This window comes from Pinus tabuliformis, chromosome 3_2 (genome assembly GCF_031772625.1).
Source record: "Pinus tabuliformis cultivar Carrire ecotype Pingquan chromosome 3_2, CPIR1, whole genome shotgun sequence".
Taxonomy (NCBI): domain Eukaryota; kingdom Viridiplantae; phylum Streptophyta; class Pinopsida; order Pinales; family Pinaceae; genus Pinus; species Pinus tabuliformis.
This window is the reverse complement of record NC_142302.1, coordinates 964,154,339-964,226,427: the sequence shown is the minus strand read 5'-3', so window position 1 is coordinate 964,226,427 and position 72,089 is coordinate 964,154,339. Positions and strand designations below refer to the sequence as shown.

The following is a 72,089-nucleotide window of genomic DNA, read 5'->3' as shown; positions in this document are numbered from 1 at the left end:
TCGTATTACTCATTCTGATCAGATCTACAAAATGAATCTACCGGACAACAAAAAACGATACCTGTCAGATCGATCTGTCACCTCTGCCACCGATCTATAGTGTCTAGCAATCCCGCTTCGATGAGAAAATTCGGCGTTTTCAATATAGCCGAAGAATTGATCTGATCATAATTGATCTGATCTGCTTCTCCCGGATAGATATGCAACTTCGCCGTTCTGCACCCCTCGCAAATCGCCAAACGAAGATGAGGCTTCCCGCAGATCCCCTGGAAGGTGAGTTGGCGCTCTCCCGAGCGAAAATCCTGCGCCAAGATAAAATCGATGCGAGTTAAAATGTCTGGCGCGATTTCCCCCTTAAATTCCGCGCCAATCCAGTATTCTGGCGCGGTGGCGCGCTTAATAACCGAACAGACGCGCCAATCTAGAATTATGGCGCGCTCCCAAGCCAGAAACCCATGCCAACCCCCTTCTACTCAGGAAAAAAAATTTCCGAGTCCGAGCCAGGTGTTCTGTAGTCCACTTGTTCAATTGAGCACAGAGCTCTTGTGTACACGCGGCCACAAAGGCACTTCAAGCCACACAGGCAATTCTACCACACAGGGAAGCTAACTACAAAGTCACTTCAGCCACAAAGGTGATAAAAGATCAGGCTCACCTAATCTGAGCTCTGATACCAAGATAAAATGTGAACAGAATTGAAAAGAATGAGATGTAGCTCACAGATGTGGCCTGCACCTAGAGACTACACTCACAAAACAGAGAGATCACTCTCGTACACTCTATTACCATCAATGAAAAGATTACATCATTAAATAAAACTCTAGAAATCAGGAAGTTGCAACCACACTCCTAAACTCTAGGAACAAATCCTAAACTAAGGAGATACATTACAACTATGTAACCATTTCTCCATTAATACAAAATAATATTAATTATTTTCAACTTGTAAATATTTATAATTGTTTTTGCCGAGAAATTATACTTATGATATCTCTTTTAATGGCAATATGTTGTGTTTTGCTCGAGAGGTTAAACCCAATTTTTTTTTTTAAGTTATTAACAATGCAAGAGATGATCATTTCGTTGTCATTACTATTCATAGGTTCCATTAATATTAATTATTCATTACTCTTCATAGATTCCATTAATATTAATTATTTTTCATGAGTTCTGAGCATAGTTCATGTATATTTATGGTTACACTACTATAATTTTAGCGTATTCATTTCCTTGTTACATTTCATAATTCTACCATTCTGGAACCGCCTCTTGGTAACTTGAGAGGTAAATCCGAAGGTGCTTGTTTTCTCCATCTCCCCTCACAGCCTCCTCGAACTTCGTTACCACTGTTTGAATTTAAAATACTGAACATGTTTACTTTCAACTTGTTGAATAATTAATATAACGGTTTCTATTTGTCCATTTATTTGTCCATCTGTGAATATCACGGCCTATTCAATAAAAAAATACATTAGATCATAAGGTTTTCGTAGTTCGATCCACTTTTTCTTCCTATACAGAGAAACAATTTCTTTTATACATTGCACATTTAATTTTAGGAAAGGAACTAATCCAATAATTATTCTTAGTTTCTTGTCTTTGTCAGGATACCATTTTCAGTTAGTCACAGAGAATACACCTTCCCTCACAGTGTTTCTTTTTTTGGCAAGAATAAGAACTATGATACTATCTTTAACCTCTTTTTTTTGCAAGAATAGGAACTATGATACTATCTTTAACCTCTGTCTTGTAAATCTTTTTTTCTACGGAAAACAAGCAAATGTTCATTTTTCTTTAAATTATAATCACAAAACAATATTGGTTTTTCCATGTTCTTTTCACTAGAACCTATTTTTTTATTCTTATACCAGAATCTATTGGATCACACAAAATAACAAAGTACTAAGATTTTATTATTTTGCATACTACTAAATAGTTTTATAAGCACATATCTGTCATTAGAGGCTCCAAAATTTACATGTAATATCTTCCTCCCTACCAATGTGGATTAGGCTATTACGTCTTGATCCTCCCCTCTTCTTTTTCTCCCAGAACAATTTTCTTGTCCTGTACCACTTGATTCACTCACATCAAGACCTTCCTCAGTCAAACCTACAATATTTTCAATCACAGACCAAGTCTGGATCTGGATTGTTTTCCACTTGCTTTCCTCCAAGCATCATCCTATTTTTTTCCTCTCTTTCTCTTCTCTCTTCCCTTTTATTCTCTTCTTCTCCTCTCTTCCTACTGAGTTCCTCAACTCTCTGGAATAAAAGGAAGATAACTGCTCTTAATTTCTAGTAAAAAATAATTACTCAAGTCTCTTCCCATAAATTCCAAAACTCAACACATGTAAAATAAAATACAATTCGAGTTCAATATTATTTCTCATAATAATTATGAAGTTCCCTAGTAACCACAATAATTATAGTTAACTTATTTACAAATACTTAGGGGTATCACAATACCATAGGGAAAAATTATATTTTAATAATTGAATTTAATTATGAGTATATACCAACATAGATCTAATATTATTTCTCATAATAATTATGAAGTTCCCTAGTAACCACAATAATTATAGTTAACTTATTTACAAATACTTAGGGGTATCACAATACCATAGGGGAAAAATTATATTTTAATAATTGAATTTAATTATGAGTATATACCAACATAGATCCATTTTAACTCTTGATCTACCAAGAATGATAGGGATCAAATCTCTCAATATGCAAACCTATTTTTGAATGCAAAACCTAAGGAAAGGTTAGTCTCTAGATTGATTTGATTCCTCTTAATTGTTGATAGATGTAAGGTTAATATGGATCCCACTTAATAACATTTTTTAACTATAATATAATTTTAATTTTCAATTGTTTTGTATAATATATAAAATTATTTGTGTTATCAATATTTGTTTAAACATTACATCTCTCTAGGGAGGTTGAATTATTTTTGTTACTAATATATTATAAAATGTCAGATATCAATTTCATATTAAACATTGAACGAATTACAAATCTTCATGATATCTTGAGTTATAAAGAACTTATTAATGGAATAATTAGTTGTTTATATTTTTTTTTACTTAGTGAATTTAATTAAAAAGACAAAAATGCATAATTAGATTGTAATAAATCATAGTATTTGATTTGTGTATATTACTAACAATATTCTTGAATATTCTATGGAGGTTAAACACCAACTATTCATGAAATAATTATTGATATTTAAATTTAAATTCTTGAATCCCTTTTCCAACCTAGACATGCCTATCCACATAATTATATTATTTTTCTCTAGCTAAAGTTGGTATAAAATTATGTTATTTATTATACTTTATAAATATAACAAAAAATTGGTGCAACAAAAAAATTGTTGCAGCAAGGAAAATCCCTTACCAATGCTCACATTTACCTCATTAACCATGTATAAAAAGGTTATGGGTCAAATTTAACTTGAAAGAAAAAAAGAATTACTCATCTTATTGTAAAATGGGTGATTTTTCTAAATAAAATTTTCTTATATATTAATTTACCCCCCCATCTAAACTATGAACTCATTACAATTGGAATAATCTCAAGTCCCTAGGAAATTGGTGGGATGAGAGACACCTGGTATGAATCTAATTTAACTTGAGAAAAAAAAGGAATTACACGTCTTATTTTAAAGTGGACCATTTTGCTAAATTAATTTTTCTGATATAATAATTTCCCCATCTAATTAAAATATGAATTTATTAGAATTGGAATAATCTCAAATTCCTAGGAAATTGGTGGGTAGGGAGCCACTTGCCACAAATCTATTTTATTTATTTATTTATTAAAAGTAAATGTAGTACTAAAATTCAAATAAAATGGTTTTTTGTTATTATTATATTTTTGTTTTTAAAGAATATTGCGGATAAGTCACATATGAATTTTTTTAGGGTCAACATTTTGAACCTATTGATGAGGTTCATGAACTTGAAATGTTGAACCGTAAACAATTCTTATGTAATTTATCGCAAGCTTCTTCATAAATTATTATAGATCACAAAAGTCTTAGATCAAATAATTATATTTTTGTTTTAAATGTTACAACATAGTTTGGTATCAAGCGAATTATTTTAAATTCAATGTGTCAGCTTCATATTAAGTAGTGACGGAATTACATATCTCCCTCATACTAAAAGATAAAAATTGAAGTGTTTTATTTATTTAAGACATTCATTTTTTTTGTTATTAATATTTTTTTTAATTTGTTAATGTAAGTATTATTTTATTATTTTTAAATGTAATGTTATGTGACAACATCTCCCTCATATTGGGTTGTAAAACACACAATTAAATATTATAATTGGAAATTTTGAATACAAAGAATTAATATTTTTATATTTTATTATGTATTTTTATTTTATAATAGATTTAAATTTATGTGTTTATGAAATCTGAATACATGATTATTAGGTCTATTTTTAAGATACTCCTTAATTTTAGAGCCATTGGTTAAAAAAAAATGTATAACTATTCATTTAACCAAAAAAATTTATTATATTTATTTTTTATTTTAAATTTCTTAGAATAAAATGAATTCATTATAGTTAGTTACATAGATGTGTGTCTATCATAAAATTTTAATATGATTATGAGTGTTACTTGGATGGTTGGGATTTAACCTCGATGAATAATTGTCTGTTTATGTCATTTTTTTGTTTGTTTATTTAAATTGTTTGATTTTAAAAAATGTCATATGAACAAGTGTTGTTTGACATGAGTTCTGGTTCATTGGGCGTGTAGTATTGATAAATGATGGTATCAGCCCATGGTATTGTAACAAAGCCTATTTACTTATTAAAATTATTATGATAAAAATGAGGGTAAATATCCATATTTAATATCTTGTTTCATATTTTTTTTAAGTGTATGTATGTTTAACTTATATATTAGTGCAGCCACATTTAAAATTTTTGTTTCATATTTCTTAAAATGTATATATGTTTAATTATATATTAGTGTATCCATAATATAAAAATGCTTGGTAAGCAAAGATATGCATCAATTCATCTTAATAATCAAGAGGCTAACCTCATGTTAAAAAATTCATAAAAATGAACTAAATTATAAATTTATTTTAAACTATTATTATTATTTTAATTATAAAAAGAATTAAAATATATGTTAAAGGCATGCATTCGAAAAAAGAAAAGGAAAATAAATCATCATAATATGCTTTAATTTAAGTTAATCATATATACATTTAAAACAAAAAGAAACAATATTTTTAACCATGGAGATTTATCTCGACTTTATCATATGTGTAAATAGGATTTGTTAGAATACCATGAGCCAATATCATGGCTTATCAATACCACATACACAGAAAAGCCAAAACTCATTTCATATGACACTTCTTCATATGTTATTTTCTTTAATTAATCAATTTAATTAAAAGGGAAAAAATGAGATAACTATTTTGGACATAAATCTCAACCTTTGATTTGTGCATATTACTAAAAATATTATAAAATATTCTATGGAGGTTAATTCCCTACCATCGATTGCCCACGGGGCTTTGGATTGACGGTGAATGGGTGCGTTGTTAAGGCACTCCTTGCGATAGGTCACCGGTTCAAATCCCCCGTGGGTACGTAGGTTAGTCTTAACAAGCAAAAAAAAAAAATTCCCTACCATCGATTTAATATTTATCGACAATTAGATTAAAATTTTAGAAACTGTATTCCGAAATAAACACATGATAACAAGAATAGTTGTAATTTAAAATAAAATAAAATTATAATTTAGTTAGTTTTTATGTTTTTTAAATTTAACAACATCAAATGCTATTACGTCTTTTGATGCTTGTAATGGATTGATGCCTATTGACATTTACTAGCAAGTTAAATTATATGGTTCCACTAATTATATAAAATTCAAGATCTATAAACAAATTATATAAAATTTTCATTATTATGTTTATAGTTGTCTCTATTTGGAATAAGGCTTGCAAAATTTTAATTGAAGTATCAATAATTATTGTAGTCTTTAAGTGCGACTTTTTCTAGTTTTTGACATTTTTGGCCGAAATGCCGCGTAAAGTTTGTGGCCAAATCTGGATTTGTGTTGTCTAAAGTGCTTTTTAACTCATATATGGATAATTCAGCACCCTCAAAAACACATGGGGCACTTCGATTGCGAAGAGTTCACCTATCAAAATTGTGATTTCAATGAATCCTTGTGAGATTCTTGACAAATTAGATGGGAAAATAAATTAGAAAACTTTCCAAAAAATTGATATTTATATGAAAAGTAGTTATGTCATGTCCACCCCTTTAATTAAATTAGTAGTAATCACAAATACAAAATTGATAGTTATATGAAAAGTAATTATGTCATGTCCACCCCTTTAATTAAATTGTTTAATTAAAAAAAAATATCAGATAAACATGTGTCATGTGAATATGCTTTATGGTTTTATGGGTATGTGGTGGTAGTTAACAATGGTATTAACACTTGGTACTGAAAGAAAGACTATTTACACGTTAAGGATATCCATGGTAAAGTGGGGGTGAATCTCCATCGTTAACTTGTGTGTATTTTTTTTTTAATTATATATGTCTAATATTTTTATAACCAACATAGATCCATCTTAAGTATGGATCGAACATGAGCCCAGAGATCAAATTTCTTCAAGTGCAAATTTCTTTGGTGTTCAAAATAAAATGTGCCATGAGTTTATATATAGGATCAAATAAACGTTTTAACCATAAAAAGTTATTTTTTTCATGATGTATACATATTGTCTTTTAAATGATATATAATATATACATATTTGATATTAAAATATTTTACATAACATTTACATTGGGACATTTTATACCACAAATAAAAAAAATAAATATTATTAATAAATTTTTAAGTATATGTTATTCGAACATTTTATTGGTAACCCACATTGAATTTTACATACATATATATATATATATATATATATGAAACATTAAAATATTTTATTTTAACAAATTATTTTCTATATATATATATATATGAAGTTGATATTCACATAAATTAGTTACCATAGATCTTCAAATAGTTTATTTAAATCTCCTGTTCAAAATATTTTTGAAAAGTATAAGGTATAGAGATATTACTCACATTTTTTTTAAGCTTCTAATTACATTTCAACATTTTTTTTTTTTTTTATTATTATTATAGATGAGCCCATCGACTCAATTAATAGTAATCATAATAATTCCAAAGAAGTTATAATTTATTTAATGTGTATTATATTTTTTATCTAGGCAATGTGATACGTATCATGAGGTAAGTGTTTCGATGCATATCAACATTTTAATATATTTCTAGGTAATATAATAAAAATCTTTTAAAACACATACCTTAAATTTTTTTATTTCTTTTTTTTTACTTTATATATATAAATGTATCGAGAGGATCTACAATTTAGTATGCAGGAAATTTTGTAGTGGTTGTAAATGAGTGGAAACATTTAAATCCTTGTTCAGTGTGGGATCTCTATAATAAATACAATGACACATTAAATTAAAAACAAAAAATTTAAAAGTAAAAGAAAATAAAATAAATTGATTCAGTTTGATATGTTATATTGAAAATTTCTTATTATTATACTTTTGGTTGTTATGGCATTATGCATTCATTATTTCTTAAACCAAGTATTATTTTGTTTTTGACCAAAAAGAAATTGCATCCTTTACATGGTTTAACATTATGGATTGAGATTTATTATTTTTTATTCATATTTAAATATTTCATTATTTTTTATTAATATTTAAATTTATTTATCTACAATATGACTAGTACAGGTCTTATTCTATAACGATTATGTTGGAAATAATATTGAGAGGGGGGGTGAATTAGTATTATCAAGTCAATTATTTTTCATTTCCTAATTAGATTTGCATACGCTACTTCAGTTAGTGAAAAATGCGTATATACGCAACTACAGATAAGGAAACTCGCGTATAACTTACATACTTATAATTTAATTTATGCTTCAGATGTTGATCATTAATCTGTGTGTCAGAACCATATAACCAGTAACCAGGAACAGTAAAACAGAACAGACAGTTACACACAGGAACACAAGATATAAGGTGGAAACCCAATGTGGGTGAAAACCACCTGCTACAATTCGTCTTTATCTTCTTTCAATTAGAAACTTCTTTTTACAATGGATTTGTACTGGTGCAGTCTTATACCAGTACGCAGGCTTCTACTTATAGAAGGCTACAACCTTCTCTCGTTTTCTAGCTTCTCCTGGAAGGGAGCTACAACCCCCTTAGCTCTTGTACTAGCAGAAGGCTACAACCTTCTCTTTTCTTCCAGGGCAAATGTTTCATAAATTTTTAGACTGGATCCATGAAAAACAAACATCTAGTATATCTGCATCAACCAATCTCCTTTATACAAACCAATACTGAATCAACCAATCACTTTCAGAAAGCTGTAACTAGAGTACAGTAACAGTGACCAGAACCAATCCTAAACCCAGAACACTGCAACAATAAACAGAAGTAGCTAAAACATATTTCATGAGACATACGCTACTTCAATATGTAGAACCTGCATGCGTACGCTACTGTATTAAGGCCAACCTGTGTATATGATGTTTTGAATTAATGAACCAGCGTGTATACGTGCGTCTGCTATGCAGAACCTGCGTACAGATCTATAAAAGATAATTTACCTTTTTCACTTATTCAAACATCAGTTATACCCAAATTATCAGATTTATAGATCAAGTCATGCGCCAAGAATAACATATCAAAATCACACAAAGATACTACTATTCAAGCCTTAAGATCTTGATCCATCAATAGTACTTATCCTTCTTCTTACGCTCAGGTTCCTCCTTGATTCAGATCTAGCGATGCACCATAACCCAATGACCAGTATTCCAGATCTAGCTCTTCATAAGATATTCAATGCTTGAGTGAATGCATTTGCCTAATGATCTCCTTCCCCTCTTATAGTCTTAGCCTTACTCAATACCATGGTCCAAAACCATAAAGAATCAATACCTTGGACCAAATACCTGGGTTCAACACTTCAAACGAGATACCATGGTCCAAAACCATAGGTCCAAATACCAAGGAATAAATAGCATGGACCAAAAATAAGTTTTCCCACACGTACATGCTTTTCTTTGCATGAAAGTGCGTGCATACGTATATACGCCTTGGTTAAGAGGAACCTGTGTATATCTCTTTTTCCTTCATTTTGAGAGCCTGAATTGTGATCTGTCATTTGAGTGAGTTGCCATTAAGGACAACACTTGTGTCATAGCGCCAAACCTGTGTCATAATGCCAACAATCTCGCCCTTTGGACTTGATGGCAACCCCAAGTCACTCAAAGTCATTCTCCCCCTTTGTCATCAAGGGCAAGGGTTATGCTCTCCCTGAGTACATGCTGAAATCTCTGCTCTGTTGTGTTGTCCATGCTCCCCCTGACTGTAGGCAAGGTCTACAAAAAGATGTTCTACAAGAAGAAACATGACTTTATACATCATAAATGACCTTCCTATCACCAAAGACTCTATACATACATCCATTTCCCAACCAAGTGGAGAACCAAGTGGGGATACACCAAAAGTTTACACATGATAAAACAAGAATATTACATCATCCATCCCAGGCATAGTGGGGAAACCAACATAGGCCATTACATGACCTTGATAATAAAAGAAATACATGACATAGAGAGTAAATATCTAAGACAAGATGATGCTAGTCATCAGCAACTAGCAGCATTTGTCAATCATCATTCAGACCGGCAACCATGATCTCCTTCTACACCTGTTCCACCTAAAACAAAAACAACAGTGAAATTGAACCAAGATCTTCTAAGAGAATGCCAACAATGCATTATCAGAAGTATATGCTCCCCCTGAACCTGTGCCAGATGGTCTCTATCAGACCCATATCAAACTCTTTTCATCCTGAGTCTAGCCCACTGATTTCCTTCAAACCAACATATACACGATTGTATCCACTGAAATCAGTGTATGTATGTGGATGCTCCTCATGAAACTCGCGTACAACCACTTTTCTCTGAAACAGATAAGTTTCAACAGCAAGATGATGCATCGACTATTCCCAGCTTCTATTTGAGGTATTCAGATGTCTCCCTGGGCAATGGTTTGGTGAGTATATTAGCAACCTGTTCCTTGGAGGGAACATACTCCAATTTGACCTTTTGTTCAAGCACTTGTTCCCGGAGAAAATGATATTTGATAGGTATGTGATTGGTCTTTGAATGCATGACTGGATTCTTTGAAATACTGATTGCACTTGTATTATCACATAAAATGGAGATAGGTGGAGTAAAAGTGATTTGAAAGTCTTGCAGAGTTTGCATCATCCAAAGGAGTTGTGTGCAGCAAGATGCAGCAGCCACATATTCCGCTTCAGCTGTAGATAAAGCAATAGAACTTTTTTTCTTGCTGAACCAAGATACTAATCTGGAAACCATAAAGAATGCACCACCACTAGTGCTTTTTCTGTCATCCATGCTTCCTGCCCAATCTACATCTGTATATGCATGAAGTGTGAGATATGTATCTCTAGGATACCATAAGCCATAGTTTTTTGTTCCTTGAAGATATTTGAAAATCATTTTAACCGCTTGAAGGTGTACTTCTTTTGGATTTTCCTGGAATCTTCCAACTATTCCCACTGCATGCATGATGTCTGGCCAAGTACCTATCAGATAGAGCAGACTACCAATCATGGATCTATAGGTTGGTTGATGTACTGCTGCTGATTCATCATTTGCGCTGAGGATGCATCCTGTTACCATAGGGGTACATATTGGTTTTGAATCTTCCATGCCATATTTCTTCAAGATCTGCTTGAGGTACTTGGTTTGTGATAGAAAGATACCGTCTTTATTTTGTTGGACTTGTAAACCAAGAAAATATGTCATCTCACCAAGCAGGGACATTTCAAATTCTTTCTGCATCACCAAAGCAAAGTTTTGACTCATGGCTTCTTCAATGCTATCAAAGATGATATCATCAACATACACAACAAGTATTATCACATTATCAATTCATATCTATATATATATATATATATATATATATATATATATATATATATATATATATTGCTATCTGTTGATCCTTTTGAAAAACCTTGTTGATGGAGGTATTTATCTAGACGATAATACCAAGCCCTTGGAGCCTATTTAAGACCATAGAGTGCCTTCTTAAGTCTGCATACAAGTTTTGGATCGTTTCCAAGGATGAATCCATTTGGTTGCTCAATATACACTTCTTCTTATAAGTCTCCTTTTAAAAAGGCATATTTCACATCCATTTGAAATACTTTGAACTTCTGAAAGCTAGAAAGAGCAAGGAACATTCTTATGGCTTCAAGCCTGGCAACCGGTGCAAAAGTTTCTTCAAAGTCAATACCTTGTTGTTGAACATACCCTTTACAGAAAAGTATGGCCTTGTTTCTAATAACATCTCCATTTTCATTTAGCGTGTTTTTGAATATCCATTTTTTTCCTATGACATTCTTATAATTTGGTCTAGGAACCAACTCCGAAGTGTTATTCTTTTCAATCTGCTCAAGTTTTTCATTCATGGCCTTGACCGAGCATTCATCTTTGCATGCTTCACTTACATTTCGTGGTTCAGTGGAGGAAAGCAATGCTAGATAGCTTGAAGCTTCTGAGATAGTTCTTCTTGTTTGTAGACCTGCCTCTTTCTTCACCAAAATTTGAGTTTCTGGATGATTCTTCTAAACGCACCTTGATCGAGTCTTTTCTTCTATCCTTATCTATTCTTTTGGTTCCTCATGGGTTTCCTCTTCATCATAAGTCTGATTTGATGTTGAAGGATAGTCCTCATCATCTTCGAAATCTATGGATTTTACCTGCCTAGGAATGTTTCCTTCTTCATCAACCACTACATCAATACTTTCAACAATTTTTCTAAGTATTTTATTGTAACACTTATATCCTTTGTTGTGGGGAGTGTAACCAAGGAGAATTTCTTCATCTGCTCTAGGTTCAAACTTGCCAAGGTTTTCATCAGTCCTTTTGATGTAACATTTGCTTCCAAAGAATTTGAAGTATTTTACCATGGGAGTCTTACCATACCAAAGTTCATGAGGAGTTTGAGTGTTGTTCAACTGGACGTTTGTCTGGTTGAGAATAGTAACTGCAGCAAATGCAGCTTCACCCCAGAAGGTTGCGGGAGTTCCAAACTCACCAAGCATAGCACGAGCCATTTGTTGAACCGTTCTGTTCATCCTTTCCACTACTCCATTTTGCTGAGGAGTCCTTGCAGTAGAGAATTCCCTTCCTATTCCATGTTCTTCACAAAAATCGAAAAAATCATCTGAGGTAAATTCCCCTCCTCGATCAGACCTGAGGCATTTGATTCTGTGATCTGATTCATTTTCAAGCAAGGCTTTGAATGCTTTGAAATTTTCAAAAGCTTCCTCTTTATGCTTCAAAAATCCTATCCAACACATCCTGGAAAATTCGTCAATGAAAAATATGAAGTATTCTTCTCCTCGAGGTGATCTTTTCCTAGATAGAGCACATACATCAGTATGGAGAAGTTCAAGTGGCCTACTAGCCGATCCTTCCTTCTCAGAGAAATTAGTTCTGGTTTGCTTACCAAACTGACATGATTTGCATATTGTATTGTCTGGAATTCTGATGTCAGGGACATCACGAACCGCCTGATATTTGCATGCTTTCCTTATCTAAGAGAAGCTTAGATGCCCCAATCTTCTGTGCCATAGCCATTGTTCATCATTCTTTCTTAGATAGCATTGTTGTTGTCCTCCCTTGAGCATGTATAAATTACTTGGAGTTCTTAAATGCCTTTGATCACTGTTTCTCTTATATCAAGCTCACGAACAATACATCCATTTGATCGAAATATTACCTCATTTCCTTGATCACACATTTGACTGACACTCAATAGATTATGCTTTAAGCCATCAACATACATAACATTTCTAGATTTGACCTTTTCTTTCAAAAGAACAGAACCTTTACCTTCTATGAGTGCAGGGGTGTCATTTCCAAATGAGACCTTTCTTTCCTTTTCTAAGGCACTATATGACTGAAGTTTTTCTTTATCACCTGTCATATGTTTCGAGCATCCAATGTTGATGTACCACTGATTTTCCTGCCCTTCCGCATCTAAGGCTATACCACATCTTTTTGGTTGCGGTTCTTTCTTTCTCCATGTTTTGAGACTCAATGAAGGTTGCTCCTTTTGAGTTGTTTGTCGAAACCTACTCCTACATTTAGAATCTTCATGACCGAAGTTGTTACAAATAGAACATTCTATTTCATTTTTAAGAGCAGAAAAGTTATTGTACGTCCTTTTCATGATCCCAGTCATACTCCTTTGTTTTTGAGCTTCTCTAGTCATGATGGTCTTGTAGGCAACACATTGAGCAACTTTGTGTCCAAATTTATGACAAGAGACACATTGGCCATTGAATAAATTCTTGCGATTATCAAACTTATCGACCAAATGATTGTAGTTTCCATTGACATCCATTCTTAAGGCAAATTGAGAATGATTTACCTGTGGTTGGTTGTAGCTTCTTTTCATCCTTGAAGTAGATTGCCCCCGATTTACTTGGTGATCTCTCTTCATTCTTGAAGTAAATTGTCCCTGATTTACTTGGTGATCTACATTATGCCTTTGCTGTCGATTGTCAACCTGTTCACTTCTCCTTGCTACATCAAGATAACTTTTGGAAGTGGATGGCTTCTGTGCTTGAGATGCTTCTTCAGTATATCCAAGACCTGTCTTGATTAGAGGAGAACGCTGCACTTTGATAATCTCATCTAAAGTTTCCGATCCTTTAGCAAATCTAAGATTAAGAGCTTTTGTTTTCTCAATATCTTTTTTAAGTCCCACAATTTCACATTCTAACTTTTCATTGTGTTTTTCCCTTTCAGCAAGTTGGAATGTGAGAGTATCTATAATCATATTCTTTTCTTCTAAACAAATTTTAAGTTTAGAAATTTCTTCATAAAGCCCTTCTTCATCTATAGCATCCAAGAAATCATCATCTTCAAAAGCCATCAAAAGTCTATAATTGTTACATTGTTCATCTTCATCACTATTTGAAAATCCATCACTCTCTTCATGTGTATAATAGCTCTTCTTACTTACATTCTATTTTCTGTTCCATCCAACTGGTTCCTTACCTTTGTCAAGCTTATCTTTATGAGGACACTTGGCTTCATAGGAAGGCTTCAAGCCTTGGTATTTTAGTCATTTTGTTGGTCTATTTTCGCACATTAGTGCAGCTCTGTATCAGGACATTTTTGAGCTTCCTCTTGTAGACAGTTTGTGGGATGTAACTATTATTTTTTGATCAATGAAGATGAATCTTGCTTTGCACCAGCTCTGATCTTTCTTAGGAGGCTGTAGCTCTTGGGGTTGGGCCCAACCTAAGTGCCAGTACCTCCTTTGTGAACTTTTATGTGTTTTTCTTGCATTCCTAGAATAATTTCTGTTATTTAGGGTAGAATCTTGTTTCATTACTTAAGTTGTTTTTGATGATTTAGGTAGCTGTTCATGCTTCAGGTTGATCTGACAGTTTGGTAATAGAAAACATCCACAAAAAGGACACAAAGTAGTCCTTGATCTCATTTCTCCCTCCTTGGGATCATGAAGTGAGACCAAGATACACTTGTTGCCACAAAAATACTGTTTTTGCCTTCTAATGCAATTGCTAGTGTTAGATTTTGAATTGGAAAAATTGATATCAGTTGTGTCTTCATGTTTAGATCTGTTCTTGCTTAGTTTCCATAGCTCTCCTACATGATTTTCTGTTTACAAATTGTTGTTCATCATATTTTTGGTTTCTAAGAGTAGATTAGGTCAAAGTAGATACATCTCTATTTTTTTGTCTTTGTTCGGATTAGTTTTTGGAAAGTAATGTGTAGAACACCTGTAATGAATTCCTACCTACCCTTCTTCCATCATACAACCTGCTCCAATCCCTCACTTTCCCAACTAGCCCTAATTTCTACATTTTTGTGCAACATTACTTTCTCCATCCTTGAAAAAATCCAACCATCTTCATCACTCCTTAGCTTCATTTACCAGGTCCTGCACCTCTTAACATCCTTATCCATCCTTAATTTCCACTTCCCCACCGTTTTCCCACCGTTTTCCCACCATCAATCCTTTAAAAACCACTTTCGGCATGTTCGTGTAGAATTTCCTATAGATCCCCTGCAGCCTCTTATAGAAGACAATGCGAGCGATTTTTCAAGATCTGAGCATGGTGGAAATCTCCAGAAGGGTGTTAGGGACCCCTTAGGTCCTCTCCACACCTTCCTAATCCCCTGCAAACACCCACTCCATTTCCTTTCGCCAATAAACCTCTGCACAGTCAAAAATAGTCAAAACACATGCATAATAATTCTGTATAAAATTGTTCAAGAATACAAAAAGATGATTTTTCCATATTTTCCTTCAAAAGTAGCTTAAACACATGTATTTTACCTCTACAATAGTCCATGGCATCCATTTCAGTAGTTGTACATCTCTTTTCTTGCACAAGTAGGGTTAGTCAGTAAAACTAGGGTTTGTTAGGGTTTTCATTTCCTTTTAGCTTTCATCATTCATTCTGCAAGTAGACTAGCCTCTTTTGAGTTAGCTTCCATCCATCACAACTAAAAGCTTCTTCTAAGAACTCATAGAAGTTGGCTTAAGCTCCTAGCAAACTTGTGCCAGTTGATCAAGTGACAATCTGCAGTAAGAGCTAGTACTTGTGCATATAGCATCGTCGCTTCCAAGTTTGTTACGAACTACCGTGTTGATAAAAGTAAAGTAGGGAGTCCCAGGAGTTGCAGCATCGTTGTTGCAATACTGGAGCTCACCAGTTACCCACAGCCAAGGGTACATTCATGTCAATTTAGCTGAAAATTATCGACCCTCTGCCATCATAGCTGAGAGAAAGAAGTAGAAAAAAAAACAACGTTGAGGAAAATAACTCTTGGATCCATCTCTTTTCCCATTGGAACACACTTACCTATTGAAGAATTCGAAAGGAAATGACTAAAGCAGAAGACCCCTAATATGGTTCTAGCAAAGAAGACTATGAAAACCAATACCAAATAATGGCTATGGGTAGTATATATATTGAAGAAACTACCAATCCATCAAGTGGCTAACAATCGACCAGACAGTATGTATGCGTAACCTCTGTGTCCAGTATCATTACAAGCAAGGAGAATATGAAGCTAAAAACATTTTGTTAGTTTGACTTGTCCATGTGCAAATAAGGATAAACATTATCCAAACTGAATGCTTTTATGGGCGTGATAGAAGGGAGAACCATTATCCAAACTGAATGCTTTTATGGGCGTAGAATATTCCGCAGAAATTTTGTTGTTTCTCAAATGGGTATGCTCGTTGTTTGATACATGCGCGCAACTCGTTAAGCCATCGCACATGAAACACCTCCAGATCGATCAATAAGGCATGCAAAAAGAGCGACATCGTGGATCGAAAAGGAAAAAAATAATCCTTAATGGGATTTTCTCCGTCAATCCAATTAGGAAGGTGTTTTGTGCTTTAAATATACCAAAAAAATAAATGATTTCTAAAGATTCCATAATGGAGTGTGCAACATAGCTCAATGGCGCGGGGTTTTGTAAAACTCCAGAAGAAGTAACTCATTTCGAGCAGAAGGCAGAAATATCTATGAAATATAACAATGGTTGGTAATACTAGTGCCTTAGATGTATCTCTGGAGTGTCACGACCTCCCACTATTTGAGCTGGTGCTGATTGACACTGCTCCAAGTCAATTTAGCATTGAGAGAGTAACAAGGGCCGCAGAGGGAAATGACTTTTAAGTTGACTTTCATCAATTCATTGTTAGATTTCCAAACATATTGCATGGAGCCATAAAATTTTCGCACTCCGAATAGAAAAATATAATTTAAGCGTCAACAACTTGGAATAATTTCCACAAATCACGTCATATACACAGCCAAGAAAACAACAATGGTTTCTTTTTTTTAACTAAACATATATTTAACCACCAAATATTTGGTTGGAGTCTCCACAGATAAATTACTTCACTTTTCCTATATATATTATCAGTATAATATATATTGCAAACATCATATTTCAAGATTGTCAAATCTCGGATCACCTAGACATTATTTCCATTAATATAAGGTAGACATACACGAAATGATATCAGCAATGCTTTATACACGACACTTATCTGCTTGCATATATCGTAATTCAATAGTTCTTGTAAATATGATTTTCATATCCATTCATAATAAAATCACTTGCAACAATTTCGGTATCTGAATGCTTCATTTACCAACATATAAATTTGACTTTTTAAAAAGAATTGATAGAGAATCTTCGATTCTATCATTGTTCTAAATAAGTAGATATGATTCAATAGAATCCAATGACAAATTTATTCATATCTCATAATAGACATTGCATATACATTTTCCTTACGCATACACAGTCAAAACAAGAGTAATGAAAAATAACAAGATATTGATTCCCAAAGTATTCTACAGTCAACCGACCTTGTGACAATCATGTGCTTTGATTTCATAGATTTTAATTTGGTTCTTTTATGTTGACGAGATAATATTTCCCTATCTCCAAGTGTGACGGGAATTGATTTTGAATACGTGAATTTCACTGTGTTTTCAAATGTGTATAATCAACCTATCAAGAGAAGTGGTAGGTTTTTTTTTTAACAATCGAGGATGATTGGTGTATGTCCAGGAGTGACGTGGATGTTGACAAATTTGGCATGCGTTGATGGCCTATTCCTTGGATTTCAAAAAAAAATAGATTCATCTGCATTCTAATGTACTAGAGATTCGTTGACCTACAACCAAGAATTCCTTAGTAATTATGAAGCACAGTTTATAAACCATTCCATATGTATTATAAAATTTTCTTGCCACAAGATTAATAACATAATGGAAAATCAATATTCTTATAATGCATGGTTTTTGTTTCTCCATTCGTTGTTGAAAATGAAAAAAATCCTTATAATTAATATCTTAAGCAATTCTACATTTGGTCCAACCGTGTCGTCTACTCACTTCCACTATTGTGTTTACATGAGACATGTTAGAATTCATCCATGAGTAAAACAACCTGAACTCAAAATTAACTTCAGCTTCAAAGTCATCGTCCAATACATCATTTTAAGATTTAGTTTCAACCTTTATGGATTCTAATGGCTTATGGCACAATTCTAGAACTTATTGGAATATTTTTTTTATAGCAAATTTATGACCGAACCCTTTAGTGGAACTTCTTATTTTTTTAGGATCCAGTTAGGACCTACAACTCATTCATATCTTACAAATGTGGTTTGGCCCATAGGCCTCAATATTTGAACTTGTGCTCCGATACCATTTGTCACATACCTCCTTAACATAATACAACAACCACCTATTATGCTCCAATCACTAAATTTAACTCTGATTAAATTTATATTCAGTAGTTGTCAGATGCATAATTATTCAATTGTTTTTTAAACAAGGATATCACATGGAATTATACTCATATGCTTAAGTATTCGACAACATAAAGAGTAAAGAGCCAACATACATAACATCCTATGTAATTGAATCAAACCACATTAGCTAAAAGAATGTGACTTCGAAAATTGAGCACCATCACCCAACCTAAAACTTTCTTCCTCCAGTTCACCCCCGAGCTGAGAGTTCTTCCCCATTGATCAAGTTCCTCTTGTTGATCTCTTCAATGCATATTTAACCCCTCTTTCATGATATGGTTTCCTTTAGCGGCATCCGACTTTTGTGGATCTTTTTATCCACTTTTCTAGGCTTTTTCCCATAAAAGCTCACCTTTCTCTCCCGCGAGGCTTTTATGTTTGTCCTAAACAAAATATTTCTCCAGTTAAGAAACTTAATGGATATTTATCTCCTATTACACTAAGATTATCTGAAATTTGTTATAGAAGTCTTATCATGAAAGAATTATCCATTCCCATTCACCAATGGGATTTAATTTTGCAAGAATCTCATCTCTTGGTGTCTCGTTTTCTAAGCGTTTAAATTATCTTTATGTATTTGATAATAAAATATTTACTTCCATTTTTACCCCTAAGCCTTAGCTTTTTTGTTACAATTGAGTCTAGTTTTGGTCTGACATGATATTGATGGGGTGTTACATATAATGGAGGGGTGTTACAAACATTCTCTCAAATTTTCCTTCTTTAGTGTTGGAGACATTAACTTTGTTCTTGTTTGGGTCTAACTATTTATTTGTGCATTGAATTTCATAATCACCATATATTTATAGTAGTAACATTGGATTTTAGATTGGTCTATCCATTTTTCACCTCTGCCCCTTTAATTTTAATATTTTTTAGACTTATTTTGTTGTCATGAAAATTCATGGGGTTATTCTTTTTTCTTTTGATGATTATCTTAGTCTTTAATCTCTCTCTATTTGCTTTATAAATTAATCCTAAGTCTTCAAGGCATGTTCAAAGGACTATTTTTCCATATTAATCATTTATATGAGATCTAAAAAAATCCACAAATTTTTCTATTGTTATTTTAGATACATATTTGTACATACATATTTGAACACTTGTATGGCATTGAAAACCATTTCAAATTTTTTACACATGTTTCTAAAACATTTCCAACAATTTAGTAATCTTTAGTCTTCTCTTCATGAATCCTAAACAACTCCCGTTACTCTAGTAATGGAGTAATCAATGTTCTTTACCTACGTATTTAAGGTTTCAAAGTATGATTAGATTTTGAAGGTTCAGTATGTTCACTTCATCATTATCTTGATATACTAACTACATTCTAGGCTTTCTTTGTGCTACATGTTAAATTTATATTGGAAAAAATTGAATCATTTCCTTTAAATCCAAGGCTTCCATTCCATTCCATTTGAATCATATATAAAAGTTTAAGTTTAGAAAATATTTAAGCTAATAAATATCCCATTATTGAAAGTGGAAAGATTAATCATTTTCTTAATTACATATTCCAATTATATGATTAAGAATAAAAATTGCTAACATATTCTCCTCATCTCCTATAAATCAATAAATCGAATTTCAAATAATAACTTCCTCACTCTTCCAATTAACCACGTATAAGGATTAATAACAACGGTATTCAACCATAGTGAAATGTATCTTACATCAATAATAACTGGATTTGGGTGTATTGAATTATGTAAAGTCTTTGTTCTTTGTCATTCACATTTCTCTGTACGACTACATGTGGTTAAAGGAACTTTTTACTTCACCATTGACAAGTGGGCTTTTTTACTTCACCATTGGCGAGTGGATCATAACTGGATTTGTAAAGTCTTTGTGCTTTGTCATTCACATTTCTCTGTATGACTACATGTGGTTAAAGGAACCTTTAACTTCACCATTGACAAGTGGGATTTTTTACTTCACCATTGGCGAGTGGATCATTGCATTTAGTTTCATTGTGTTTAATGGATCATCTTCACCCAAGTGTGATCATAGACGTAGATTTTAACAATACTGTATATCACTTAATAATATTAGGTTTTACCAATAGCAATTAAAAATATTACATTTTATTAATTTACGTTTATATAAATATTAGGTTTTATTACTTATTATATGATGCAAGAATGACCCATGATACCCACAGTATGCACAATATGCAGTAAAATGCATAATCTCGTCTATCCCATGAATTTGAATGACCTGTTTGGTCAAACCTTCATAAAGTAAGGTTAAGGCTCTTTAAGTAAACCCTCATGTGGAACAAGTTAATAAATAACTCCAGTCTGGCCCTTAGTTAATCCTTTATTGCAATTGCAGAGTTGTGCCTTCAAAACTCTCGTCTTGCGATATGCGATTACCCTTTCCACCATTGATTTTGCCCACCAGATCAATGGCTGTCACAATATCGCATCACACCATCATGTGCCTTCATTGCCTCTCGCATGGGACATGTAACAACGCAATCAGAATTCAAATAAATTAAAACTGCTCCTATAACCTCCTCGGGTCCACCTTTTCCAATTTCTTTATCGCAATATTTATCCACCGTTGATCTTATCCTTGATCCGATGGCTGCAATTTTTCCCGATCAACAAACTAATTTGATGCTTTATAACCATTGATCAAGATCTGCTTGATCTGACGATCCATAACAATATTGGGTGGATCACTTAAACGACATTTAATACCTTTATGGAGGCGATGAGAATTATAAACCCTTGATGTATAGAAGTTCGGGTCCTCCTTTGCAGTTAAAGCTCGATCTCTTTATGACCCGATATCCATTGGATGATGAGGCCTTTAAATCCTACGATCTGCGACCCTTCAACTAGCATGCGGGTTATCAACCAACTTAACCCCACAGTTGACTATGACGTGAGCATTGTCTTTTGCGATCGATGGCTAATATTTACTACGGGACTTCAACTACAATCAAAGGAATTTGTTCTCTCCTACCTCCAGAATTCTTTACTTTGGTTTCGACTTCCTTCATGGTTCTGGTCCTTCACTATTTTGCCACAACTCTCCCCTTAACTTAACTCCACTGACGCCTTTATGTTCCTCCACCTCCACTGTAACACTAAAGGCTTCCTCCAATGTACACAAAGTCATAACACAAGATCTATGGTCCTCTCCTCGATCCTCTTACTAACTATAAATTCTACACAACATTTCTTTTGCTAGAATTGTTATCTCTAAGACAACTCTACCCACAATCACAACTAAGGAGTTGCCTCAACAACTTTTACCCAACCGTAGTTGGAAGCTGTTCTCTAACTCATCTCTGTATTTCGCCTCCCTTCTGCCCGAACTCCACCTGCATATATATATGATACAGAATCTCTAATTCACACACAGATTACAATTAACTTACTCCATACACACACATAACTCGGAATTGATTTGTTTGTATTAATAAACATGTATTTACACAGGAACTCTTTCATTGGCCTGATTTTCTGTATCAATGGGCTTTGTTCCTATCTTGCCCATAGGCTTACAGTCTGACTAACTAACTACTCTCTAACTCATTCTCTAACTACTGACTCTTTATCCCTTTTAGGCTTACATTTATACAAAAGGTTCTGTTGAACTAATTCTTGTTCAGATCCGTAATCCGTTGAACTAAATCCTAAATATCCTCAAATCCACTTTTGACTCCTATTTATCCCTAAGAATCCTCTAGCTCCTCGAATCATGAAACCACTTTCTAGTCCAAGACTTACAATTGATTTCTAACTCTCTCATCATCATTAATCACCCATGTTCTCCTATATTCGAGAGCATTTACAAATACCCTCACAATATCTAATTAATTCCTACTTTAACCACTCAAAACATTAATAATTACATACATAGGAATCCAACTTCCTTGAAAACACAAAACCCCCTAAGTCAACTAAAACATAATGAAATTGCTGAGTTGTATGCTCCTGCATCATTATATGATCATACTATAATATTAAATCTAAATATTAATCAACACTTCTATAATAGAGTAATGTATACTTTTATAATATAATAATTTTACGCTGGTTTTATAATTATATTAAGTTTTATTATTTTAGGTTATTAATTTTTAATTTTAAGTTTTATTATGTGAGTGGGTTTATAATAATATTATGTTTTTTTACTTATGTTTGCCGAAAAATTGATTTTATAATAATTTTAGTTTTATAGTAGTTCTATTTTTATTATTGAAATACTATTTCATGATATTTTTATTTATATTATTAATAATCTAATCATATTTAACAGTAAATGTTTTTAATATAACTAATTTACAATAAAAGAAAACTTGTTAAAAAACAAACTTCTAAATGGATTATAAGTTTGTTTTATTGTAAGTTTTATAATAACTTTAGTGTTTATATTAAAGTAATGGTTAAAACATTATTATTAATAATATTTTAATATTAAATTACAGATATTAATATTAACGCTTATATAATATTAGTAACAAGTATATAACACTAATACTAATTATTAATAACTTTTTTCTTAAAAAAAATTCATAAAAATTATATTAATAACATTAATAATATTAATTTGGCCAGGCTATAGCAAACTTGCAATAGATACCTGTGGAATGGGAATCAGGAAAAGCGCATATTCGCTTGGGTTGGATGGAAGAAGATCGCCACTCCAAAGAAATGGGGTGGATGGGGGCTTAAAGATCTCCCTACTTTTGCTCAAGCCCTTGTGGCTAAAATGGGGTGGACCTTACTCACTTGAAACAACCTCTAGACATATATTTCATATTACAAATATATCTCGCCCCTCAATATCTTGGATTGGATTCGCCTCCCTACCTGGCCAAAATCTAGTATATCACCAGTTTGGAAAGCGCTTCTTAACTCTATGACTCTTATCAGGGATAATCTGGTATGGAAAATCAATGATGGAACACAGGCCCGTATTGGTCTGGATCCTTGGAATGGTAGCGGCGGCAGGCACATTCTTCCTGAAGCACTCATCCGGCATCTTCACTCACAGGGGATTAAAGTTCTGGCTGACATTGCTGATCCACAAAACACTTCCATTTTTGAACAGCGTTGGAAAAATGCAAATCAGATCAGTATACCACCACTATGGAATCAGGACTGGTTGGCATATATCAATGCATTATCAGAATTGCATATAAGGATCAACCAAGGGCAAGACGAGCTAGTATGGTATCATTCGGAGAACGGAGTATACACCCCAAAGTCTGGCTATCATACTCTGATATCGCATAAGGTTTCGGACACAATCTCTTTTTGGTGGAACTCTATTTGGAAACTCACTGCTCCCCCCAGACAAAAGCTATTTTTCTGGTGTATCTTAAAGGGTGTTGTCCCTACTGGGGAATACCTCATGCGTCGTGCAGTCTATGGACCGACCTGGTGCACCATGTGCAAACATAACTCCGAATCGAGCGTTCATTTGTTCTTAAACTGTTCTGCACTAACGTCTATATGGCAATCTATATCATCCTCTATTCAACACACCGGAAAATGGGAGGGCGATGATATTAATCGAACCTGGGAAACTTGGTTTTACCATCACAAAAACTCCAAGTTACAAAGCCTGCCTATCATTATTTATTGGTACCTATGGCTTGCACGAAACCGAATGATCTTCGAAGATAAACCTGTGCAGTGGCCGCATCTTACTGCCAAAATCATATCGGCCTACCATGAGACGCCTGAGCCGCCACAGCTTAAGGTTCGAAGACCTCGTGACCCTCCTCAAATAGATCATAGCACCCCATGGGCATTCTTCGATGGCGCAGCCCAACAGCAGGGCTGTGGGGGAGGTTTTCTACTATTCATCAATGATGAGCATTTCTACAAAGCTAAACTAGGGTTGGGAGCTGGCACAAATAATTTTGCTGAGATCATTACCCTCCATCATCTCTTGCATTTTGCATTGGGGCACAATTGCATGCATATTCATATATATGGAGATTCGAAGATTGTCATTGATTGGTTTAACAATAATACTGTTTGCCACACACACACTCTCAGCAACATTTTGGATGATATTAATTTACTGAAGGCACAATTTATTGACATCACTTGTCAACATATCTACAGGGAAGACGACAGCAGTGTCGACCAACTATCCAAGGAGGCCACCGCACTTCCCAGAGGAGAGTGGATGATACAGGAGCAGCGAGGAACAAATACATACCAATACTACCAGCACCCATACATAGATGCACACTATCACAGGGCAGCCAGCCCATGAGATACAGATCTGAAAATGATACATTTTTGGAACTTTTTTGTACATAGATGATAAAAATTTTAACCTGAAGCCCTGCGTGGCAATCTGTATATATATAACTGATAACAGAGAACATCCTGTGTGATGATTTTTTGCTACTAAACAGACATAATTGATATATAGCCACCCACATGTGGCAGAAGAACATACAGCATATGCAAAATGCATCTACAATATGTAATTTTTCTAAGTTAATGAAAGATTATGATTTTTCCAGTGGAAAAAAACATTAATAATATTAATAGTAATGTTTTATTAATACTTTATTACATTAACAAAATAACTATTTTCTTAAAAAAAAAATCATGAAAATTATATTAATAATATTAATAATAATTACAGTAATCTTTTATTAATACTCTATTACATTAACAATATTACATTAGTTATAACATAAATATTTTATTAATGTAATTATTATATTCTATGTAACAATTTTTTTTCATATTAATAATAAAGCTATTGATAACATTATTAGTAGCATCTACTAACATTAATATTAATACATATCAATAATAATAATAATAATAATAATAATGACAACAACACTTATATTAATATTAAAAATATTTTGATAATAATTTGTTTCCAATATATTTTTTAATGGCCTCGAGTATGTGTTAACTGACACTATTTTTCAATTGTTAAACATGGAGGTTGGTTACCAAGTGTTAACCATGGAGACATATAGTGGACGGTCAAGGCTAATCATAGTTAAACCATATTCAACCATAGTCAATCATGATCAACCATAGTTAAACCATGGTTAAATGATAGTCAATCATAGTCAATCCATGTTCAACCATAGTCAAACATGATCAACCATGGTAAAAGATGGTTAACCATAGTCATTCATAGTAAAAAAATAGTCAACAATGTTTAAACATGGTAAACAAGGATAACCATAGAAAATCATGCTCAACTAGAGTCAAACAATTGTTAAACATAGAAATGGCCACCTATGGTTAAAAAAACCATGTTCACCCATGCTTAAACCATGCTCACCCATAGTCAATGTTTAATAAAATCATTTTAATAATATTAATATTAATATGATTTAGAACACATTTGTTTAATAATGTGGTTGACTATGTTTGACTATGATCAACTATGTTCAATTGTGTTTGACTATGTTTGACAATCAACGATCTTCAACTTTGATCAAACATAAAAGACTATTATTATTGATTAATATTAATAGTCAAATATAGTCAACCACATTATTCAAATATAGCTAAACAAAGTAAACCTTTATAGTGAATGTCTAAATAGTTTATCAAGATCAAGCTTCGTTAATCCTATGTCTACGATATTTGAAAACATTCAACATTGATCACTCATAACCATCCCTAGTCTATTTAACTCAATCATATTCAATTATAGTCAACCATAGTTTATCAAACTCAAAGAGTTAAACATTTTTAACCATACCCAACTATGGTCATCCTTGGTTGGTCACATCAAGATTTAATAATGTTTGATAATAATAACAACAATATTAATATTTATAAAATTGAGTAATAATAATAATGTAACATCATGTTGTACTACTCATATGGCTAATATTAGAACTAATAAAATATGGGGGACCCATTTTTATTTAGGATAAAATTCTTTAAGTTTCAATAAAATAAGATACTATTAGGTTCATTTTTCCAAAAAACTTGACTAAAATGATAAATCTGCCTTATTGGAACCTTATATCGTAGCCTAGGTCCATGATGCATATTCACAAACAAGTGGCTTTTGTTTTAAATCCCTTATGGAAAAAACTTTATCGGCTATTTAAAATATGGTTACATGTCCTCTTTTAAAAAAAATTGCAAATTAAACTTTCTTTGAACGAGTTTTCAAGAGTTTAAGCATAAAAATAATAAAAGTGTTCATTTATGAATTTAATAACAAAATCCCGACCCCATAGGATTGATACGTAGAATATCGGAGATTCCAATATTAGTGTTTCAAAACAATGATCATGTCGTTGATCTGCAAAGCTCTGATCACTGATCTTCAATATCCCTTTTCACTCCGATCCTCCGATATCCTCTCACTTCCAATCCCACTAATATGTCACTCCAGTGATATTATGATATGTCGATCCCGCAGATTTTCTGATATCCTTCAATCCCTCCACTCTGATATCCAGATATGATATGTGTTTTAATGTTGATTAATAATAATTTCACATCTACGTGTCTAATCATTACTTTTGAATGAATCCTCTGATATTACATCGCCAAAACAAAGCTTCAATATAATGGATGTGATATAGTTATTAAAACAAATCCATTATGGTTTCACATCCACTCCGTATTGGAGCTACCCAATATCACATGTTTTTCATGTTGTCTCATTTTAAAAGTAGTGATGAGCCTTTCTCCGATACCATACAGTTCTTGCCACTTGTCACTCCCATATGGGGCCATTGTTATAATATTGAAAAATATGTTTTCATTGGTTATGCCCGAACTCTGTTATGTTTTCATTTCAAATCAGTTTTTTTTTGAGTTTAATAACATAAATAATAAGCTTTGTTTGGCTAAAACATGGATCAACTGAGGCTCTATAAGGATAAAGTAACAGTTCGATCCAACATTTCCGAAGACTCTCTGCCATGTGCCACAATGCATTTTTAAACTAAGGAGATTGTTGTAACATAGACTGAAAAAGGCCATCATGTGGGAAAAAAATCAATCCTTCGCCTAAAGAACTTCTCAAATTGTTGCCAAATGTAAAATTGGTGACTAAAGCATCAAAGATTGAATTTGAATGCTATTGGAATTTCCTAGTCAAACTGTATAATCAGTAGCTAATACTGAGGCATATCTCTAACAACACTACTCATTTACTTCCAGTGCTTAACGATGTGTTATCCACTGCACAGATGCATATATGACTCCATATTCCACCTAAATTAAAAGACAAATGATAGAAATATGCGAGATTGGGAAGCGAATGGATAGTCAAGTTATTGCAACTGCAATTGAATATTGTCTTTCACTTTATTTTTTTTGGTATGATTTGCTAAAAGCACTTTAGTATTCTATGGCACTTTCCTATATTTGTGTTTTGATTACAAACTATAAATAGCCTTCATTTTTATGAAGGAATGATTCTGAATTTATGTGAGAAAGCTTCTATTTTGCACTACTGTATCTTGGAGGAATCTTAATAGAAAGAGGAACCACTACTATTTCACTTATAAGCAGTGTTAAGGTTTATCGGGTACTATTATATGAATACTATTACTTTGTTTATGATTTAAATGGTTACTGTATTTGTGTTTATCATATACATGTTTCCAAGCAATTAAGCTTTATCACTATTGATGTGCTTAATCGAAATTCTTTAAGTATATGAATGAACAATGATATCTGATAGGTGTGATACTTTTCAACAACTGATTTAATTAAATTAGTTATATTTATATATTTTAGCCTCAAAAAGGATTTCATGACCTATATTATCATGTTTAATGTGAGATATTTATAAGTCACATGTACAAAAAAATCTCTTTTTGGCATAGATAGTTGAAGTCTATGTGTTTCTGTTTCTTAGTTTCATTCACATAATCAATCCCACACTTATATATCACATCCACTTATTATCTTTTATTAAGGGAAACTGGTCCCATAAATCCAGTTGGAGCCACTATTCCAAATGCAAAAGGAGCTTCCCTCAGTTCCCAACTCAGTGGTTTTCCCCAATGTTGAGGTAAATATTTTTGGGCCTTCAACACATCAGAATGATACAACAATCTTTCCAATAACAAACTTTGACAAACATTGTCGCAATATTACATTACATTGTAGTTTATCTAATGAAGCAATGTGACATTATAAAATGTTGTAGCTACATGTAATAATGTGGTTGACTATATTCAACTATGTTTGACTATGTTTGATAATCAAAACTCTTAAACTTTGGTCAAACATAATTACTTATTAATATTACTAGTTGATTTCAATAATAAAACATTTTGCGATGTTGGAATGGTACATACATATATGCAACATTGCAATGTGACAAACATTATCGCAATGCAACATTAGAAAATTAGTCAAGCACATTTACTAATGTGCTTGACAATGTTGGACTACGTTTCACTATGTTTAACACTCAACCCTTTTCAAATTCAGTCAAACATAATCGCCCATTAATATTATTAATTAATATTAATAATTAAACATAGTTAACCACATTAGTGAGATATAGTAGAACAAAGTCATCCTTTATAGTCAATGCTTAAATAGTTGATCATGATCAAACCTAGTCAACCCTATGTTTACCATATTTAGTAATAGTTGACATTATTCACTCATAGTTGTCTTTAGTGAATGTAACTCAACCATATTCAATTGTAGTCAACTATTGTTGACCAAATTAAAAAAATGTTAACATTAGTCAACTTAGGTCATCCTTGGTCAACCACAGTCAACATGATAAACCATAATGGTCAATCAAGATGTCTACGGTTAGAATGGTCGAACATGGTCAACTTTGGTCCCTATCATTGAATATGGTCAAGAATAATGGTTAATCAATGTCTCTATGGTTAACCATGATCAACTGTGGTTAACCATGGTCAACCATGATCAACCATGGTCATCATTTGTCGATCATGATCGGAAATCATCAACGATAATGCTTAATAAAGATATCTATGGTTATATTGGTCAAACATGGTCAAGCAAGATCTCTATGGTTGAATACAGTCAAGCATAATGGTCAATAAATGTCTCTATGGTAAACTATAATCAAACATTGTCAACCATGACTAGCCATGGTCAATAATGATCAACCAATGTCAACCATGATCAGCCATGTCCAACCGTGACCAACCATGGTTGAATAAGCTTAACCATGGTCAACCATGATCAACCATGGTTGAATATCGCCAACTATGGTCAACCATGATCAAGATTTCTATTTTTGAATATGTTTGAGCATGATCAAGGTTTTTATTATTGAATATGTTCAACCATGATCAAGGTTTCTATGGCTAAATATGTTCAACCATGATCAAGGTGAACCATTGTTAATCATGATCAAGGTTAACCATGGTCAACCATGATCAAAGTATATATTGTTTAATTTGGTCAACCATGATCAACCATGGTGGACAATGATTGAATATGGCAAATCATGGTCATCCATGGTCATCCTTAGTCGCTCCTAATCAACCATGATCAACCATAATTGACCATAATGGTCAATCAAGATCCCTACCACTAGAATGGTGAAAGATGGTTAACCTTTTCTCTATGGTTGAATATGGTCAAGTATAATTGTTAATAAATACCTTTACATTCAAACCATGATAAATTGTGATTAACCATGAAATGGGGATATGTGATCGATGATTGTCAGCCATGATCAACCATCATCAAACATGATGAACAATGGCCATACTTCATCAACCATAGTCAACCTAGAACATTCCATGCACTACCGACTCATAATGACCAACCACGGTCAAATATGGTTAGATTTGTCAAGCATGGTCAACGAAGGTCTCTATTGTTAAATATGGTCAAATATAATGGTCATTAGAGATATCTATGGTTGAGTATGGTCAATAATGGTCAACCTCGTTCAACCATGGTCAGCTACATCAACCATCTCAACCGTTAATGTAACCGTTTTTGTAACATTAATGTAATATTAGGATTAACATAAATGTAACCTTAACCATGGGAAACTTCATTAAACTTTATCAATGTCAACGCGCCTTATCAACCATGGTCAATGAATCAACCCTGCATATTGACTTTAACTAGTAAAATCATATTTACTAATATAGTTTATATATACTAATCAATAGAATTTTACACTTTTTATATGCCAATCAACATATAAAAATGGCAGTCATTGATATATATCAACCAAATTATTAAATGTGATTGTACTAATTATAAATTTCGAAATTTACAAATAGAAAAACATTTAACTATAATTTATTTTTTAAATACCATCTCCAAACGAAAAATATGAAGGAATAGACTGGGCCGTAAGAATCACTTTTTCACTAAATATAACCTCAAGAAGCCACATGGTATCATATACCAATTAATAAACTAACATAGTAACAAATAAAGAGAGCAAACTTATATTTGGATTTTTTTGGCATTTTAGGTAAAAGTTCATTGAAAATGATTCATAAAGTATATGAAAAAAATATAAATCTGTAACCGTTTTACAAATTCACTTTAATATGAAAGCATATTGCGAATTGAATTTACATTTGATGAAATAGTTACGATTTTTCTCATTCAAATTCAGGGTTTGTAATTTGACAGGATTGAACTATGGAATAAAATGAGTATGTAAATTTAAATTTTATAAATTTAGTATGAAGTAATTATGTAGAACATTTAAATAAATATTTAATCTAAGCTTTTTTTCTTGGCTCAAAAAATCAATAACACCTATTGCAGTGACCTTAAAATGAAAATTTGGCTTTATTGTCATGAGTTTAAAGACTATTATCCTCAACCACCCATGTTATTTTATTGACATAACTATCATTAACGCATATTAAATTACATTAAAATGGAAATCACAATTATCCACACGGTTGTATAATTTTACTGAAGCAATGTAACATACCTAATTTCCAAAAAATAAATAAATTAAATTAAATGGGCACTGCACTTACTAAAGAAAATTGTACATTTTGAATGTTTTATTCCTTCCTTTACTGTACAAAGCTATAATCTCCATTAATTCATTATCGGTATCCTTGAAATCCTAAGGAACTCACTGTACAGTGCTTGTTATTTCATGTCGTTGTTGTTGTTGTTGTTGTTGTTGTTGTTGTTGTTGTTGTTATTATTATTATTATTATTATTATTATTATTATTATTATTATTTTCACTAGTGTTTTTATTTTACTTGCAGAAAATTTAATAGGTTTTTTTTTCGTAACATTGTAAGCACTACATAAATTTGGATTTGTGGAGTTTCAAATTCATGGATCTGTAAATTTCTGTTGATATTCTAAATATGAAATTCTACATTATTATAATTTTTTTAGATTTTTGGATACATAGAATTACTATTAATAGTGCATCTATGTAAATTTAAAATTATGTAGAAAATAAAGAACAAATAAATAAAATCTCACACATTTAACATAGTATATGATTTGGGAAATCTTTTCTCAAGAAAAACCCAATTCCAAGGTGAGGTGGCTCTACTCTCTTTCTCTGAATGGAAATATGCCTACAAGAACAAGGAAGTATATTCTCTAGCCCATAGGTTACTACATGGCACAAATCCTCTTTACTTTCTCTATCTCCTATCCCTCTTGGCTATTTTTTCTCAGTTATGGAACAAATGCACTCAAAGAGTGGAAAGCCTTTTCCTCCTAGTAGCTGGTTATAACACAACCTCGTAGCCTATTAGTGGTTAGGTTTGACTCCCTCAATTTTTAACCATAGTTACAATATAGAATCTTCTAGAGATAGCCTCATTTCATGAATAATAGGGTCTGAGGTGGCATCCACTTGAACTATGGTGGTGAAGACAGGAAGGTCAACTTCTAAGTGGTATAACTTTCACATATAAACTCCAATTGGCATTATTCTTGCAAGGTTGGAAATGTTCTATGTGTGGAATAGAAAATAAAATGTATGGGGCTAAAGCAACAAAATTCTACCCCCAAAAGATTTCATTTGATACCTCAAAATACTCCCAAAAATTTTAGACTCCAATTTACCAAAATTAATCCTACAAATAAAAATGCCCCTGAGCTTTAACTCCACTTTTTCCACTTTCAAATAATTGAGATAGATGACCAAAAAATGTAATAATCTAATTTATATGAAAATATCTCCTCGAACGGTAACTTCTATTTCATCTCCCAACTTCCTTGTTTTATACAATTTGGTGTTTTTTTGTTTTGGGTTTAGCCCATTAAACCTTTGTCCTGGTTCGTAGGGCTCAACTAGTGTTGGAAATTCATAATTTATGATGATTTGGCTCTAATGGACATTTGAGTAAGGTACTTTCTATTTCTCTTTGTAATATGTGCTATGGATTTTCCGAAGAGAATGTTCTCGTTTTTATAATTAACGTATGGAATTAGGGTTTTCTCATTATGTTCTACTAGTTAATAGAGAAACTTGGTGTCTATTTCAGCAATGACTACTAATGGTCACGGCAAATAAATCGTCCTTTTAGCATTTTGATTCTCTATAATCTTCATTGTAATTGTTTTATACTCAATTATTACTTTTCAAATAATATAATAATGATGGCATTACCGTGGCTTCCATAGTTCGATGAAGGTGGACATTCTGGGGCTCATTTTTAGCTATGATTTTATTCTACATATTTTTGTTTTATATGGTTATCTTTATGACTCTCGACCTCATTCTTAATAATACTAATTCTCTGTCGGTTACCAATGGTTATAGGTATGGCCTACGGAAGGAAAGACGCTTATTTAATTCGTACCAACGAAGTTCACCTTAGTCGTCGAATTGACTTCCAATTCTTTGTCCTACAGGTCAGACTTTTTTCAATTCATTCAAAATCTCCCTCAATTTAACTTGGTGTGCATCTATGAATGGTTTTCTTCATGATAAGCCAAGTCAGGCTTTCTTGTTAAATTTCTAACCCTACTAGGGTTACGATTTGTATACAAAAGCCATGAGCCTTAACGAACTATAGACTCGGTATTTTTCATTCAGGCTATTTTCCAATATATATATATATATATATATATATATAATATTATATTGTTTTGTTTGATTTAATTATGGTATTTTTCATTTTAAATTTTGTATATTATCTATATTTGTAATAAATTTGGAATTTATGTTTTAAATGACTCATTTCTCATGATTTTTGAATAGTTCAGTTAGCACTCCTTATATCCTTGTTCACTTAGCACTCACTGCATAGGGTGATGCTCATCCTCACATGGGTGAAGAAGTGGGATTGAAAATATTTAATTAAGAAAATATTGTTATTGTTTAACAATAATGAACTATTTAACTATTATTTATTAATTTTGATGACTAAATTATTATTATTATTATTATGACTTGTAAAATAAATTAAAATAAAATAAAATAAATTATATTTTTTCCAAACACAATATTAAATATATATTTTAATAAAATAAATAATTATTTATTTACATTTTATAAAAAATGTTTTTTTTGTTGTTGTTGTTGTTGTTATTATTATTATTATTAGTATTATTATTATTATTATTATTATTATTAATGGTTTACGTTATTAATAGAAATGAAGCTTTATGGGTATATCAACCATATTTACTAAAAATAATTATTGTTTTGAAGATTATTATTGTTAATTAATATTGCTAATATCATTATGAGTTAACATAATAATAGTAATAATAATAATAATATATTATTATGACTTATTATTATTATTAATTAATATTATTAATATTATTATGAGTTAATATTATTATTATAATATTAATACAATAATCATAAATATATAAATATATAAGAATATGATTGCTATTATTTATATAGTTAGTTTAAAAAAATACACATAATAATTATTAATGTGGTTGATATAACCTATCAGCTTATATCAACTACATTAGAAAATATGGTTGTATATATCTTCATATATGCTATCGCCCTATATCACCCACATTGGTAAATGTGGTTGTGCTAGTATGTTGTTTTGTTTGATTTAGTCATGGTATTTTTCATTTCAAATTTTGTATAAATCTATATTTGTAACAAACTTGGAATTTATGTTTTAATGCTGGTGATTTATTTTTTCCCCTTTTCCCATAACTAGAGTTAGATATTTCCTCTCGCTTTAATTCCACGTTACAATATTTTTGTAATTGTTTATGTCCCTATAAATTAGAAACCTGCTTGGTTTACCATCCTCTTTATATTAATATGGAATGTCCAGACTCTGAACTATTATATACTGCTTTTGTATGTTCAAATTGATTAACCTCTTTTTTTATAACATAGCAATGGTTTGGTTAGGATTTGATTATTCGAATCCTTTATAAGAAATTTTGAATGATACAGGTCTTTAATATATATAAGTATATTTCTACAATTATTCTAATACAAAACCCATTTTTCTATCTTCACAAATAGAATAGATAATTCATTTAACTTACAAGAATATTTGAGAAATTATATCTTTTCTTATAAAAAATATACAGTTATTTTAATCCAAATTCCACTTTTCTATCCTCACAAATAGAATAGATAATTTATTTAATTTACAAGAATACCTAAGAAATTACATCTTTCTTTATCAAAAATGTTACTCATAGGTTTTTTATGAGATTTGTATTTAATTGATAAATTTTGTTAAACACCTTCATTTGGTTACTAGGAATCTCCCTCGATATTCAAACTAATCTATATCAGATATATAATCCTTATTATAAATATATGAATTCTACATATTATATATATATATATATATATATAACTAACTTTCTCTCTAGGAAATACTAAATGATCTCTCACAATACTCAAGCAAACACTATCAGTTTATACTTATGAGTAATTATATTACCTATATGTCATTTAAGATAAATACATCATTCAATTCTTACCATTCCATCTTTTGCATCGTTTAATTTCTAGTTTATAATACTATTAAGGGTATGAAAAAGAGGATTCTTTAACTTATCTACTCTTAGATAAGACAGTTTACCCAAATTACAAAAAATTCGTTACCTAAGCATGCATAGCTTTATATAATTCACTCTTTCATTGAATATTTAGTCTAATTCATCACTATAAAAGCATTAAGCTATTATACAAATTAACATGTAGAAGCAACATAACGCACATCTAACCCGTGACTAGACTCTTATGGGATTATTAAGGAACATAAAGTGTTTCACTCAACCATGAATTTTTTCCACTAATGAATTCCAAGCTGAGGCCTTTTTACCTTAAAGAATGAAAAAACTTCTTGTGTTTGTGAGTGGTTTTCTTATAGATCTTACCAAGATATTTTTCCTTAGCAACATTTTTTTTAAGTGTCTGCTTACATTAGTTACTAGGCTATTTATTTAATTTTAAAAAAAAAATCTTTAAATCACTCATTTCTACCCCCTATTGCTTTATTATTCTTTTAACCCAACTTAACATTTCTCTCTAACTAAGTCTTTAGTATAACCTTTCTCTCCCATTATACTAATTTATTTATCAAATTTTTCTCCTTGGTATTTTTAGGAGACATTTTGGGAGGGTTCACTTTGTAGACATAATCACTAACAATATTTTGGCTCTAAATCTCTACTCAAATGCTCTTTCCTGAATATTTACGAATATTTTTTTATTAATTTAATAAAATAAAGATTAATTACATAATCAAATAATTTCAATTCTGACTTCCATAACCATTAAATTCAATAAAAATTCAAAAATAGTTAGAAAGAAAAACATAAAGGCATTTGAGCATTTGGTAAGCAACTATTAACTTCCATTTTGACCTAATCAATCTTTGAAGCTACACTATATGATTTTCATTCCTCAAAAAAGTATGTCATTAAAGATAAATTGTAAATCCGTAGTCAATGAAGCATCATGAATCTAGATAAAGCATTGTAATCTCTAGCAATTTATCCTTCACTGATGCTATCAGTAGCAACTCACCATTCACTGATATATCTTGTACAAGAGATTTTTGGAGAAAAACGTTTTAAATAGATATAATAAATTTTATTTGAAATCCATATCTACTCGTTCTGTAAAGTTGTTATTACATAAAAAAATTGTATAGTTCGAATGGGGAGGTGTGTAAGGTCCTTCTATGGCTTAGGATAAAGTTTAATGACCTTAATACCAAAATTTAACCTCTAGCTGGTGCGGAGGCTTCGGGGAGCGTTTTAGCCTAATATATATTTAAACTAATCCATAGTGTTTTAGCCTAATATATATATTTAAACTAATCCATAGCGTGATTGGAAAGTGCAATTATATAAATAAGCAGTGTGAAATCTTCTTTGAAGACCAAGTGTCTAAGTTTAAACAAATAAATATAAGTAATTTAAAGTACCCTATATAGTGGTTGGGACAGTGTGCAGCTATACGAACAACCTAAGTTCAATCCTTCCATAATGAAGGACCAAAATCCCAGATTCAAATCCTAAATAATATAAAACCCTGACCGTTTATGATATTAGAAAAAAATGAATCTAACCGTAACCCTCTATATTGTGACCCTCTATATTGTGGCTTTGTTAAAATATAACGATGTAAAGTACTGGAGTTCAAATCCCCAATGGTATAAATCCAATAGCCTAGATTCAAAATATATATTGTGGCTTTGTTAGAATATAACGATGTAAACTACTGGAGTTCAAATCCCCAATGGTATAAATCCAACAACCTAGGTTCAAACTCTGGGAGAGGTAGAAACAGAATTAGAATTTGAAAAGAAGGTAGCCAGTCAGATTCAATGGTTTTAAGAGTTTGAAACCATCCTAGCGTGTAACCCTGCAAACAACTGGAATTCAGACCTTTAGTGGTGTAAAGCCAAAAACCCAGAACCATGCTCCCAGATTTTCTAAATATCTCAAATGGTTAGGAGAAAGGTCAATTATTGTATTCTAGCTTCTTCTCGAGATCAATTATTGGACCTATCGTTTGACTAATAGATTGATCTCGACCTATCCTTTGATTAATAGATTGTATTCTCATTTCTTTTAGAGATCAATTATTTGACTTATTCTGAATTAATAAATACAATCAAATTTTACAATATTCCTAAAATTTCACTAGAACTCAATCCATTCTAAATAGCTAGTTAGCAATTCCATAAGTGAACACCAATGGTTGATATGCGATACCAACTGTAATTCATGGGAAAATGAATTATTTAGGAAATACTAGTCGAGTTATCTCGGCGCCCCATAGGAATTAGATGAATTTATTTGGAATATGAGTAGGGAAATTTGGTAAATTTGAAAACCTTGGCCGATGATTTCTCATAGGGATAGTACTGATGGATGGAGAGGTAGGGATACCTCGGATTTACTTGAACATGAATATAGTCATTCACTGGGTCATATGCCATATATGACTGATTGATACTAGTGTTCCTTTTCTAGGATGTCTAATGGTTTGCTGGGATTACTCCGCATAACGGAACAATAGAAAGAGAGCAGGGCAAACCATATCTTCCAACAGTAGTAGTTAGTGGGAAGCGCGAGTGTCTGAACAACAATATAAACTATCGAGCAAAGACCTCTTCCACAATCTGAGACAATTGTTTCAAAATTATACATGGCATTAATACATGTTATAATGTCGTCATCAATATGAATTCACTTCATATTAGTAATAGCAAGAGTGTCCGGAATTTTTGGTAATTCCAAACAAATAATCAGAGGAAAAATGCTTTGTTTTTTAACGCAGGATCTTAACACAGAGAAGCTAAAATTATTTTTGCTGAGGAACAGAGTTTTCAACACACAAAAAAAACTTGGTATTCATTAATAAAATAACTGCTGTTACAAAATGGATCTTCCTCTCTCAAAGGGATTACAACGCTTCAGTTCCACAAAAAAAATTACTCTGTCTTCTCCTGAAAAATACTCTGTCTCAGCTGCAAATTTTTCATTCACACTGCTGCATTACAAAACAAAACTCTGCTGTATATATTTACATTGCTGTGTAAAAATTCTTCACATGTGCGCTGCTGCGTGCTTCCCTTACATTACATATGCAATGAACAACAAAACATTACATTCAACCTGCTGTAAAAATTCTTCTTACATTCGCTGCAGCGAGTTTTTCCCTTTTCATTACATTCTCCAGAACAACAACAAAAAACATTACATAGTCAACGGGCAACATAAAACAAAACTACACCCATGAAAATAAAAAACAATAAAATTAAAAATATCTTTACCTACGTTTACCAACTGTAATAAATTCATTTATTACATCACATGGCAATATTTATTTGTTTTAACCGTATCGCACGGAAGGTCCTCCTGATAACCAAAAAACATGTGCCCACAACCATAACCGTAGATGTCAATCGGATGGCTAACGCTATTTCCCCGGAGGTCCCTTTCATCCAAAGTTTATGCGCTGGGGGATGGTGGTTTTGGAACAGTTGTTGTGGCCACGTGTCAGCCATTGATTGTGATCGCTGCCTCCCCAGGAAATACCACTGTTCCGTGAAAGCGGTGCAGGGAACACCTCATTAATATATTTCGCTTGTGAGATAAAAATCCCATTTCTATTTTGGTCTACTTCTATTCCTAAGGAGTATCTCAGCAAACCCATGTCAGTCATTTCAAGTTCTTCTTTTATGACTGTTTTGAAATTTACAATAAGGTAATCATCATTATCTATGAAAATAACATCATCAACATATAACACAATAATTAGTAATTTACCATCATTTTCTTTGATGTAGAGGGTGGGTTCTCCCTCACACTTTTCAAATCCATTTTCCAGTATAGAGGAATATATCCTACTGTACCACGCTCTTGGTGCTTGCTTCAGCCCATAAAGAGCTTTCCTCAATTTGCACACTTTGTGCTCTTGGTCTTTCTTTTCATAGCCTAGAGGTTGTTCAATGTAAACCTCTTCCATTAACACTCCATTTAGGAATGCTGACTTTACGTCCATTTGGTAAACATTCCACTTGTTTTGTGCTGCTATGGATAGCACTGCTCTCACGGTTTCTATTCTAGCCACTGGTGTGAAAGTTTCCTCATAGTCTCTCCCATACTGCTGCTTATATCCTTTGACAACCAGTCTTTCCTTGTGTCTTTCTATTTTGCCTACAGCATTACTCTTGGTCTTGTAAACTCATTTAACTCCAATGACTTCTTTTCCTTTTGGTAGTTCAACTAAATCCCATGTCTTGTTTCTTTCTATGGCATTGATCTCCTCATCCGTAGCTTCTATCCATTTCCTATCTTTAATTGCTTCTTCGAAATGAACAGGGTCATCAACATGACAATATAAAGCAAACAAAGAGTTCATACTTTCATTTGCTACCTCTTGTTCATAAATATCACTTAAATTTTTTAACTTCTTACCTCTTTCATTTGGTGTACAAGTGCTTGAAGAAGCACTTGAATTTCCTCCTTGTGATGTGCTTGGAGAAGCACTTTCATTTTTCCTCAAGGGTGTCTCTTGCTGCCCTTGTGTTCGTGCTGCTGTTTGGGGATGTATTTGAGCCATCTCCTCATCATCTTCATCATGTGACAAGGAGTTTTTAGCATTCATTGTTTTCTCTATGCTTCCATCCCAAGCTTCCTCCTCAATGAACTGAACATCTCTACTCACGATAAGCTTCTTGGTGGATGGGTTATACAACCTATAAGCTTTAGATTCCTCACTGTATCCAATGAAAATACATTTCTCCCATTTGTTGTCCAACTTATTCCTTAGTTGATCTGGAATGTGTGCATAAGCCACACATCCAAAAACTTTCATGTGGGTGACTCCTTGCTTTGTCCCACTCCATGCTTCTTCCGGCACTCTGTTCATGATAGCTTTTGTAGGGCATCTATTTAAAATGTATGCTGCACAGTGTACAGCTTCAGACTAATAATCATTTGGCAAATGCTTTTCCTTTAACATACTGCTCGCCATATCCATGATTGTCCTATTCTTCCTTTCGACAACACCATTTTGCTGCGGAGTATACCTAGTGGTAAACTGCTTATGAATTCCATTTTCTCTACAAAACCATAGAAATTCTTTGGAGATATACTCACCTCCTCTATCAGTTCTTAGAACTTTGATATGCAGCCCACTTTGGTTTTCTACAAGTGCTTTGAAATTGCAAAATCTTTCAAACACTTCACTTTTGTTCTTTAGGAAATAAACCCAACTTTTCTAGTAAAATCATCGATAAATGTTAGAATATAGTCGCTGCCTACAAGTGATGGAGTTTGCATCGGTCCACATAAATCTGAGTGGACAATCTCTAAGGGTGCTTTTGCCCTTATGCTTTTCTCAGATGGAAAACTTTCTCTGTGTTGTTTCCCCAAGATACAACCTTCACAAAGGCTGTCTAGTTTCTCTATCAATGGTAATCCTCTTACCATTCCTTTTTATTCAACAAGTTTAGACCTCCAAAGTTGAGATGACCAAATCTTAAGTGCCACAACCAATTTTCATCTTTTGCTTCGCTTTGGAAAGCCTCTTATGTCATTGCTGTTATTTCTTCTCCATTTTTTGAATCTGCTTTCATTCTGAGAGGGGGCATCATGTTCTTTGTCATATTCACTTCAACAATACATTGTTTGCTGGGTGTTTTATTCATGATGGTGCATACATCATTCACAAAGAAGACATTGTACCCCTTTTGAACAAGCTGTCCAATACTTAAGAGGTTACATTTCGTTTCAGGAATATAATAAACATCTGCTATGGTTTTATTTTCACCTTTCCTTGTTAAGACATTTACTTCTCCTTTTCCCATAACAGAAACTTTATTATCAATCCCTAGTGTGACTTGTGACTTCACACTCTGATCTAACATAGAAAACAACACTATGTTTCCTATCATATAATTACTGCAACCGAAGTCTAGAAACCATACATCTTCACTCTTTTCTTTAGCCATATTACAGGCTAAAATAAATTATATTGGCTGATATTTTCTCTAGTGAAATTTGCACTAGTTCTATTACACATATCATGCTGCTTCTTCCTACATTCATATGCATAATGCCCATATTTTTTACAATAATGACATTGGACATTGGATTTATCATACCTTTTTCCTTGAGCATGATGTTGTCTACTTTGTTGGCTGCTGCCTTGGCCTTGGTTCTGAGTTGCATTGCTGCTTCTTCCTTTCTTGTTTCCTCTGCCTTGACCTCTTCCTCTTCCAAAAAACATCTGGGTCTTAAAGGCATGCTCTAAAGATGAGTTTTCACTTCTACTCAATCTCTGCTTATGTGTTATCACTGATGCATGTAGTTCATCAACTGAGAAGTTTGTGAGATCCTTTGTCTCTTCTATGGTGGTGACAATTACATCGAACCTTGAGGGTAGGATCCTCAATAGTTTCTTCACAATCCTCTTTTCTTCAAGAATCTCTCCATGAGACCTTATCTGTGTGACCAGACCAATCACATGTGTGAAGAATGAGTCAATATTATCTGACTCCTTCATGCAAAGATTCTCAAAATCTCTCCTCAGCAACTCTAGTTTTGCTGTCTTCACTTTCTCCATGCCTTGATACGCTATCTTGAAAGTTTCTCATGCTTCTTTGGATCTCTTGGCTACTGCTATCCTTAGAAACACACTCTCATGCACCGCTTGATACAAAAAGTAGAGGGCTTTAGAATCCTTCTTCTTATTGCTCTTCAACAGATCTTTCTCTGCGTGAGTTAAATTATTAAACTCATTTTCATCCGCTGGTTCTTCAAAACCATCCTCAACAAATTCTCATAAGTCTTGAGAAGCAAGAAAAGCTCTCATAGTTGTTGTCCAATAGTCATAGTTTTTCTCATTAAATTGTGGGAGCTGAGTATTACAGATACCCATGCTAGTGCTGGCTCCAGCCATTCTTGCACTCTTAACTATGCTTCAAAATACTTGACTGTGTATTTAAAATAAGTGATTGTCCTCAATAGTAACACAAAAACTAACTTGAGAAATACCTTGGATTCTTTCTTGACTGAGTCTTCATTCTGCTGGAGAAGCTGTTGCAGCAAGAAATCCTTCCTTTAGCTTCTTTGACACCTTCAAAGAGCTTAGACAAGCTCTGATACCATGTTGGGAATTTCTGGTAATTCCAAACAAATAAACAGAGGAAAAATGCTCTGTTTTTTAACACAGGATCTTAACATAGGGAAGCTAAAATTATTTTTGCTGAAGAATAGAGTTTTCAACACACAAGAAAAACTTGGTATTCGTTAATAAAACAACTGCTGTTACAAAAGGGATCTTCCTCTTTTAGAGGGATTACAACGAGAGAACGCTTCAATTCCACAAAAAAAATTACTCTGTCTTCTCCTGAAAAATACTTTGTCTCAGCTGCAAATTTTTCATTCACGTTACTGCATTACAAAACAAAACTCTGTTGTATATATTTACACTGCTGTATAAAAATTCTTCACATATGCGCTGATGCGTGCTGCAACAAGTTTTTCCCTTTTCATTACATTCTCCAGAACAACAACAAAAAACTTACATAGTCAACTGGCAACATAAAACAAAACTACACCCGTTAAAATGAAAAACAATAAAATTAAAAATATCTTTACCTATGTTTACCAATTGTAATAAATTCATTTATTACATCACATGGCAATATTTATTTGTTTTAACGTATGGCACGGAAGGTCCTCCTGATAATCAAAAAGCATGTGCCCACAACCATAACTGTGGATGTCAATGGCACCACTAACGCTATTTCCCTGGAGGTCCCTTTCATCCGAAGTTTATGCGCCGGGGGATGGTGGTTTTGGAACTGGCCACGTGTCAGCCATTGATTGTGATCGCTGCCTCCCCGGGAAATACCACTGTTGCATGAAAGCGGTGCGGGGAACTCCCATGGTGGTTTTCTGCTGTACGGCAGTTGAAAGTACATTCCAACAAAGAGGATCACCTTTTCTCCATATTTACATTTGTGCTGAGGCTCATCCCTGCGGACCAGCCGACCAAGTATGTGAATCAGTGAACAGTTCTTTCCGGTTTGTATTTGCGACATTGAGAGTTATATGTTCCTTATACGTGTAGTTGTAAAAGAGAATATTATATGTTCCTTGTCAGTGTATCCATGAGTAGGTATGTCAACTATCTCAACTGGTAGAACAACATTCTATCAACTTTGAGAATGGTATATAGAAGAACTTCATCTCGTCAGGGAATATTTTAGTTTAGATTATTTTATATACATTTAGTAAATCCATGTATCTCTTATAGAACTGGTAAAACCACATGCTACCAAAATTGAGAATGCTAGCTAGAAAGACTTCATATCTTGTCCGAACATTGAGATTTCCATATAGAAAACTTCATATGATGGTCCAAATGGATCAATACTAGAATAACTCAACAACATAACATCAGAATGACTGAGATCATGGATTTTATAGCCTGCTTCTACATTTACATCTCCAAACCTGAGGGTAGTAGTTCTCAGAATTCTGTGGATTGACTGTGCCTGGATGGATGGGAACTAGTACGTTCACACAGGGAGTGCATCCGCCGCATTTTAACTTGCAATCAGGTGGTGAAGATCCAATCAACGCCCTTCTGCTTGATGTCCCTGGACTTGCTTGATCTCTTGTGGGCTTTATTTCAAAATCACAGTTCCCACTGTCCACAAATACATGCATCATCACCGCCATCGATATTAAAAGTTGCAGAACCCTACGTCTGCCATGAAAGCATCCCCATAAAGGCCTGATATCCCATAAAGGCCTGATATCGTAGTTCTTCTGGTTGTAGCTCTGCATTGCATGAATAGAATGGAAACCTTGTCGTCAGCGCCTAATCTTTGTTATTGGATGGGCTGTTGGTGAGTTGCGGGCTGAACTTGTGGAGCTGACCTTTAATTTACAGATACCTTTTACTACACTTGAATATTTTATAAGTCTGCAAATCTGACAAAATATTCGTTGTGCTTTAACGGACGATCATGCCTGGTGGTGGTGAAGGAAGGAAGAACAACCGTCGGTACTCTTTTGTAAATTAAGCGTGGAATAAACATGTTTTCAAACAGGGATGAACAAGTTCGATTCTAGATAAAAAAGCAAAGACTTACTTTAATTTCAAAGTCGTCGCAGTTGACTTGCTTTAATTTCAAATTAATTAATTTAGTAGTAGAAACCTTGTCGCAAATGTCCCCATTTTTCAAATTCGTCTATTTTATAAGTAAAATCTTTGTACGTTACATATGGGATAGTTACGAATTTGCACAATTTCTAGATTTGTATATATTATCATGCTTTGATGTGTATATTAATTGGCACGTTTCTAACCTACTTAGAAGTTGTACCTATGGTGCGTGTTTTTTCTCAACGAAGACTTTTATATATCCCATCTTTGTTAAACGCATAAAGTATAACATTACGTTTAATCAATCGTATGCAATATCAATAAGATAAATTCAAGATGAATTGAAAAATATTATTAATAAGTTAAATTAGAAAATAATTAAGACCTACGAAAATAACAAAATTTTGTTATATTGAAAAAAAATATATATAAATTAAAATAATACTAATATATCAGAAAAGGTGATTAATTTGTGTAATGAAAGTCAGTAGATAAATCACTTGAAATTGTGAAGTCTCTCGTTGCATGTAATCTTTAATCATAAAGAAATTTATCTATATAGATGAGACTAATGGTAGGTTTTTGGAAACAATTATTTGTGTTCAATAATTTATTGGTTAAGCTATTGATAGATAAAGATTGTAATGTGATAAATTATAAATATTATGGTAACTATTTATGTTTTCAATTTTTTTATAAATGAAAGATACATATATAAATTATTTATGTAGGAAAAATGTATGTATAAGTGTCTTTTCATCTTTTGTCATGTTAAGGTAGTTTTGGTTAGAGTTGTTAAAGAAGTTTTGGTTAGATTTGTTTTTGTCGATTATGATGTATATCTTCTCAAGGTTGAAGTGATATATAAATGAGAGGAAAGGTATAAAAAAGAAAATATTGCAATAACAAAATTCAATCTATCTCCGTAACATTATATCGTTTTTAATAATTCAACATTTGGAATATTAAGAATTAGTATAGATAAATTTTATCTTTGGATCTATATGCACCAAAAGAACTTAAATTTGTAGAGTTGGAAAAATTTCTTCAATTTTTTTTTGTAAAACACTTCATTCTTTAGCATTTGACAAAAATATAAATAACAAAAACCACTTCCATGTTGGTTCCAAATAAAATACTTCAATGGCCAACTTAAGTAAAATGATGTTATAACTTTTTACTTCAGAATGAGTAAGATGTGTAATTCATTCAATTCTTCATATGGAATTGACATGTACCATTTAGAAATATATTAATAGAAAAAAGATATTGAAATGTGAGCTATATATAAGATATTTGAATGCAATTTCAACTTTACTAAGAGGATAAATTTTATATATATCTATATCTATATATATATATATATATATATATATATATATATATATATATATATATATATATATATATACATATATATAGATATGTGGTTTAACCATTTGAATAGTGTGTTAATGAAGATGTAGGAGAAGTGTAATTACTTCATGTTCATCGTGGACTTAATTTGTGGCATACATTTAACTTACAATTATATAATTTCATTAATAAAATTCTATGTCTGAACCTCATAGCTTGAGTAGATTTTTATCTTACCCTATTGAAAATTAAGATTTTGGTTATATTGGACATGAAAAAGACTATAGGCACATAAGAAAACCATCTATCTATTTCATTTAAGCTTCAAAAAGACTATAAGCACAAAAGAAAACCATCTATCTATTTCATTTAAGTTTCATGAGCTATAGATTGGAAGAAAAGCTCCCAAAATTGTACATACTCTTCTTTGAAATGAGATAAGTGGGACACACATACCAGAGGAGGCCGAATGGCTAGGTAAGGGAAGAGCCCATACTACATCGAAAATAATTGAGAAGTGGGAACATCCATTTTGCTACTCACCCATTGGATTTTATCTTCTAATTGTTGGAATTTTTGTTTATGTTTTATCCATATACGTCTAATGAGGAGGTGACCTATGATGTGAATTGGGTAACTATGATTTGAATAAGGTAAGTCTCATTTGAACATGGCACACAAAGTCATGTGTGTCATCAAGATGAAATGGTAGACCGAGGAACCTTCCTCCAAGAGGAGAAAGGTGAGGAGGAAGGTGAAGGACCCATAATGTTAGCGGGATTAGGTGGAGGAGGAAGGTATATGGACCATAATGATAGGGGAAAAGTCTAGGAAAATAGACTAAGAAGGAGGAGAAGCAGAGCACGGTAGAGAAAACCCACATTCAACATAATGAAGGTTGGTAACTAAATATACGCAAAATGAACTTTGACTTCATACATTCCCGCACTTTGGGTGATATACTTAGACTTGATTTTATAATCATGTAGAGGATGTGAGCACTACAACCAATGCATGCAAACGAGATTAATGATGGCTAGTCTCCATTTGTTATCAACAATGCCTAATGATTGTAGTCAAGTGCTAGCTCATGGGATGGGTTGACATCTTAACATGTGTGGCTGATACAAAGGGTACGCTCATATAAATGCACCTCATTTTTCCATTTCATTATCCCTTAAGTTTAGTGCTCTCAGCAAAAGGTTCGCTTCAAACCTTGAGAGAGCTCCAAGCTCTACTTGAATTCTTTAAAAATTGAATTTGGCATAGTATTGAGGAATATACATGATAACAATGTGAGAGTTGCAAAGGATGATGAGGAAGCAAGTCTTCAAAGAGATTAATGGCTTAATACCTTGCACGAGGGTCTAAAATTCTACACAATTATTAGATGCATGTCCAAGGACCCACGTGTAGTATTAAGAACAAGCTTTAACTCCATTTTTACTCCTAGTTTATCATGATCAGAAATAGATAAAATTATTAGCAAATGATTAGAATATATGTATATGATCATACTTTATAAATAATGGTTAAAATATTCCAATAGTGTGTCGCTATTTCTTCTTTGTTTAAAATAGATTAAAAGCATGCTATATTAATAACTATCATTAATCTATGTTAATTTTAAATTTATCATATATTAAAAAGAATAAAAGTGAAAAAAATACATCTCTAAAAATTATATATATATATATATATATATATATATATATATATATATATATAAATATATAAATATCACAAATTCTAAGTCTAAACAGATTTACATTAATATTGAAAACACATATATGGAAGCAATTAAAACACGCACATTTGCAAACAAGGATGAGAATTAAATCTTTCCTATCCCTTCCAAAGGGGTTGAGTCGTTCCCACAAGTATATTTATATTTTTAATTTACCCATCATTTGAGAAGGAAAATAAATATTTATAACTTTAAATTGAAAGATGAGTTTCTCAACAACCCTTGAATATCCAAAAATTATTTAAAATTACTTAATTATATTTTTAAAAATAAAAACGAGTTATTTAAAATAACTTAATTATACTATTTAATCATTAATTATTTGGAAATATCTAATTCCAAAAACTAATTATTTGAAAATACTTAATTCCAAAAATCTGGTTATTTTAAAACTACCTATTTGCAAAAATAAAAATATATCCAAAAATCGGAGTCTAAATATTTGAAAATTTGAAATTAATTAAAACAACTCATAATTGTCTTATTTTAATAATCAAAATGAATAAAAATGATGTGTTACACATTAATTGGAAATTAGAATGATAATATAATGATAATGTAATAACATGATTTTTCTTTCTATAAATATTACATGATTCACATCAATCCATAAATTAAAATATTAATAAGCTATCAACATGGATTTTTCTATAAGCATCACACATTCACATGTATCATTCAATTGTAATGGTAATAAGGTATTAGTTAATCAAGTGAATTTTCTTATATAATTATTTTTTGGAATAACTATTGACTTCATAAATATATATGGTGAAGAAATAAGTCATTAATACTTAATGGTTTGATACAGTCAAGTTAGTAGTTAAAAAAATAGATTGAAATCATTATAGAGTTGATAGATCTTGACATAGTCAAGATAAGACTATATATGTGTGTGTGTGTGTGAGTGAGAGAGAGAGAGAGAGAGATATATCCAATAGAGAGAAGCATGAGTGGAAAAGAATAGCATGAAATATAGTTTACTTTGTTGTGCATTTTAGTTTATGTCTTTTGAGTAATAGTAAAGAGATTTCAGGCTCCACATGTTTTAGTATGTGCATTTTCATATCCATGTGTAATCTGCCTCTGTAAAAATACTATCAAGTATAATATATTCAGATGTCTGAGTCTACATAACACATGGAATTTGGATGTATCCAAAAATTATATTTGTAGAGAGAGTAATGTAATTTGAATTTGCAGAGCCTCTTGCAATCATGAAAGTTATTGCTTCTTAATGTTTTTCTGTTATTTATTTATTGTCATTTTTTCTTATAATTTCTATTGAAATAAATATTTATAGACTATAACAACATGATGAGATTTAAATTGTTGAAATAAAATGGGGAGAAAACATGTTGATAAAGTCTTTCCAATTAGAATGATAGTCAATTTCATAATATTTTTATAAAAAGGTAAAATAACCCATTATAATGTATATAATTTTTAAGTATTGTGTAAGAAGTTATTGTCAAATGTACTTAGAATATATTGTTGTGCTCTTAATAATGGGAAATTGGCTTATGTATGGAGTTATTGGTTAGTTTCAAGTTGATAGAAGATAGTTAGAAGATTTTGGGAGTAGATGATATATATTTTCAATGTTATTTATAATAGATATGTTAATAAAATTTTATATGTATTAAGTAGTGTAAGCCTAAGTATTGAGAAACGATTTTATAGAGTAAATTCTTACCTTGTTATAAAATTAATTAATATGAAAAACTTAATTTTAGGAAACTTTGTTTTGAAATAACTCGAGAAGTTGTTGAATGCAAATGATGCATTGAATTGGTTTTTTACCTACATTTGATATGCATCCAAATTATAGGATTCTTCTTTGGCCTCATAAATTTCAACTTGCACCACTCAAATATGTTGAAATATGACAACAAAATGTAATTATGGATAAATTTGTAAATTTACTGTCAGTTATTTATTATAACGAGATTCATAACTAGAAGGAGTTATGTAATGGAGGAAAAACCCATATTGACCCTAGAAGCTTGTAATGAAGACTTCTTTTGATTGATAGGTATCCAATCCCTTGCCCCGTGGATGTTTCCTTGATACCCTATCAAAGTTTTAGCATGTAAACCATTTGTGGTCTTGCTATGTGTTTGTTTCAGATTGCCATTTGGTTATTTTTTCTTCTGTGTAATATTTCTTCCATGTGGGTATGTAAGAAATCCAAGAAATGGTATTAGAACCTAACTTAGAGAAATTTGCCATTGTAAGGGTAGCGAAGTCAAAAAAGTATTTAGCCTCTTCCGCCACCAAGTAAAGAGCCCCGCTCAATTTTTTTGAAAGGAGAGGAGAGTCTCCTCCGAAAAATAAACTCTACCGCCGAGAAAAGGAGAGTTCCTACAGCTAGAAAAAGACCGCCACCGAGAAAAAGTCCATGCCACCTGAGAAACAAGGGCAGTTCGATTGCTACTACCGGCCGCCGGAGAGAAAAGTGCAGTTCGATCGCTGTTGCCTACTGCTGGAGAGAAATGTTAAGTTTGGTTACTGGAGCACGACAAAAAAAACCGCTTGCTAGTTAAGCGTGCATTGAGATGCAGGAAGTCATTTTTTTTAAAACAAAGCTATTTTGTTGCTACTGCTAGAGAAAGACCGTTTCACATAGAAACATCACCCTAAAGTTAGGGAAGAGGGTTTCCGTTGCTGCTGCCATCAAGAAAGGAATTCCTAGAAAAGTGTTTCTGCAAATTATTATAGAAGAACGAGTTGAAAAAAAATTTGGGTACAAAATCGCAAAGATTTTTTTTTCCTCTTGAGGCCGGGTAATAATTGTTATTTTCTTGACAACAAAATTTGTTGAATGATTATGGAGTAGGGTTTGAATTTCCTTTATAAGGAGAGAAACTATAATGAAGAAGCTGGATTAGGATTAAAAAGAATATAAAATTTAAAAATAAAGAAGGGTGATGTTTTTTTAGAGAAAAAGGAAACCAGGAACCTAAATTGTGAAGTTTTTTATAGGAAAAGGAAACGGGGAAACCCTTATTTTTTTTAAGAGGGAAAATCAGAAAGAAAATTGAAAACCCTTTATAGAAGAAGGGAAAAAACCCTAGCTAGAACAAGGGAAATCAATTTTTTTTCAAAGAAACCCTTGTTGGAAATATTAAGAGGGGGTGAATCAGCATTCGTTTTCAATTGTTACTTTTACCAGTTAAATAAATTATATTGAAAACACAAAATAAGCAATAGGAATAAATTATTTTATTAATATAATATTTATAATCAATCAAGTACAATATATAGGGCTCCAACCATTGATGAAGACACCGATGTAAAATTCCCCAGGCTCCAACCTATTGCAAAGCACCAACTTGGTCTTTTGTGAGGCTCCAACCTCTAGGGCACTGACATTATCTTCTAAAGGAACCGACCTTGTGTTTATAGGATCCATCCCCTAGGGAACCAACCCTTCTCTGGTACAGGCTACGACCTGGTTTCCTCGGGACACCGATCCTCTAGTGTTCTAACTCTATCCTTCAAGGCATCTACCTTATTTGTTTGAGGCTCCAACCTTTTGGGCACCAACCCTCTAGGCTCCAACCCATTGTTATAATTTGTCTAGATATATTTCATAGTAATTCATGGCTCTCAAAATATTCTTCGATGAGTTCTGTCAATCTACAGCTCCATTGTAGTTTCCATGCTACATCATCAATGACAACCTATCTTCGTAAGAAGGAGTGTTCAGAACTCTTCATATTGTTCAAACAGAGTCTACAAAGTTACCTCATGATGATTTCAAATAGTCATCATGATCTCCAATAATATCTCCAAGATCGGTTGATGGTTTTCAACAACATATCTTTGATAAGTTGCGCTAAGACTCAATGTCTGCACAAAAACAATTCTCTGTTTTCAACCCTCTGTTCTTACTGTTGCAGTAATTGTTTCAGGAGTGACTGCTTCTTACTGTTCTTACTGTCGTGATATCTTACTTCCAAGAAACAAACTCACAAACACTTCAATGCTGGTGTTGTCTACTGCTCCCTTCAAACGATGACAGATGAAACCTTATTTCGCTTCACAGAACTGTTCTTCAGGTTGCATTCTATACTTCTTCCATAGATTAATTCATCACAGGTTCAAGCCTTTCAAAGATTAACCCAATCAACAAAATTGCTTAACCTTCGGCTTCCTATTGGACCTTCGGCCTCCTTCCTTCCCGCTCGACCTTCCGCTTCCTCTGTTCCTTCAAGTTCACGAGTTGTGAATTGTTACTTCTTCTCTGTAATTGATACCCGAGATTCATACTTGAGGTGAAGCATTTGACTTGTATTTATATGGGTTTCACCAATACCCAAAAGACATGTTTATTGGAGGGAGACCGACTTGTATATTAAAATATGTATCTAAGGTCCTTTCATCCAATTATATCATAGACTTGTTTATTCATGGAAACAACATAGCAGAGGCTATACCCACATTGAGGTCCCACATGCTGTGTCATCACCTTTAATCCCATAATCTCTACCTCATAAGAACCAGAGTCATTCCTTTAATCCCACAATCACAAGTTAATGAGAATCTGAGATTTGCACATAACATTGTCGATTCCCCTACTTCCGATGGAGTGGATGTGATATTCAATAAACTATTTTTGATAAGGCAGTCGGTTCCACAATATTATCACAATTGGAGGTTTTAACATCCCTTTGAAACTAGCAATACTGTGAATGTGATATTGTATTAAGTCATGTTATAATGGTGTAGCGGGTCCGCAATACTATTGAAATCGGAGGATTTGTATGTACATCCATTTATGACTTGTGATATGAAGGTTCTGATAAGCGAATGTGATATTACATTAGGATTTTTATCATAAACATATTGGGTTGGCATATTTTATCGAAATCGACGGATTTGAACGTGACAAGGATTTAAAGCTCATGATGAAGTGGATGCAATATTTTAATAGAGTTGTTACCATAAATGTTTCATGTTCGTATTAAATATTGCAATAAAGGTTTTTTAATGTGACAAAAACTTTAAAAGGACTTGCGATGTGGCAGATGCGATGTTGTATTAAGGTGGATTTAACGAAACCATTGGGTCTGCAATGCTCATATCGCTATGGGGGGTTTTTAGCGGTGACACATAATAAACTGCTGATATGTTAACTCCTATGATAACACTGTTTTCTTCCTTCCACCTCTTTCACTTGGGCATATGAAATATTTCAATAAAAGTGAATTGTAATAGAATCATCAGGTCTGCAATGCTCCTCAACCATTTTCTTCCTTTTGACTCTTACTCTTGGCTTGGCTTTCCTGTGGCTTCTCCATGATTTTTTATGACTATTATTTGATGGCTTTCAATAGACTTTTTTGATACCTCTTCTTCTGATAGCTCCAATAGCTCTTCCGATAACTCTTCTTTGATAGCTCATGTTCTTGTCTTCCAATGGTTTCCCTGATGGCTTTCCTCCTTGGCTTCTTTCTCCTGTTACTTCACAAATCTGCTCTACTTATCCTTGGCTTCATATCCTCATTTAGTATCCTAGATGATGAACGCCGGTATTGCAGCGTGGATGCTGCAAATCCTGGGCTACCAGCTTTACTTATCAACCTCGGGTTTGTACAAACTTGGAGGTGACAATGTTATATGCACAAGTAGAAGTGAAGGTCTTGCCTGTTGTCACTTGTTCATCTGGCGAGAGACCCCAGGGGTTCCAAGCCAGACTTCTATAGAGTCAGAACAATATTTATTCTTTGATGGAAGAAGAGGAAATTTATTCTAAAAGAGCTACTCTACTGCAGTAATGAAGAAAACAACATGTAATGCTAAATCTTACGATATCCTAATTAACCATTTAAACAGCTAAACTAAGCAGAATTTCTAAATCAACACTTACCTAATGTTGCTATCTAAGTTACAGAAGTAAAGAGCATCAAACAAAACTACTATGTAAGCAAGGAAACTAAAGTAAGTCTATTTTCATGTTTTTGGTGTTTTGGTAAAATCAACCATGCAAGGAGTCAAGCAGGAGAACATGCGAAGATCGAAATTAGTGAAAGGAGTATGTAACAAGGCAGCAGTGCAAGGGAACCATTGGATCGATCAGTGAACAGTAAAAATGGAAGATGAGTGGCGGAGGTCTTATCGTAGGAGATTACATGAATAGATGGACGAAAAGGAATAACGGAAGATGAATGGCAGAGATCTTGTCGCGAGAGGTTAATTCAATAGATGGAAAAACAGGACTAACAGGAGATGAGTGGCGGAGATCTTATCATGGGAGGTTAATTCAAGAGATGGACGAACAAGACTAATCAGAAGATGAATGGCGAAGATCTTATTGTAGGAGGTTAAGTCAAGAGATGGAAGAACATGAATAATCGGAAGATGAGCAGCAGAGATCTTATTGCAGAGATGAAGCAAATAGATGGATGGATCACATCAAGTCACGTGGCAATAGAAGGGTAAAAAACATGCGGAATGATGGAGCGGGTTTCTATAGGTAGAAGCAGTTTCTCGTGCGCCCTCAAAGCTACAAGCGGAATTCCAAAATTTTACGCGATTAACATAACTGGGTGACACATAGCATAAGAAAACCACTTTTCTTGCGTGCTCTCAGGCGGATATCGGTCGTGCAAGAATCCACGCGAGATTGCGCGATAGCCATTGGATCAAGCTAGAAAGATCAACGGTGGAGATTTGGAGCGCATAAACTATTGAGACGACGTGATAGTCATTGGATCAAGCTAGATAGATCGACGGTGGAGATTTGGAGTCCATAAAGTGTTGAGATGATGCGATAGTCGTTGGATCAAGCTAGACAGATCGACGGTGGAGATTTGGAGCACATAAAGTCAAACATTGAAATGAATATGAAGAAGCTATGCGACATGCGGTTGACGGTGGTTTGTCAGGGTTTTTATGAAAGGAAATCTACGGGTATAATCGTTGCTAACCTGCTAACTGAAGAAAAAGGCACAAGTGGAAGCAAACTAAAACACAACCAATCTACACTACACTACTGTAATGGAAATGCTGCTACTTAAGGAAATGAACGATTAAACCATGAATCTGTGCACCACACTACTGTAATGGAAATGCAACTACTTAAGAAAATGAACGATTGAACCATGAATATATGCACTACCCTTCTGTAATGGAAATGCAACTACTTAAGAAAATGAACGATTAAACCATGAATCTTCGCTAACGTACATGTACAATAAAGAGGATCCTTAGCTACTAGGGTTGGGCCCTAACCCAAGAGCTTCAACCCTCTGAGTTAACTCAATGCTAGCTCAAAACAAAACTCATTCTTATTATCAAAACAATGGATTACATCAACAACTGTCACAAGTATTGCAACTCAAAAATAAAGTAAAGTTTTACAATCACAAGTCCCAATCCTACTGAGGTCCTAGGCCTCTCTATTTATACGACTGAAGTCTCCAATAAATTGCTTAAAATTAGGGAGGCTTGGCTCCCAAATGCAAGATAACTGGTGCTTTGACATTCACTTGCTCGATTGCCTTCTAGTCCTCATGATTTGGTTGGTTGCACTATGAGTTGATGAAGGAATATTCGAATGGAAGGGTAGTAAATGAGGAGTATTTACCTCCTATAATTCCTCTCCCTTGTTCCATTCGAGTTTTGACCAAGTTCTTTTCTAACATTTCTTTATTTTATCCTTTAATCCTGTGTTACATGCACATTAGACCACAAAGAAAAATATCCAACTCTAACTCATCTCATAAACAAAATATAATCAAAAGTATGTAATAAGTTGTGAGAATAGTTGGTTTGACTAAGCTAAGGGGTGAATTAAGGCCCATATAATTACCCAATGATGAGGCTCATCACTAGAATATTTCCATATTGACATCAATGACAATCTAGATCAATAATATCCCCCTTTGTCATTGATGGCAATATTATTCTTCTCTCCACCTTTGACATCAATGGCAAAGGACTGGACAACTACTCCCCCTATCAAGTTGCTTCTCTTCTTCATGAATAGTAGATATTACTGGGTATGTTACTCTACCTATCATGGTGTTCTTCTTATTACTCAAGATATAAGGATGGATTCCTTATCATTAGCTAGCACATTATCCCTTCTTCATGTTTCAAAAACTACTTCATGATGCTCCATGAACGTCCCAAACATACCTTTAAATTTTTCTTTTAACCATGTTGAAGTGTTGGCAACGATGCCCTAAAGATGCTCCACTTTACTTCTTCGAAACAAACTCCAAATAGCCACACACCAAATGTCCAAGTCCAAGTTTTTATGCTTCTGCAATCCGAATTTTGTTGTCTCCATTGTCAAAATTAAGAGGTCTTCATAGTCTGAATCAAGAGAAAATGCCACTAAAATTGTTTTTCTTGCTATCTCTCCTCAAATCTGAGTTCCTCTGTATATTTGTGCTTCTCCTTAAGTAATTTCTATCCAATATTTAAACATCATTGCATTCATATGAAATAGTGAGAGGTTGTGCCTTACTGTTGCTATTTTTCTAAGTGACCAGCATCAACCTCAGCTATATTTGACTGCACGAAATTCTACTTTCTATAGTCCTTTTGATGAGCCATCTTTTCCTTGTGTTCTTTTCAAGTTATCTCTATTAGAAGATTTTGAGATCAATCTGTGACTGTCTTTTAAATTTTTTCTACTGACTGACAACTTTTTGCAATGCTTCAATTATGTTAAACATTTCCAAGTGCTCTTGCTTGTGTAGCGAACAAAAAATTCAAACTCCATTTCTAGATGTATCTATTTGTTTGAAGTTTTCATTTACTTTTATCCACAATTTACCTATTCTCATAGCATATGCTCGAGTCAATACATTCAACTTCTGTAATAATAGCAACATAGTTATTTTCCTTATTAGCATTAGATGGCATTCCTTGCTACTCCAATTTCTACTTAGTAATAAACTAGAAAAAAAATCTTCAACAATAATCCATTGGATAGATAAGAGATCATGTTTTTCAATGAAGTGGTCTTGAGAAAGGACCTATCAAAGAATGATTAATAATATAGCTCATCAAGGATTTCATAAGGACCCATTCATAGATACCTTCTATAATAATGATAAAAAATCATAAGCTCCCCCTAACTGTATGTGTGGTTTCCTTCTGGCAGAACCCCATCATCAAACGCTTAGAATATCAAGGATATCTTCATGAAGTCAACAACATGTGTTGTTGAATGGAGAGTTCAGGAGATTTTTGGATTGTAATTGCTTTCTTCTCCATAATTGTGTGACTTTCTTCTGTGGCATGGTTCTAGCTTGTGTAGAATCCCAAGTCAAGTTACAATCACATGGCATATAGCCAATTTTATGACACTTGAAGCATTCTATGTTATTCATGAATAAGAATTCATGATTTCTTACAAAATTTCTTCTCAGAGATTGTTGGAGACCATGGTATTTAGCTTTGTGATATGCCCTACAATTTTTTTCCATGTGTCCAAAGTTTGTACAAGCATAACAATAACCAAGAAATAAACTTTGGTACTTGGGAAATGAATACTTCCTAGATGTACTTTTGAAGTCTTTCTGCCTTGAGATCCTTTGATTATAACCATTACTTCTTACATCCTTAACACCATCTGCATTTCTTCTTGGAACAAGACTTCCTTCATTGTTTTCTTCACTCTATCCTTACCTTTGCTAGAACTGGGAACATCAACATTTCTTCTAGGCTTCCTCACAACCTTGTTGTTTTAAGCATTAGGATTTCCATCATTATTGCTTGAGGATTCACCTATATAAAAAAGACTTGATTTATGAAGGGGAGACCTTTGATGACTTAGGATGTCATCTAGGGTTTGAGAAATTTTAAAGTTCTTATTCAACAAGAAAACTTCCTTTCCAACAGAGACAATTTCTTCCTTCATTTTCTTGCATTCTCCATCCTTCTTTGATAGAATGATCTCCTTTTCTTCCTTCATCTTGGTTTCTTTACATGATTGGGCCTTAAGAGAAGTGATTTCTGATTTTAACATGGTGATGTCATCATCCTTTTCTTCTATTTGGCATATCATGTTGTTTCTCTTATTTTCTGCTTCATCAACCTGTCCTTCTATGATTGCCAATGCTTCCATTGTCTTCTCAGCTCCTTGTACTTTCTTTCTTGCTTCTTCTAGTTGACATTTAAGAGAGGAGGCCTCTTCCTTGTATTGACCAATCTCTGCTTCAAGTTTTTTCAATATTTTTTGCCTTTGCTCAAGCTGGCTTGACAAGGTATCTTCCCATTTATTTGCCTTTTCCAATTGATTTCTCATGCATATGAATTCTTAATGATGCTTTCTCTTGTTTTAATGAAATTCCTCCTTAACCTTGGTGATCTCTTCATCCCTTTCTTGTATTTGATTTTTGACAAGGTAAACTTCCTTCATTGTTTGGTCTTGGCCACTAGCTAGTGCTTTCTTCTTAAGTTCCTTGTTTTCCTTTTTCAAATTGATAATCTCTTCCATGGCAGCCATAAGTTTAGCAAGGAGATCCTCTTCAAAATATTTTTCATTCTCTTCATATTTTAGGTCTTCTTTAGCCTCGATGTCATCATTCTTATTTTTAGCTTCCATGATGGGTTCTGAATTTCCTTCTTGCCTTCCATCATCTTCTTGACTAGTGGTCATGGTCAATGATCCTTTTGAGTGATGGTCATAGAGTTTGTCCCACATACCCTTTGTTGACGAACAGTTTCCTAAATTGTCCTTTATAGAATCCGGTAGTACATTCAATATTGCCTTTATTTCTTTTGCATTGTACGCCTTGGATTCTCCATCCATCATGCTATCAGAAATCACTGATTTCCAAACATCAATATGTTGAGTCTGTAAGAAATTCGTCATTCTTGCTTCCCATATATCAAAATTTCCATTAAACAGTGGAGACTTCACGAATTGATTGATTTTAACTTTGGTGGTTGAGGGCAATATATATTTAGGAGGATTGGAGACTTTCTTCCTTGGCTTCACCATTTTTGTTTTAATTGATCAACCTTCAAGCTATTAGGCTTTATGTGAAGGTAATGGCTATGAAACCAATTGTTGGAAATACTGAGGAGGGGGGTGAATCATTGTTCCATTTTCAATTCTTACTTTTACCAGTTAAATAAATTATATTTAGAACACAAAATAAGAAATAGGAATAAATTCTTTTATTAATATAATCTTTATAATTAACCAAGTACAATACATAGGGCTCCAACCCTTGATGAAGACATCAATATTCAATTCCCCAGGCTCCAACCTCTTGCCAAGCACCAACTTGGTCTTTTGTGAGGCTCCAACCTCTAGGGCAACGACCCTATCTTCTCAAGCCACCAACCTTACGTTTAGAGTCTCCAACCCCAAGGGCACCAACCCTTCACTAGTACAGGCTCCAACCAGTTTTCTTAAGGACATCATTCCTCTAGGGCTCCAAATCTATCCTTCGAGGCACCTACCTTGTTTGTTCGAGGCTCCAACCTTTAGGGCATCAACCCTCTGTGCTCCAACCCACTACTATCCTTTGTCTAGATATGTTTGATAGTAATTCATGACTCCCAAAATCTTCTTCACTGATTTTTGTCAATCTACAACTCCATTGTAGTATCCATGATACATCATTAATGAAAATCTATCTTCATATGAAGGAGTCTTCACAACTCTTCATATTTCCCAAACAGAGTTTGCAAAGTTACCTCATGATGATTTCAAATAGCCATTGATGCAGAAGCATACAACTCAACAATTTCATTATGTTTTAGATGACTTAGGGGGTCTTGTGTTCTCAAGGAAGTTGGATTCCTATGTATGTAATCATTACTGTTTTGAGTGATTAGAATATGAATTAATTAGATATTGTGAGGATCTTTGTAAATTCTCTCGAATGTAGGAGAACATGGGTGATTAGTGATGATGAGAGAGTTAGAAATCAATTGTAAGTCTTGGACTAAAAAGTGGTTTCATGATTTGAGGAGCTAGAGAGTATTCTTAGGGATAAGTAGGAGTCAAAAGTTGACTCAAAGGATATTTAGGAATTAGTTCACAGCTTAAGGATCTAAAACATAATTAGTTCAACAGAACCTCTTTTATAAATGTAAGCCTAAAAGGCATAAAGAGGTGGTAGTTAGAGGAGTAGTTAGAGGAGTTAGTGAGTCAAACTGTAAGCCTACGGGCAAGAGAGGAACAAAGGCCACTGATACAGAATATTAGGCCAAGGAAAGAGTTCCTGTGTAAATACATGTTTATTAATACAAACAACTCAATTCTAAGTTATGTGTGTGTATGAAGTAAGTTAATTGTAATCTTTCTGCGAATTAGAGATTCTGCATCGTATATATATGCAGGTGGAGTTCAGGTAGAATCAGAGGTGAAATACAGAGAAGAGTAAAAAAAGCAACTTCCAACTACAGTTGGGTAGAAGCTGTTGAGGTAGCTCCACAATTTCGATTGTGTGTAGAGTTATCTTAGAGATAACAATTCCAACAAAAGAAGTGTTGGGTAGAATTGTTAGTCAGCAAGAGCTTTGAGGAGAGAACCGTAGAGCTTGTGTTACAACTTTAGCATTACAGTGAAGGTGGAAAATCATAAAGGCATGAGTGGAGTTAAGTTAAGGAGAGAGTTGTGGCATAACAGCGAGGAACTAGAACCCTGGTGGAAGCTGAAACCACATAAGGACATTGAAGAAATGGCATAAAACCAAAGTAAAGAGCAGCGGGGGTAAAGAGTGTATGAAAACCTGACCATTGTTGAAGTCCCACAATTGATCTTGGTCACCGATTGCAAAAGTCAATGCTCACTTCAGTCAACTACGAGATTACGTGAGTTGATAACCCGTGTGCTAGTTGAAGGGCCACAAACCATAGGATTTAACGGCCTCCTTCATCCAATGGATATCGGGCCGTAAAGAGATCGAACGTTAACTACAAGGGTGGACCTGAACTTCTACAGATCGAGGGCTTATAATTCTCATCGGCTCCGAAAAGGCGTTAAATGTCGGGCAAGTGTTCCACCCGATATTGCTGTGGACCGTCAGATCAAGTCGATCTTGATCAATGGTTATAAAGCGTCAGGTTAGTTTGTTGATCGGGAAAAAGTGCAGCTGTCGGATAGAGGATAAGATCGATGGTGGAGATTGAAGCAAAAATATTTGTGGAGAGCAGACTTGAGGAGGTTATAGACGCGGTTTTAATTTATTTGAAGTTTGGTTGTGTTGTTACATCTCGCATGGGAGAGGCAATAAAGGCAGATGATGGTGTGATGCGAGATTGTGACAGTCGTTGATCAATCAACGGTGGAAAGGGTAATCGCATATCGCATGACAGGAGTTCTGAAGGCATAACTCCGCGATTGTGATAAGGATTAACTAAGGGCCAGAATGGAGTTAGTTATTAACTCATTCCGTATGAGGGTTTAATTAAAGAGCCTTAACCTTAATTTATGAAGGTTTGACCAAGCAGGTCATAGAAACTCTTGGGATTGATAAGGTCATGCATTTTATATGCATACTATGGCTATCGCAGGTTTTTCCTACATCAGCCATCATGATCTCCAATAATGTCTCCAAGATTTGTTGATGCTTTTCAACAACTTATCTTTGATAAGTTGCTTTAAGTGTCAATGTTTGTACAAAAACAATTATATGTTTTCAACCCTCTGTTTGTACTGTTGCAGTAACTATTTCAGGAGTGACTGCTTCTTACTATTCTTGCCATCATGATATCTTCCTTCCAAGAAACAAACTCACAAACACTTCAATTCTGGTGTTGTCTACTTCTCCCTTCAAATGATGACAGATGAAACCTTATTTCACTTCACAGAACTATTCTTTAGGTTGCATTCTGTACTTCTTCAATAGATTAATTCAAAATAGGTTCAAGCCTTTCAAAGACTAACCCAATCAGCAGAATTACTTGACCTTCAACTTCCTTCTTTCTTGCTGGACCTTCGGCTTCCTTCCTTCTCGCTTGACCTTTAGCTTCCTTTATTCCCTCAAGTTCACAATTTGTGAACTATTACTTCTTCTCTATGATTGATACCCGAGATTCATACTTGACATGAATCATTTGACTTATATTTATACATGTTTCGCTAATACTCAAAAGACATGTTTATTGGATGGAGACCGACTTGTATATTAGACTATGTATCGGAGGTCATTTCATCCAATTATATAATAGAATTTTTTATTCACGGAAACCACATAGGAGAGGTTATACCCACATGGAGGTCACACATGCCACGTCATCACCTTTAATCCTGCAATTGCAACTTCGTGAGAATTAGAGTCATTCCTTTAATCCTATAATCGTAACTTCATGAGAATCGGAAGACTGCACATAAAATTTCCAATTCCCCTACTTCTGACAGAGAGGATGTGATATTCAATAAAATATTTTTGATAAGCCAATCAGGTCCAAAATATTATCGCAATCAGAGGTTTTAACATCCCTTTGAAACTAGTGATATTGAGGATGCGAATATGTATTAAGTCATGTTATAATGGTGCAGCGGGTGCACAATACTATCGCAATAGGAGGAGTTGAATGTGCATCTCTTTATGACTTGCGATATGAAGGTTCTGATAGGCGTATGTGATATTACATTAGGGTTGTTATCATAAACATATTGGGTATGCATATTATATCACAATCAGTGGATTTGAACGTGACAAGGATTTAAAGCTCGCGATGCAGTGGATGCGTACTTTAATAGAGGGATTACCATAAATGTTTTGGGTATGTATTACATATCACAATCGGGGGTTTTTTTAATGTGACAAAAACTTTAAAAGGACTTGCGATGTGGTGGATGCGATGTTTTATTAAGGTGGATGTAACGAAACCATCGGGTCCGTAGTGCTCATATCATGATCGGGCATTATGAGGGGTGACACATAATAAACTGTCGATATGTTAACTCCTCCAATAACACTATTTTCTTCCTTCCATCTCTTTCTCATCGTCATATGCGATATTTCAATAAAATCAAATTGTAATAGAACCATTGGCTTTGAAATGCTCCTACATCGTAATGCTCCTACTTTGTTTTCCTCCTTTCGATTCTTACTGTTGGCTTGGCTTTCCTATGGCTTCTTTGTGATTTCTGATGGCTATTCTTTGATGGCTTCTGATAAACTCTTCCAATAGCTCTTCTTCTGATAGCTCCAATATCTCTTTAGATAGCTCTTCTTTGATAGTTCATGTTCTTGTCTTCCAATGACTTCCCTGATGGCTTTCCTCCTTGGCTTCTTACTCCTATTACTTCATAGATCTGCTCTGCTTCTCCTTGGATTCATATCATCGTTTAGTATCCCATAATATTGCCATATTGACATCAATGAAAATCTAGATCAACAACCCTAATTGAAAGAACAAAACCCTAGGAGGAGGGATTTGTAGGAAAGAAATGGCTAAAATAACGAATGTAAAGTTCGAGGTGGAGAAATTCATCGGTTCGAACAAATTTGATTTATGAAAACTAAAAGTTAGGTATTTTCTTGTGCAACAAGGGTAGCACAAAGCATTAGATGGGGTGAAGAAGAAACCTGCTAACATGACAGATTCAGACTGGGAGGACTTGGATGCCCGATCTCTCGTACCATCAAATTATGCCTGATAGGTGAAGTTCTCTTGAACATTGTTGAAAAGAGTACAACTGCAGGTTTAGGGGAAAATTTGGAAAAATTGTATATGACAAAATCGTTAACAAATAGAATTTATTTGCAAAGAAAATTGTATAGTCTTTGGATGAAGGACGTAAAAAAGTCGGAGAACATTTAAATGCTTTTAATACACTTATTTTCCGAATATCAGTATGGAAGTTAAAATTCAGGAAGAAGACAAAGCTATAGCCTTATTGTGTTCTATGCCCAAGTCATGGGACCATTCTGTAAATTCAATGAGTTTGAGTACTATTGATTATTTGAAGTTTGAATCAGTTGCTGGAGCTCTCTTATCTGAAGAAGTACAAAGGAAATCTACTATTGGAACATATTCACCAGAAGCCATGGTAGCCAGAGGACGGTCGAAGGAAAGAGGGGAGAAAGAAAGGGGTTCTTCGAAATCAAAATCAAAGGGAAAGAAGCGTAAGGAAAAATGTTGGTACTACAATAAAATTGGGCACCTCAAGAAAGAATTTTGGAAACATAAAAGTTTGAAAAACCAAAGAAGGAAGCAAATCAAGTTGATTCAGGTATCATTGATGAATTTTTATCTGTTGAATAATTATGTATGGTAGATGAAATTTTACCTGAATGTAATGTCTCTTAGAATGTTGAAAATTGGTTGTTAGACTCTGGTGCTTCTAATCACATGAGTCCATGCAGAAATTGGTTTACTTCATATAAAGTTGTAAATGGTAGTTCTGTGTTTATGGTTAATAATGTGCCTTGTTAGACTGTTTGGATGGGAAATATAAATGTTAAACTGTATGATAACACAGTTATAACATTAACTAATGTTAGACATGTACCTCAATTGAAAAAAAATGATTTCTTTGGGAGTGTTGGACTTGAATGGTTATAAGTTTACAAGTCAAAATGGAGTGCTGAAAGTCTCAAAAGGCACCCTAGTTGTTATGAAGGTTGAAAAGGTTGGAAATATTTACATACTGAAAGGAAGTATTCAGTTCAGTGAGACAACGATTCTTTCATAGAAAGAAGAAGAAGGTACTCATCTATGGCATCAACGACTGGGTCACATGAGAGAGAAAGGTCTTTAGGCACTGATGAACTGTGAATTGCTTCCTCATTTGAAATCCTTGAAGTTGGATTTTGTATGGAAAAAAAATGTAAACAATGGTTTAAAACTGGGAATAAAAAAAGTAAAGAAATTTTGGAATATATTCATTCTGATTTGTGGGGGCCATCTCTTATTTTATCGTATGGAGGTGCTTTATATTTATTAATGTTTATTGATGATTTCTCCCAAAAATTTTGGGTCTTTATGTTAAAAAGGAAAGCTGATGTATTCAATGTTTTTAAACAATTTAAAGCAATGGTGGAAAAGAGAACAGACAAATTAATTAAATGTTTCAGAACTGACAATGGTGGTGAATTTACTTCTCTACAATTTGAACAATACTTTAAGGATGAAGGATTTGTTAGACATAAAACTATTGTTTATACTCCTCAGCAAAATGGCGTTGTTGAATGTATGAATCAAACTTTTATGGAAATAGCCAGAAGCATGATCAACAATGCTACCCTGCAAAAGGAGTTGTGGGTAGAAGCAATATCAACTGCTTGTTATTTAGTTAATAGATCACCTTTAGTTGCAATTAATTGTAAAATTCCTGAAGAATATTGGTCAGGTCAGTCTTGTGATTATTCACATTTAAGGATTTTTGGTTGTGATTCCTATGCTCTTATCCCTAAAAATAAACGTTCAAAATTAGATCCAAATCGAAATATTATGTCTTTGTTGGGTATGGCTATGCGGTGAAAGGATATAGGTTATGGGATCCTACTTCCTGGAAAATAGTCATTAGTAGAGATGTAACATTTGATGAATCTTCTCTTTTAAAATCAGATGTTGGAAAAATTGAATAGGAACAGGTATTGCCAAGTCAACAAATTCAGTTGGAGACTCGATATTTTTCAAAAAGTTGAAATGAAGGAGAGACTTCTGAAGGAAAAGGTGAAGAAGATGCCAAGGAAACTATTGAATTTTCAGAACTAGTTCAGTAGCCAGTCACTCTAGGAAGGTCTACAAGGGAAAGAAAAACACCCAAAATGTATGAAGGTTCCACTTCATCTTTTGCATTTATTACTGAAGGTGGGGAACCTTCTTGTTATCAAGAAGCAGTGGATGATGCAAATAGCGGAAAATGGAAAAAGGTTATAAAAGAAGAAATGGATTCCTTAGCGAAGAACAATACATGGAATCTTATAGAACTTCCTGAAGGGAGAAGTGTTTTTGGATGAAAAAGGGTCTTCAAATTGAAAAAAATTGATGAAAGTATCGAAAGGTATAAGGTGAGGTTGGTAGCAAAAGGGTATTCTTAGGTTGAAGGTATTGAATTTCATGAGATTTTTTCACTAGTCGTAAAATTTGTTTCTATTCATACTCTGTTGGCACTAACTTCATTACTTGACCTTGAGTTAGAACAGTTAGATTTAAAAAAATATTATACATGGGGATTTGGAGGAAGAGATATATATGGAATAGCCAGAAGGTTTTGTACAACGTCGCAACAGAAGATTAGTTTGCAAGCTCAACAAATCATTTTATTGCCTGAGGCAGTGTCCCAGGCAATGGTATAAGAAATTTGACTCCTTCATGGTGAGGCAGAACTTTATGAGAAGTGAGTATGATAATTGTGTATACTTCAAGAGTTTCAATGGCATATTCATTATCTTAGTTTTGTATCTTCACGATATGATTATTGCAAGAAAAATAATGGAAGAGATCAACATGTTAAAGTATCAGCTCTCTAGCACATTTGATATGAAGGGTCTTGGAGCAGCAAAACATATATTGGGTACAAAGATACACAGAGATAGGAAAAATTGTAAGCTTTGGTTAACACAACAGAAGTATGTGGATAGAGTACTTGAAAAGTTCAGTATGAACAGTTTGAAACTTGTTAATGTTCCATTAGTTTCCTATTTTAATATTTCTTCAATTTTGAGTCCAAGAATTGATGAAGAAAAACAATAGATGCCTCGTGTACCATATGCAAAGGATGTAGGAAACTTAATGTATGTGATGATATCTACAAGACCTGACATTTCACATACAGTTGGAGTTGTCAGTAGGGTCATGGCAAATCCACGTGAAGAACATTGACGAGCAATGAAATCAGTGCTTTAATATTTAAGAGGCATAAGTGACCATTGTATCATCTTTAATGGTAGTGAAGGATCAGCTTATGGATATGTGGATGTTGATTATGCATGTGATTTGGAAAAAAAGAGGTCTACTACAGTTTATGTCTTTACTCTTGTAGGTGGAGCAATTAGTTGGATGTCAAAGATTCAACAAATAATTGTGTTGTCTACTACCGAAGTAGATTATATAGCTGCTTTAGATGTGAGTGAAGAAGCAATCTAGCTAAAGGGTCTACTTGATGACATTGGAAGGACACAAGAGAAAGTGAATGTATTCTATGATAGTCAGAGTGCTATTCATTTGGATATAAATCTAGGTTATCATAGAAAGACCAAGCACATTGATGTAAGGTATCATCTTCTAGGACATGTGATTGATGGAAAAAAAGTAGCTCCCAAGAAGGTCCATACATAGGGGAATTGTGCAGACATATTCATGAATCCAATTACAATAGAGAAGTTGCGATGGTGTTTGGCTTCTCTTGGCTTGTAGAAGAGATGATGAATGGGCATGGACAGGGGATTAGGAAAATTGTTTTCAAGGTGGAGTTTGTTGAAATATGACAACAAAATGTAATTATGGATAAATTTGCAAATTTACTCTCAGTTATTTATTACAACGGGATTCATAACTATAATGAGTTATGTAATGAAGGAAAATACCATATTAATTAGGATGGCTCGAGAGGCTTGTATGACGGAGAATCATCTTTGATTAATAGATATCCAATCCCTTGCCCCGTGGATGTTTCCTTGATACCTTGTCAAGGTTTTACCACATAAACCATTTGTGTTCTTGCTATGTGTTTTCTTTACTTTCTGATACAATTATTTTTTGTTCTGTGTAATATTTCTTCTGTGTATGTATGTCTAAAATCCAAGAAAATAAAGTTGAAATTGTTTTTAATGATTCTTTTAATTTTTTTATTTATTTTTCATCACTGCACATAGTTATTGTTTTGTTTCCCTACTTATATTTTTCATTATTTTAATTGATTTAATATGTATTTATTCTAGGAAAATGACTCTCATTGGTCACCCTAAAATGGATAAATAATAATTATCACTTTTGGATGCATTTTGAATCAATAGAAATTTTGTTCAACGATATTATTTCCCAAAGGATTTTGATGGTAATCCACTTTAATTCCGTGGCTAATATAGCATTATGATTCTTGAATACGAGCAAAGATCAAAGAAACATAAAAGAAAATTAAAATCAGAATAGAAGACAAGATTTCCATGGACTTTTCCTGTAATAGATTGTAATGGGATTGGAAAGAAAAAATGTTTTTTTGCGTGTTAAATATAAAAGGGAAACTCCATTTACTAAAGATGGAAGCTCCACTCTTAAAGTTTCTAGTCCAGATGGCCATTGTAAATCAAAGGCTCATAAATTGTAACTGCAACTTTTGTAGGCATAAACCAAAACAAAACATGTAGAGCTAATGTTAGATGATGAGAATCTGAGAATTAAATCAATAATCGAAAGTATTTATTTTGTTTCCATACATAACTTGTCATTAGAAGCGTATAAGTCAATTTGTGACTTAAATATGTATAAATATACTGACAAAATAAAAGAAAAAACATGTAGAGCTAATGGTAGATTATGAGAAGGAGAAAATTAATTTAACAATCAAATATATGTATTACGATTCCATACATAAGTTACCATTAGTAGTGTATAAGTCAATTTGTGACTTCAATAAGTATAAATGTACTCTAAGCATGCCTTTAATAGATGGAAATCATCACATACAAATAGAACATATGGAAAAGAGTTTCTACAAGCTACCAAAGAGGTATATTACGAAAGGTTAAAAGATGAGATTTGTCACAATCCATTCTACTCAATTTTACTTGATGAAGATACAAACAAAACTATGGAGCACCATGTGATTATTTATATTACATATTTGACAAATAAGCAAAGAGGCCATTGTGTGATAATATTCATACACTTACTTCAAATTACAAATGGAGAAACTTAGTCTATGTATGATGTAATAACAACTCTTTTAGTAGATATGGATATATCCTTGATGAGTTGGATTTGGGGCTAGAGGGGCTTCTGCCATGAGTGGTATGCATGAAGATTTATGAACTAAAATATGTTGACATGCTCCACATTTATTATATATCCACTACATAGATTAATGAGAAGCATTAGTAGAAAATGATGTTTCAACTCATTTTTTAGAGTTGCAATTTATCAATAAATTCGTAAATAAAGTTTATCCTTGACTTATAAAATATGCTAAAAGACATGTATAAATGAAATAACTAATGGAAACATTTGAAATCACCAAGTCAGAGGTGTTACTAATTCACTAAATTAGGTGGGTTTCTAGAAGAATAATAATGAGAATACTTTTTAAGCTCATGCTTGCTTTGTTAAAATATTGGGAGTTAGGGGAGAAAAAATTGTATGACTTGGCAGCATTATCTCAATTACAATTTTGTATCCATTTACTTACAAATATACTTATTGAGTTAAATAATTTGAATAAAAATTTCAAAGATGATCAAGCGGATTTTACTTCTATTTGCACTACTTTAGATATTACAATTAGCATGCTTCATAAGAGGTTTTTAGGAGGCATATTTGGAGCTGGTATAATGAACACGTCATGTTTTTTGAAGAAATCATAAAAAATAATAATTGAGTTTGCAGATAGTGCATGGATGCTACATGTACATCCATTAGGGTTCCTAAGTTGTCCCAATACAGTTAGATCAAGGTCACTAAAAATTTTCATTATTTTTGCCAAGATTTTTGTAATGAAAGTGATTGATTCTCTAAATATGAGGTTCACACTTTTGCCCATATTTAATGCAACTTATTTTATTAGTCGTTGCCATTATAATGAGGAGATAGATAATATTTATGTCAACAACTGGAGACTTATCGATTGTTGATGCCCCTAGATATGTGGGTGAGATAGATGGGTTTGTTTGTACTATTTACAAATCATACCCAAAAAAATGTATGCATGGATCTTGGGATATGTGGAAATGAATGCCAATGGTTTAGAAGTGAGATTTATGATTTTGTTTGGACTATTTACAAATGATAGCCAGAAAAACATATCCATGGAGAATGAGATCCTTGCAAATGAACCCGAATGGTTTGAAAGTTTTCCATGTCTAATATGACAATGTAAAACTATTATTATTATTAAATAGGATAAAAAGTGTTGATAGATCAAGACTTTCTTTGGATACAATAGATGTGTTGATATTTCTATCTCTAAGTGCACCTCATGTTCGAAATGAGGTAGAGTGGAATGTCATTTATGATGTATGGAAACTAATAATAGAAGCTTGAAAGCCACTTCCATTCCGAAAATAGTTTCATCAAATCCATTATGAAAATTTAATTAGTTTTGAAAAAATAAATAAAATGGAAAAAGATTAGTTCAATGTTATTTTTTGAATTGTGTTAATTATATAAAATGATAATTTTGTGAATAATTTTATATCAAATAAAGATGAGACTTTTTATTAGATTGAATTGAAATTACAATTTTTTTATTGAGATATTATTGATATCGAAAAGGGCAATATTTTATTGTTGAAGTGTGTAATTAATTTTTTTTTTTAAATATACAATGTTTCAGGGAAAAGTTGAGTGAATATATACGCTTGAAAAAAGAAAGACCCTTCAAATTTGATCATTGATAATTGTACGCAAAGATAATATATCGTCACCGGTATATGTACTCTCTACTATCAATGATATTGTAAGATTGAATTGCACATAATTTGATTTCATGACTTAGGAATGAATTAAAAATCTTTGGCAAATTATGGATAATGCGTGAGAGCCCTACCTAGTTTTGAGAAATTCCGATTAGAATATAGCAGTGATGCGTTCCTTGTCCGGAACATTATGGGGATCCTGTGGTTTCAATGTTTTGGACACGTCTAAAGCCTACGAGGGTTAAGCTTCATAAAACCGTCTCTCAGTAACAGTAGTTCCAGGTATAACTGATGTTATCTGGCCTTCATTCTTCAAACCCAATCGTAATAGGTAGTGAGTGAAGCATCACAAAGCTATATAACCCACAATAACTCCTTTGCATTTAACACTATCAATTCTCTTTTGCAGCAACGTGAATTTTGTAATATATATTATACAGAAGACATTTTGTGAGTATTTTCAAGAGAACTATGCACTTTAAAGTTCCTTAAACTTTCATGTTTATTCCTTCACGGACCGATGTTCTACCATCTCAGACATATCCAATCATATGCAGTAACATCATCCTTCCTTAAATTAAGGCCAAGTTGCTAGATCGGTACTATAGCTTACGGAATATAATACCCATTCACATCATTCTAAGACAGTGAAGAGCCTTATTTTGGATTATCTACTGAATTATGTTGGGAATTTTCTGATTAATTCCAAAACAAAATAGCTTGAACAGAACAAGGATGCTCTGTTTTAAACATAGGATCTTTAACACAGCGGAAAGCTAAAAATTTATTTGCAGAGGACAGAGTTTTCACACACCAACAGATTTCTATTCATGAATAAGACTGTTGTTACAAAAGAGTCTTCCTCTCTCACAGAGGGATTTCACCAGTCGATGCTGAAGAGCATTTTCCTCTTGACAGAGGGATTCACCAATCTATGTTGAAGAGCATCTTCCTCTTGACAGAGGGATTCACCAATCTATGCTGAAGAGCATCTTCCTTTTGACAGAGGGATTCAACAATCTATGTTGAAGAGCATTTTCCTCTTGACAGAGAGATTCACCAAGAGACTGCATCAGATGCAGTTCCAAAAGCAAAACATTCGCTGCACTACTGTGCCATCTTCTTTGTTGCGTTTACCCCACACTACTGTGTGAGAATTCTTCACCTGTGCACTGATGCGTGCTTCCCTTCTTCACAATGAAAAAACTTTTCTTCACGCTGCTGCGTGGGTTACCATATATATTCAACCAACACAAAAACATTACATATATAACTACAAAAATACTTGCATACGTTTTCTTGTCCCATACTCCCGTGGATAAGAAACAATAAAATTAAAGACCTTTTACCAACATTCTACAAATGCAGTAAATTCCATTAAATTACTTCACTGGAAAACTGATGGTCTTCTGATTCAATTTGAATGATTTAATGAACAAAAATGGAGTCCCACGCTGCGAACTGCTTGAGGCTGTCCTTCTCGTCCTTGGCTGAGCTACTCTTTAACTGCGGTACTTGAGAATTCAATGTGCAAGAGCTGGATCACAACCTGCTTCTTCGCACGTCCCAAAAATCGGGCAACTTGAACAAATGGATTGTTTTGACTAATGGTGCGATCTGCGATAGCGGAGGTCGCATCGCATCGCGAACTCAGGGCAGAGGGTTAACGCGCAGGGGTTCTGCGATCTGCGATCTGTGATCGCATCGCATCGTCGCAGCGCAGGGGACAAGTAGTGGAGGGAGTGATCTGAGATTTGCAATATGCGATCGCATTGCATCACGATCGGGGAAGCAGCAGGTTATCGTGCGATTTTTTCTTTTGCTGAAGTGTTCACGATCTCTGTTCAACTATCGCTGCAGTTGAAATTATAATTTCAACACTCGCCTTTAATTTCAACTGTTGG

General features: G+C 33.3%; 1 protein-coding gene across 1 annotated transcript; it reads right to left on the bottom strand.

The window, feature by feature from the left end:
• Window positions 1-43,880: 43,880 nt before the first annotated feature.
• Window positions 43,881-44,249, bottom strand: LOC149183834 (EPIDERMAL PATTERNING FACTOR-like protein 4). Its single transcript, XM_089415105.1, has one exon. It carries the CDS (start codon window positions 44,247-44,249, stop codon window positions 43,881-43,883), a length of 369 nt encoding a protein of 122 aa, XP_089271231.1.
• Between the last annotated feature and the right edge of the window lie 27,840 nt (window positions 44,250-72,089).

Excerpts from the sequence above, each read along its gene's own strand:
- LOC149183834 (XM_089415105.1), bottom strand. The coding sequence starts at position 44,249 with ATGCAGAGCTACAACCAGAAGAACTACGATATCAGGCCTTTATGGGAT.